At 47.8% G+C, this 72,089-nt stretch overlaps 2 protein-coding genes and 2 non-coding genes across 9 annotated transcripts in view; all 4 read right to left on the reverse strand.

Annotated features, from left to right (window-relative positions):
* Window positions 1–318: 318 nt before the first annotated feature.
* Window positions 319–51,846, reverse strand: atg16l1 (ATG16 autophagy related 16-like 1 (S. cerevisiae)). Of its 3 annotated transcripts, none has more exons than XM_070883325.1 (18): window positions 51,614–51,846; window positions 50,114–50,207; window positions 46,547–46,649; window positions 44,614–44,687; window positions 42,851–43,102; window positions 35,279–35,344; window positions 34,444–34,530; window positions 31,042–31,092; window positions 29,900–30,002; window positions 26,465–26,570; window positions 24,644–24,714; window positions 23,941–24,012; window positions 21,557–21,677; window positions 18,907–19,012; window positions 15,510–15,659; window positions 7,006–7,053; window positions 5,427–5,528; window positions 319–2,615 (listed from the first exon to the last, which is right to left on the reverse strand). In XM_070883325.1, the coding sequence occupies exons 1-18, from the start codon at window positions 51,711–51,713 to the stop codon at window positions 2,522–2,524; spliced, it is 1,800 nt and encodes a 599-aa protein (XP_070739426.1). In that variant the 5' UTR covers window positions 51,714–51,846; the 3' UTR covers window positions 319–2,521. The 3 variants fall into 3 exon arrangements, with proteins under 3 accessions (XP_070739426.1, XP_070739428.1, XP_070739427.1); XM_070883327.1 differs by having other exon boundaries at window positions 51,538–51,616; XM_070883326.1 differs by lacking the exon at window positions 31,042–31,092.
* LOC139266485 (small Cajal body-specific RNA 6) lies at window positions 23,171–23,435 on the reverse strand. The gene has a single exon (XR_011593729.1). It is a non-coding gene; the product is annotated as a small Cajal body-specific RNA 6 (non-coding RNA).
* On the reverse strand, window positions 25,533–25,803 carry LOC139266486 (small Cajal body-specific RNA 6). The gene has a single exon (XR_011593730.1). It is a non-coding gene; the product is annotated as a small Cajal body-specific RNA 6 (non-coding RNA).
* Window positions 51,847–59,397: 7,551 nt separating the features above from the next.
* The window catches only part of LOC139265270 (uncharacterized), a 19,599-nt gene continuing 6,907 nt past the window's right edge, over window positions 59,398–72,089 (reverse strand). For all 4 annotated transcript variants that reach the window (XM_070882222.1, XM_070882220.1, XM_070882221.1 and 1 more), the window contains exons 3-6: window positions 70,900–71,005; window positions 68,843–68,916; window positions 63,017–63,268; window positions 59,398–61,407 (exon numbers count right to left, since the gene is read on the reverse strand). In XM_070882222.1, the coding sequence (XP_070738323.1) occupies window positions 60,411–61,407; window positions 63,017–63,268; window positions 68,843–68,916; window positions 70,900–70,977 (1,401 nt within the window). In that variant the 5' untranslated portion in view covers window positions 70,978–71,005 and the 3' untranslated portion in view covers window positions 59,398–60,410. The remainder of the gene's footprint in view (window positions 61,408–63,016; window positions 63,269–68,842; window positions 68,917–70,899; window positions 71,006–72,089) is intronic.

Raw genomic sequence — 72,089 nt, forward strand, 5'->3', positions numbered from 1 at the left:
GAGATTTACTCTCTATTTAAACTGTGTACCTGACCCAGCTTGGGTTCAGCACGGGATAGACACAAGAGTAAAGCTACACTGTTGCAAAAAGCAATCCCAGGTTAGATACAGAGTTCTGCTCCCTCCACATTGCCCCATCAAGCATTCCAAGATCACATACAACTCCCTGTGCAAGGTCCCAACAAATACTCCCAGGTCAGATACCGATGGGTTGCAGAGTAAAGCTCCCTCTACATTTTTCCACCAAGCACTCCTGGGTCAGGTACAGCACAGGTTAGATGTAAACAAAATGACCGCCCCCCCCCACCCCCCCCACTCCCCCCACTTCACTGCTGAGAACTTTTTCCATGTCCCATATCAGGTATCTCTGAGCCTGACTGTCAATTTAGTGCAAATTATGGGAAATGTTCTCCTGTGGCCCTATACCCAACAGGAACTGGGCTACAAGTGACCTTCTATACAAGACCCGTACGACCAGCTCTCACCCCATTGGTCAGGACCGGATTTAAACACAGATCCCAGAAGCCCACATCACAACTACAATCTAGTCTCCAGAAATTGTGTGTGTGTTGTGACAAATAGTGTATAGTGACCGGTGAGCTCCCGCTGCCTCTCACATACCCAAGGACCTGCTGTGCGCGCACGGTTTTTCTTTTGATCTGTCTACCATTGAGCATCCTTTCCAAAGCACTAAACGTAGTCAGGCTCTTGCTGCTCAATAGTGGAAACACTGCTCGGTAACCGGACATATTGCTGGTTCCTCTTCAGTTTTGCATAGGCTATTGGTAATGAGAGGTGGGACTGGCATGAGTTACATAGTTCAATAGAATCTTAGATCTGAGCATGAGCCACATGAAATTATAAGGAGTGCACATCTTCTGAAGCCTCCTAACAACGACCTTGTTTTGTTCTATGTGGCAGACTATGTAGCTATAACACGTGCTGTTTGAAGTTAGTGTACTTATACTTTAAACACAGCTTTCCCCCCATCTCTTCTGAAGGCACGGACTCCTGCTGGGGTACAGTTCCATGGGCAACTTCTAGTGTCTTGATTAAGTGCTCAGTCTAAATATGTGTGCCTAGACAGCGAGTGCTGACAGACCATGGGGGGCATCACAGCAAAGCTAAACGCTTCCCCCCACCCAATGTATTTTCCAGCAGGAGTCAGTGTGTAATGATCGGGCCCGGGAACCCTGGTGATCTTTCCTCTGCCTAGCCCGGGCCACTGAGGCCAACTTTAACGCTCCAAACCGCTGCCTCAAATACCAGCTCCGAGCACAGGCTGGGAATCCATCCTGGGACCACCTTATCTGTAGAGTTTATATTAGACTGGCAGTGCCCTCAGCACTCAGGCTTCAGAGAAGACAATTGGAGCAGCAGGCTCGCGATCACTCTGACCTGCTCCAGAGATGCACATTCCAAAGTGCAAAGCCTGGAAGCTGGCCTTCTGTCAAAGGGTGCAAATTAAAGAGAGTGAGTGGGGAGATCGACTTACTGAATATAAACAGAGCGAATAAGATTGAGCAATGTGTCACAGAGCGTAAACATTGCCAATTTAGGGCAAATTATGGAACATAGAGCGTGAGATTAAACAGTAAGGAGGGAGACTGATCAGTGTGTTACTGAAGATAAACAGAGGGTGATTGTGTAGCTCTGCTACCAATGTCACTGTGCCCAGATTGTCCAATTGTTGGGAAATACCGATGGGTGGCTCATGCCCCCTACTTACCACCACTGTGGGAATATAATCACCACAAGGATGCCACGATTCAAGGCTAAGGGCAATTGGTGACAGGCAATAAATGTGGCCTTTCCAGTGTCACCCACATCCAAAGAACAAATTAGAAAGGAAATGCCTGTTCTCTCGGTCGTAGCGAGTAAAATTGCTCTCTCAGGGGAACATTCTCACACATGGTTTATAGCTCCCTCACGGAATAGACAAAACCACACAACACCCCTCCTCCAGCACTACAACACAACTATCTATCACTTCAAGCTACTTCACCAACAGAGGAACTTAAACATACACCATCTGTAATCACTCTCGCTATCAGAACATTCTTTTCCCATGTCTTCCAAAGAAATAAAGCTTGACATATTTATCCAGGAAGGAAGGGAGGTAAAGCAGTCACATTATGCCTGTTGCCACGTCAATGGCGGAGGGGGGGGGGGGGAAACAACAAAATGGAAGCAGTGAGCAGAGTAAACAGCTGGGCACCTTGGATGGCTAACCCAGGTCAAGTAGGATGGCTCCACGTTCCGGTCAATCACAGCAGCTGGTGCACGGCACAGACCCTGCGCATAGTTCCTAAAGCGATATACTCCAGCAGCAGGAGAGCGTGCTTCTCGCGAATGATTGTAAATATACAAAAGTTCACCATCGCGTTGTTTGAATGCCCTTCCGGTGGTGCTGATATACAGGAGGGGACTCACTCTGCCACACCGTGCGCCAGGCCTGCGCACGGCTGGAAGGTGCGTTGTGTACAAGGGCAGCGTCCCGCCGTCTTGCGGTCACGTTACATCAAGCCTCTGACCAGAGTACCACGCGGCTTCCTTTGTCCACACTGATCACGTGCTCCCCAGACGGCGACCATGACACGGCATTTACGGAGGAGCTGAACCGGAGAAAGGAGTACGAGAAAGGGTCAGCGATTCAGTTTAGCATTTTTAATCACACCTCGCTCATTGCAACGCACACGCTGTGCTGGCCTGTCTCCCACCTTGCCCCCTCCATAAACCTGAAATCATCCAAAACTCTGTTGCCCATATCCTCACTCGCTCCAAGTGTCAAGTGCATTTACTTGTTAAAATTTCCCCAAATATCTTCAGGAGAGGAAAACTACCACTTAAAAAAAAAGGGGGGTGGGGGGAGAAGAGCAACTGCAATTTTGTAGTGCCTTTCATGTCTTCAGGAAGTCCTGAAAGCGCTTCACAGGCAATTCATTATTTTTTTTAAATAATCAATTTTATGTAGGCAAATGCAACAGCTAATTTGCACAGCAACATTTCACAAACAGCAACAAGAGAAGTGACTAGTTAACCTGCTTTGGTGGAGCTGATCGAGCTGGCCAGGTCGCCAGGAGAACTCCCTGCTCTTCCTTCAATAGTACCACATGATCGTTTGCATCCACCTGAACAGGTAGACAGGGCTTCGGTTTAACAGAGCACGCCCCTCAGCACTGCACTGTGTCAGCCTAGATTCGGAGCACAAGTCTTGAATTGGGGCTTGAACCAGAGGTCAGAGGTCAGTGTGCCACTAACTGAGCCAAGCTAGCACAATTTGGAACCTGAAGAGGGAAAACTGCAGCTCCATCTGCTCTACAGTAAACAGCACAATTAAGCAGAGAGAGACAAAAGGCACAAGGAGAAATCCACTCTCTGCAGTCGTTCTCTGACTGACCAATGATGTCACTGCACAGCGCCTTTAGATAGGTCTTTTTTTGGTGCAGGGCAAATGGAGCAAATAAGCAGATTGATTTGGTCATCTGGATGATACAAAGATAGGTGGAAAAGCAAAGGAATATAGATAGGCTAAATGAGTGGGCAAAAATCTGGCAGATGGAGTATAATGTGGGGTAATGTGAGGTTATCCACTTTGGTAGGAAAAACAAAAAAGCAAATTATTATTTAAATGGGAGAGATTACAAAATGCTGAGGTACAGCAGGATCTGGGGGTCCTTGTGCATGAAACACAAAAAGTTAGTGTGCAGGTACAGCAAGTAATCAGGAAGGCCAATGGACTGTTGGCCTTTATTGCAAGGGGATAGAGTATAAAAGCAGAGAAGTCCTGCTACAACTGTACAGGGTGTTGGTAAGACCACACCTGGAGTATTGCATACAGTTTTGGTCTCCTTATTTAAGGAGGGATATACTTGCATTGGAGGCAGTTCAGAGAAGCCTCACGAGGTTGATTCCTGAGATGAAGGGGTTGTCTTATGAAGAAAGGTTGGGCCTATACTCATTGGAGTTTAGAAGAATGAAGGGATCTTATTGAAACACACAAAATTCTGAAGGGGTTCGACAAGGTAGATGCGGAGAGGATATTTCCCCTCGTGGGGGAATCTAAAATTAGGGGGCATAATTTCAGCCCATTTAAAATGGAAATGAGGAGAAATTTCTTCTCAGAGGGTGGTAAATCTTTGGAATTCTCTTCCCCAGAGAGCTGTGGAGGCTGGGTCATTGAATATATTTAAGGTAGAGATAGACAGATTTTTTTGAATGATAAGGGAGTCAAGGGTTATGGGGAGCTGGCGGGGAAGTGGAATTGAGGCCAAGATCAGAGCCATGATCTTATTGAATGGCGGAGCAGGCTCGAGAGGTCAAATGGCCTACTCCTGCGCCTATTTCTTATGATCTTATTAAACACCGCTCTCCTCGGACCTGGGTTCGTGGCCTGATGACTGAGTGACTACTCTCGTTTGGGGGCGAGGGGAAGGGAGAAGTAAAGGGGGTACCTTTGGGGTTCAGCTAGCTCTAACATAGCACACCTAGTGCTGGAAGATCATGAACCTTGTCAACTCCATGGCAGATTGAGTAACCCTACACCTGAACCAGGCAAGCCGTAGTACTCCGGGGCACAGTTAGCTACCCGAATTCTCTGATGGAACTTGGAAGACTAGTCCTTAAATATCAGCCAGATTCCACCTCTGAATCAATATCCACGGAATTCCGCTGGTGAGTGCCTGTCTGAGCATGTCAGCTGTGGACAGGATTGAGGTTAGCTGTGATGCCCCTCACGGTCTATTAGACATTCGCAGTCTAGGCCTACGCATGAAGAATGGCCACTTGGGCAAGATACTGGGACACTGCCAGCCCTGTGGCATTGCTTCCCAGCAAAAGTCAACACCTTCAGGCGAGGAGAGGATACTGGACCACAAATGAAATAGTGCAGAATGCACACTTTGAACAACTGAGCTTATGGTAGCCTGAAGTGGGTCCTTACACACCGCTCGAGTGGCAGCGAGCGCCTGCAATACACTGCTTGGGGGCAGCGAGTGCCCTTAAACCGCTCGGGGGCAGCGAGTGCCCTTAAACCGCTCGGGGGCAGCGAGTGCCCTTAAACCGCTCGGGGGCAGCGAGTGCCCTTAAACCGCTCGGGGGCAGCGAGTGCCCTTAAACCGCTCGGGGGCAGCGAGTGCCCTTAAACCGCTCGGGGGCAGCGAGTGCCCTTAAACCGCTCGGGGGCAGCGAGTGCCCTTAAACCGCTCGAGGGCAGCGAGTGCCCACAACACACTGCTCGAGGGCAGTGAAATGTCCCTCAACAATCCCCTCGAGGGCAGTGAAAGGTCGCTCAACAATCCCCTCGAGGGCAGTGAAAGGTCCCTCAACAATCGCCTCGAGGGCAGGTGAAAAATTCTTCAATCAGGTCAACACAGCGTCATAAACAACTGTCCCAGCATAACCTCAGCAGCCAGTCTGTGACAAACCTGTGGTGCTTTCCTAGAGTTCTTTCTATCTTCCCAGATTCAACGCTCCACACATAAACTGTCCCATCGGAGGAGCCAGCAGCCACAAACTTCCCATCTGGACTGGAAAGAAAAGAGCAAAGTGGTGACGAGTGATTTCAGAGGGATGGTAATTCTTGAATACAAGTTGCACACAGTATGTTACAGGGTAGTGTCACACTGCAGGGTTAATGATTGAATCCCTCAATTTGAGGAGCAGTGACACGGCTGTTTATTTTGCTAATGGGCTGTCTTATAATGAAAGCCTCTGGAGGATTTAACAGGGCAAGGGGTACGTACGGTAGTGTAGCAGTTATGTTATTGGACTAATAATTCTGAGAATGAGAGTTCAAATCCTACCATGGCAGTTTGAGAATTTGAATTCAGTTCAAAAGAGAATAATCTGGAAAGAAGAAGCCATGTAAAAACACAACTGGTTCACTGATTTCCTTTAGAGAAGGAAACCTTCTGTCCTTACCCAGTCTGGCCAATGTGACTCCAGTCCCATACCAACGTGGTTGACTTTAACTGCCTCTGAAGTGGCCAAGCAACATTTGCCACATCCAAGAATTAAAATAATGAGCTTTTGTTCTCAATGTTCGACTGGTTAATAGATTCATAGGCTGTTTTGTACTCTGCAAAGATCGATCAATCATCAGCCTGACACTCAACAATGGCCTATGAATCTCCAGCTCAGACAAGCATCTGAAAATTCCACGTGTTTGATGTTTCCGTTACATTACTGCAACCAGCTCAACCTACTTCCATTAATTGTACCATCAGTTCCTAAATTACTCATTTAATTTATATTATATTCATTTATAATAGCAACAAGAAAACATAAACTCAATTCTACCTGAGCCAGTGGTCCTGACCACCTTCCCCCAAGTTGCTGGAATGCCTGCACAGGCCATCAGCAGTACAAATATATCCCTGCATGGCCAGGTTGGCTGAGGGCTCAGGTCCCAGAGAGCAGGCCCAATCAGATGCCAGTGGGGCCCATTTAGCTTTGCCACCAGCCGTCAGTTTGGGTTGGAGGCAGGAAGTGAAGCACCATTGGTACTTTCCATGGTCATCTAAACCAAGGGGCTGCCATTCAATGCTCTCATCATCAGGAGCAGAAGATATTTAATGTTATGTGAAGCAGCCTTTCACTTTCAAATGGTGGGGTCCCGAGGTTATAACATGAATCCGGTCAGTGCACCTGATAAACCAACACGGGTACAAATTTGAGAGATGCTCTTTCGTTAATGTTGCTCTGACACAGCCGTAGAGATTCTAGGATAAAGGATTTGTGAGAGGATCAATATTTCAAGGAGTCCCTCATGCTGGAAAGTTAAAAAATGAACCCCTCTCAAATCAAATCCTCCACTGTGTGCCGTCAAACAGTGTGATCGGACGCACCTGAAGCTGCGCAATGTGATCAGACACACGGGAAGTGTGATCCTATCTGACACACCTGGAGTATGTGCAGTGCTTTATCCCCCACCCCTTCTTGCTTTACTAAAACACGATGAATATCTGCTAGTTCACAGATCAATGCCAGTTAGAGCTTAATTACCTGAACGTTACTCTTGTCCAATCTGATCCGCACTTGAATCCTTCCGAACTGCGCAGAAAGAGATTGTACAGGGTCAGAGACAGCAGAGAATGGGACACCAATCAATCACACGGGCCAGAGAGGGGCACCAATCAACCACACGGGCCAGAGAGGGGCACCAATCAACCACACGGGCCAGAGAGAGGCACCAATCAACCACATGGACCAGAGAGGGGCACCAATCAACCACACGGGCCAGAGAGGGGCACCAATCAACCACACGGGCCAGAGAGAGGCACCAATTAACAACATGGACCAGAGAGGGGTACCAATCAACCACACGGGCCAGAGAGGGGTACCAATCAACCACATGGACCAGAGAGGGGCACCAATCAACCACATGGACCAGAGAGGGGTACCAATCAACCACATGGACCAGAGAGGGGTACCAATCAACCACACGGGCCAGAGAGGGGCACCAATCAACCACACGGGACAGAGAGGGGCACTAATCAACAGCATAGGCCAGAGAGGGGCACCAATCAACAGCATAGGCCAGAGAGGGGCACCAATCAACAGCATAGGCCAGAGAGGGGCACCAATCAACAGCATGGGCCAGAGAGGGGCACCAATCAACCGCCCAGGATAGAGAGGGGCACCAATCAACCACACGGGACAGAAAGGGGCACCAATCAACTACATGGGCAAGAGAGGGGCACCAATCAACCACACGGGCCAGAGAGGGGCACCAATCAACCACATGGGCCAGAGAGGGGCACCAATCAACCACATGGGCCAGAGAGGGGCACCAATCAACCACATGGGCCAGAGAGGGGCACCAATCAACCACACGGGACAGAGAGGGGCACCAATCAACCACATGGGCAAGAGAGGGGCACCAATCAACCACATGGGCCAGAGAGGGGCACCAATCAACCACATGGGCCAGAGAGGGGCACCAATCAACTACATGGGACAGAAAGGGGCACCAATCAACTACATGGGACAGAGAGGGGCACCAATCAACCACATGGGACAGAGAGGGGCACCAATCAACCACATGGGCCAGAGAGGGGCACCAATCCACCACATGGGCCAGAGAGGGGCACCAATCAACCACACGGGACAGAGAGGGGCACCAATCAACCACACGGGACAGAAAGGGGCACCAATCAACTACATGGGCAAGAGAGGGGCACCAATCAACCACATGGGCAAGAGAGGGGCACCAATCAACCACATGGGCCAGAGAGGGGCACCAATCAACCACATGGGCCAGAGAGGGGCACCAATCAACCACATGGGCCAGAGAGGGGCACCAATCAACTACATGGGACAGAAAGGGGCACCAATCAACTACATGGGACAGAGAGGGGCACCAATCAACCACATGGGACAGAGAGGGGCACCAATCAACCACATGGGCCAGAGAGGGGCACCAATCAACCACACGGGACAGAGAGGGGCACTAATCAACAGCATAGGCCAGAGAGGGGCACCAATCAACAGCATAGGCCAGAGAGGGGCACCAATCAACAGCATAGGCCAGAGAGGGGCACCAATCAACAGCATTGGCCAGAGAGGGGCACCAATCAACCGCCCAGGATAGAGAGGGGCACCAATCAACCACACGGGACAGAAAGGGGCACCAATCAACTACATGGGCAAGAGAGGGGCACCAATCAACCACACGGGCCAGAGAGGGGCACCAATCAACCACATGGGCCAGAGAGGGGCACCAATCAACCACATGGGCCAGAGAGGGGCACCAATCAACCACATGGGCCAGAGAGGGGCACCAATCAACCACACGGGACAGAGAGGGGCACCAATCAACCACATGGGCAAGAGAGGGGCACCAATCAACCACATGGGCCAGAGAGGGGCACCAATCAACCACATGGGCCAGAGAGGGGCACCAATCAACCACATGGGCCAGAGAGGGGCACCAATCAACTACATGGGACAGAAAGGGGCACCAATCAACAACATGGGACAGAGAGGGGCACCAATCAACCACATGGGACAGAGAGGGGCACCAATCAACCACATGGGCCAGAGAGGGGCACCAATCCACCACATGGGCCAGAGAGGGGCACCAATCAACCACACGGGACAGAGAGGGGCACTAATCAACCACACGGGACAGAAAGGGGCACCAATCAACTACATGGGCAAGAGAGGGGCACCAATCAACCACATGGGCAAGAGAGGGGCACCAATCAACCACATGGGCCAGAGAGGGGCACCAATCAACCACATGGGCCAGAGAGGGGCACCAATCAACCACATGGGCCAGAGAGGGGCACCAATCAACTACATGGGACAGAAAGGGGCACCAATCAACTACATGGGACAGAGAGGGGCACCAATCAACCACATGGGACAGAGAGGGGCACCAATCAACCACATGGGCCAGAGAGGGGCACCAATCAACCACATGATCCAGAGAGGGGCACTAATCAACAGCATAGGCCAGAGAGGGGCACCAATCAACAGCATAGGCCAGAGAGGGGCACCAATCAACAGCATTGGCCAGAGAGGGGCACCAATCAACCGCCCAGGATAGAGAGGGGCACCAATCAACCACACGGGACAGAAAGGGGCACCAATCAACTACATGGGCAAGAGAGGGGCACCAATCAACCACACGGGCCAGAGAGGGGCACCAATCAACCACATGGGCCAGAGAGGGGCACCAATCAACCACATGGGCCAGAGAGGGGCACCAATCAACCACATGGGCCAGAGAGGGGCACCAATCAACCACACGGGACAGAGAGGGGCACCAATCAACCACATGGGCAAGAGAGGGGCACCAATCAACCACATGGGCCAGAGAGGGGCACCAATCAACCACATGGGCCAGAGAGGGGCACCAATCAACCACATGGGCCAGAGAGGGGCACCAATCAACTACATGGGACAGAAAGGGGCACCAATCAACAACATGGGACAGAGAGGGGCACCAATCAACCACATGGGACAGAGAGGGGCACCAATCAACCACATGGGCCAGAGAGGGGCACCAATCCACCACATGGGCCAGAGAGGGGCACCAATCAACCACACGGGACAGAGAGGGGCACCAATCAACCACACGGGACAGAAAGGGGCACCAATCAACTACATGGGCAAGAGAGGGGCACCAATCAACCACATGGGCAAGAGAGGGGCACCAATCAACCACATGGGCCAGAGAGGGGCACCAATCAACCACATGGGCCAGAGAGGGGCACCAATCAACCACATGGGCCAGAGAGGGGCACCAATCAACTACATGGGACAGAAAGGGGCACCAATCAACTACATGGGACAGAGAGGGGCACCAATCAACCACATGGGACAGAGAGGGGCACCAATCAACCACATGGGCCAGAGAGGGGCACCAATCAACCACATGATCCAGAGAGGGGCACTAATCAACAGCATAGGCCAGAGAGGGGCACCAATCAACAGCATAGGCCAGAGAGGGGCACCAATCAACAGCATAGGCCAGAGAGGGGCACCAATCAACAGCATGGGCCAGAGAGGGGCACCAATCAACCGCCCAGGATAGAGAGGGGCACCAATCAACCACACGGGACAGAAAGGGGCACCAATCAACTACATGGGCAAGAGAGGGGCACCAATCAACCACACGGGCCAGAGAGGGGCACCAATCAACCACACGGGCCAGAGAGGGGCACCAATCAACCACATGGGCCAGAGAGGGGCACCAATCAACCACATGGGCCAGAGAGGGGCACCAATCAACCACATGGGCCAGAGAGGGGCACCAATCAACTACATGGGACAGAAAGGGGCACCAATCAACTACATGGGACAGAGAGGGGCACCAATCAACCACATGGGACAGAGAGGGGCACCAATCAACCACATGGGCCAGAGAGGGGCACCAATCCACCACATGGGCCAGAGAGGGGCACCAATCAACCACACGGGACAGAGAGGGGCACCAATCAACCACACGGGACAGAAAGGGGCACCAATCAACTACATGGGCAAGAGAGGGGCACCAATCAACCACATGGGCAAGAGAGGGGCACCAATCAACCACATGGGCCAGAGAGGGGCACCAATCAACCACATGGGCCAGAGAGGGGCACCAATCAACCACATGGGCCAGAGAGGGGCACCAATCAACTACATGGGACAGAAAGGGGCACCAATCAACTACATGGGACAGAGAGGGGCACCAATCAACCACATGGGACAGAGAGGGGCACCAATCAACCACATGGGCCAGAGAGGGGCACCAATCAACCACACGGGACAGAGAGGGGCACTAATCAACAGCATAGGCCAGAGAGGGGCACCAATCAACAGCATAGGCCAGAGAGGGGCACCAATCAACAGCATAGGCCAGAGAAGGGCACCAATCAACAGCATGGGCCAGAGAGGGGCACCAATCAACCGCCCAGGATAGAGAGGGGCACCAATCAACCACACGGGACAGAAAGGGGCACCAATCAACTACATGGGCAAGAGAGGGGCACCAATCAACCACACGGGCCAGAGAGGGGCACCAATCAACCACATGGGCCAGAGAGGGGCACCAATCAACCACATGGGCCAGAGAGGGGCACCAATCAACCACATGGGCCAGAGAGGGGCACCAATCAACCACACGGGACAGAGAGGGGCACCAATCAACCACATGGGCAAGAGAGGGGCACCAATCAACCACATGGGCCAGAGAGGGGCACCAATCAACCACATGGGCCAGAGAGGGGCACCAATCAACCACATGGGCCAGAGAGGGGCACCAATCAACTACATGGGACAGAAAGGGGCACCAATCAACTACATGGGACAGAGAGGGGCACCAATCAACCACATGGGACAGAGAGGGGCACCAATCAACCACATGGGCCAGAGAGGGGCACCAATCCACCACATGGGCCAGAGAGGGGCACCAATCAACCACACGGGACAGAGAGGGGCACCAATCAACCACACGGGACAGAAAGGGGCACCAATCAACTACATGGGCAAGAGAGGGGCACCAATCAACCACATGGGCAAGAGAGGGGCACCAATCAACCACATGGGCCAGAGAGGGGCACCAATCAACCACACGGGACAGAGAGGGGCACTAATCAACAGCATAGGCCAGAGAGGGGCACCAATCAACAGCATAGGCCAGAGAGGGGCACCAATCAACAGCATAGGCCAGAGAGGGGCACCAATCAACAGCATGGGCCAGAGAGGGGCACCAATCAACCGCCCAGGATAGAGAGGGGCACCAATCAACCACACGGGACAGAAAGGGGCACCAATCAACTACATGGGCAAGAGAGGGGCACCAATCAACCACACGGGCCAGAGAGGGGCACCAATCAACCACATGGGCCAGAGAGGGGCACCAATCAACCACACGGGCCAGAGAGGGGCACCAATCAACCACATGGGCCAGAGAGGGGCACCAATCAACCACACGGGACAGAGAGGGGCACCAATCAACCACATGGGCCAGAGAGGGGCACCAATCAACCACATGGGCCAGAGAGGGGCACCAATCAACCACATGGGCCAGAGAGGGGCACCAATCAACTACATGGGACAGAAAGGGGCACCAATCAACTACATGGGACAGAGAGGGGCACCAATCAACCACATGGGACAGAGAGGGGCACCAATCAACCACATGGGCCAGAGAGGGGCACCAATCAACCACACGGGACAGAGAGGGGCACTAATCAACAGCATAGGCCAGAGAGGGGCACCAATCAACAGCATAGGCCAGAGAGGGGCACCAATCAACAGCATGGGCCAGAGAGGGGCACCAATCAACTACATGGGACAGAAAGGGGCACCAATCAACTACATGGGACAGAGAGGGGCACCAATCAACCACATGGGACAGAGAGGGGCACCAATCAACCACATGGGCCAGAGAGGGGCACCAATCAACCACATGGGCCAGAGAGGGGCACTAATCAACAGCATAGGCCAGAGAGGGGCACCAATCAACAGCATAGGCCAGAGAGGGGCACCAATCAACAGCATAGGCCAGAGAGGGGCACCAATCAACAGCATGGGCCAGAGAGGGGCACCAATCAACCGCCCAGGATAGAGAGGGGCACCAATCAACCACACGGGACAGAAAGGGGCACCAATCAACTACATGGGCAAGAGAGGGGCACCAATCAACCACACAGGCCAGAGAGGGGCACCAATCAACCACACGGGCCAGAGAGGGGCACCAATCAACCACATGGGCCAGAGAGGGGCACCAATCAACCACATGGGCCAGAGAGGGGCACCAATCAACCACATGGGCCAGAGAGGGGCACCAATCAACTACATGGGACAGAAAGGGGCACCAATCAACTACATGGGACAGAGAGGGGCACCAATCAACCACATGGGACAGAGAGGGGCACCAATCAACCACATGGGCCAGAGAGGGGCACCAATCCACCACATGGGCCAGAGAGGGGCACCAATCAACCACACGGGACAGAGAGGGGCACCAATCAACCACACGGGACAGAAAGGGGCACCAATCAACTACATGGGCAAGAGAGGGGCACCAATCAACCACATGGGCAAGAGAGGGGCACCAATCAACCACATGGGCCAGAGAGGGGCACCAATCAACCACATGGGCCAGAGAGGGGCACCAATCAACCACATGGGCCAGAGAGGGGCACCAATCAACTACATGGGACAGAAAGGGGCACCAATCAACTACATGGGACAGAGAGGGGCACCAATCAACCACATGGGACAGAGAGGGGCACCAATCAACCACATGGGCCAGAGAGGGGCACCAATCAACCACACGGGACAGAGAGGGGCACTAATCAACAGCATAGGCCAGAGAGGGGCACCAATCAACAGCATAGGCCAGAGAGGGGCACCAATCAACAGCATAGGCCAGAGAGGGGCACCAATCAACAGCATGGGCCAGAGAGGGGCACCAATCAACCGCCCAGGATAGAGAGGGGCACCAATCAACCACACGGGACAGAAAGGGGCACCAATCAACTACATGGGACAGAGAGGGGCACCAATCAACCACACGGGCCAGAGAGGGGCACCAATCAACCACATGGGCCAGAGAGGGGCACCAATCAACCACACGGGACAGAGAGGGGCACCAATCAACCACACGGGACAGAAAGGGGCACCAATCAACTACATGGGCAAGAGAGGGGCACCAATCAACCACATGGGCAAGAGAGGGGCACCAATCAACCACATGGGCCAGAGAGGGGCACCAATCAACCACATGGGCCAGAGAGGGGCACCAATCAACCACATGGGCCAGAGAGGGGCACCAATCAACTACATGGGACAGAAAGGGGCACCAATCAACTACATGGGACAGAAAGGGGCACCAATCAACCACATGGGACAGAGAGGGGCACCAATCAACCACATGGGCCAGAGAGGGGCACCAATCAACCACACGGGCCAGAGAGGGGCACTAATCAACAGCATAGGCCAGAGAGGGGCACCAATCAACAGCATAGGCCAGAGAGGGGCACCAATCAACAGCATAGGCCAGAGAGGGGCACCAATCAACAGCATGGGCCAGAGAGGGGCACCAATCAACCGCCCAGGATAGAGAGGGGCACCAATCAACCACACGGGACTGAAAGGGGCACCAATCAACTACATGGGCAAGAGAGGGGCACCAATCAACCACACGGGCCAGAGAGGGGCACCAATCAACCGCATGGGCCAGAGAGGGGCACCAATCAACCACACGGGCCAGAGAGGGGCACCAATCAACCACATGGGCCAGAGAGGGGCACCAATCAACCACACGGGACAGAGAGGGGCACCAATCAACCACATGGGCAAGAGAGGGGCACCAATCAACCACATGGGCCAGAGAGGGGCACCAATCAACCACATGGGCCAGAGAGGGGCACCAATCAACCACATGGGCCAGAGAGGGGCACCAATCAACTACATGGGACAGAAAGGGGCACCAATCAACTACATGGGACAGAGAGGGGCACCAATCAACCACATGGGACAGAGAGGGGCACCAATCAACCACACGGGACAGAGAGGGGCACTAATCAACAGCATAGGCCAGAGAGGGGCACCAATCAACAGCATAGGCCAGAGAGGGGCACCAATCAACAGCATGGGCCAGAGAGGGGCACCAATCAACAGCATGGGCCAGAGAGGGGCACCAATCAACCACACGGGACAGAGAGGGGCACCAATCAATCACATGGGCCAGAGAGGGGCACCAATCAACCACACAGGCCAGAGAGAGGCACCAATTAACCACACGAGCCAGAGAGAGGCACCAATTCCTGGAGATAAACATAGTAATACAGACACTGATCCCTAGGTATAAACAGATGGAAACAGACAGCAATTCCTAAATGTAAACAGTCTTGAATCATCCTCGGTATAAACAGGACGACAGACACCGAGTGCCAAGTATAGAGCGTTTAAGCCTGGGCAGACATAGATTCCCAGATATAAACTGGACGACAGACACTGAGTGCCAGGTATAAAGAGTTTAAGCCTGGGCCACCCCTTACAATTACCTGAAAGACTGTCTGGTCACATTTGTGCGCAGGTCAATGATCTTTAACAAGTCATCTCTGGAGCAGGTGAGTAGTTCTGTGCGCTCTGGGCTGAGATCGAGTGCTGTGATTCGACCCTGCAGTTCCATCTCACGCACAATACTCTCCGTCCTGGGGCAGAGTAGAGACAAAATAATACAATGCACACAAGTTAACACCCTCTGAGATTGTGGAGATCCAGTAGTAGGTTATTTATGGAGCCCGATGTCTCACTCACTGTCCTGTTCAGTAGTGAAGCTCATTGTTAGAATGTATTCTAAGTTATATGGGAAAGTACAGAACTGGAAAAGACTCTGCAGTCCACCAATCCCAAAACTAATACTTCTCAGTTGTCCATTCCCTTAAATATCTATCTAAATGGCTTTGTATTCTCTGGCGTTTAGAAGAATGAGAAGTGATCTCACTGAAAAGTATAAAATTCTTCGAGGGCTTGACAGGTTAGATGCTGAGAGGTTGTTTCTCTTGGCTAGAGAGTCTAGAACTGGGGGTCATGGTCTCAGGATAAGGGTTGGCCATTTAAGCCTGAGATGAGGAAAAATTTCTTCACAAAGGGTTGTGAATCTTTGGAAGTCTCTACCGCAGAGGGCTGTGGATGTTCAGTTGATGAGTACATTCAAGACAGAGATTGATAGATTTCTGGGCACCAAGGGATATGGGGATAGGGTGGGAAAGTGGAGTTGATGTAGAAGTTCAACCATGATCTTGACGAAAGGCAGAGCAGGCTCAAGGGGCTGTATGGACTGATTCGTTCATGGGATATGGGCTGGTAAGGCCAGCATTTATTGCCCATCCCCAATTGCCCTCGAGAAGATGGTGGTGAGTTGCCTTTTTGAACCGTTGCAGTCCGTGTGGTGAAGGTACTCCCACAGTGCTGTTAGGGAGAGAGTTCCAGGTCAGGATAGTGTGCAACTTGGAGGGGAACTTAGAAGTGTTGGTGTTCCCATGCGCCTGCTGCCCTTGTCCTTCTAGGTGGTAGAGGTTGTGGGTTTGGGAGGTGCTGCCGAAGAAGCCTTGGCGAGTTGCAGTAGTGCATCTTGTAGATGGTACACACTGCAGCCACAGTACGCCGGTGGTGGAGGGAGTGAATGTTTAAGGTGGTGGATGGGGTGCCAATCAAGCGGCTGCTTTGTCCTGGATGGTATCGACCTTCTTAAGCGTTGTTGGAGCTGCACTCATCCAGGCAAGTAGAGAATATCCCATCACACTCCTGACTTGTGCCTTGTAAATGGTAGAAAGATTTTGGGGAGTCAGGTGATGAGACACTTGCTGCAGAATACCCAGACTCTGGCTTGGCTCTTGTTGACACAGTATTTATGTGGCTGGTCCAGTTAAGTTTCTGGTCAATGGTGACCCCCAGGATGCTGATGGTGGGGAATTCGGTGATGGTAATATCGTTGAATGTCAAGGGACGGTGGTTAGGCTCTTGCTTGTTGGAGATAGTCATTGCCTGGAACTTGTGTGGCACGAATGTTACTTACCACTTATCAGCCCAAACTTGAATGTTGTCCAGGTCTTGCTGCATGCGGGCATGGACTGCTTCATTATCTGAATGGCACTGAACACTGTGCAGTCATCAGGGATCATCCTCACTTCTGACCTTATGATGGAAGGAAGGTCATTCATGAAGCAGCTGAAGATGGTTGGGCCGAGGATACTGCCCTGAGGAACTCCTGCAGCGATGTCTTGGGGCTGTGATGATTGACCTCCAACAACTACCTTCCTTCCTTGGTGTTAAGTATGACTCGAGCCAGGAAAGTTTTCCTCCTGATTCCCATTGACTTCAGTTTTACTAGGGCTCCTGAATGCCATATTCAGTCAAATGCTGCCTTGATGTCAAGGTAGTCACTCTCATCTCACCTCTGGAATTCTGCTCTTTTGTCCATGTTTGGACCAAGGCTGAGATGAGGTCTGAAGTCGAGTGGTCCTGGTGGAACCCAAACTGAGCATCGGTGAGGAGGTTATTGGTAAATGCCGCTTGATAGCACTGTCAACGACACCTTCCATCACGTTGCTGATGATTGAGAGTAGACTGATGGGGCGGTAATTGGCTGGATTGGATTTGTCCTGCCTTTTGAGGACAGGACATACCTGGGCAGTTTTCCACATTGTCAGATAGATGCCAGTGTTGTAGCTGTACTGGAACATCTTGGCTTAAGGCACAGCTAGTTCTGGAGCACAAGTCTTCAGCACGGCAGCCGGGATAATGTCAGGGCCCATAACCTTTGCCATATCCAGTGCACTCAACCATTTCTTGATATCACATGGAGTGAATAAAATTGGCTGAAGACCGGCTTCTGTGATGGTGGGGACCTCAGGAGGAGGCTGATATGGATCATCCACTCAGCACTTCTAGCTGAAGATGGTTGCAAACGCTTCAGCCTTGTCTTTTGCACACACGTGCTGGGCTCCGCCATCATTGAAGATGGGGATATTCATGGAGCCTCCCCCTCCCGTTAGTTGTTTAATTGTCCACTACCATTCAAGACTGGATGTGGAAGGACTGCAGAGCTTTGATCTGATCTACTGATTGTGGGATAGCTTAGCTCTGTCCATAGCATGCTGCTTACGCTGTTCAACATGCATGTAGTCTGGTGTTGCAGCTTCCCCAGGTTGGCACCTCATTTTTTTGAAGGTACGCCTGGTGCTGCTCCTGGCATGCTCTTCTGCACTCCTTATTGAACCAGGGTTGGTCCCCTGGCTTAATGGTAATGGTAGAGTGAGGGATATGCCAGGCCAGGAGGTTACAGATTGTGGTAGAATACAATTCTGCTGCTGCTAATGGCCCACAGCGCCTCATAGATGCCCAGTTAGGAGCTGCTATATCTGTTCCGAATCCACCCATTTAGCACGGTGGTAGTGCCACATAACACGATGGGAGGGTGTCCTCAGTGTGAAGACAGGACTTTGTCTCCACAGTGACTGTGTGCTGGTCACTGCTGCTAATCCTGTTCCTATTTCTTATGTTTTTGTGTAACTCTCCATTAAAATTAACCAAATTATCTGCATCCACTAACCCCTACCTCACCCCCCACCCCCCACACACACACACCACGGGCAGTTTTCTCAAACATGTTCACCAATTTTGCACAACTTTCTGTGCTCTTTCCTTATTCTAAGCTTGAGTCTGTAGCCCTGCTTCTAGTTTGTGGTAAACTCAATTACATTCTAAGGTTCAATCTGTCTATTCCTTTAAGGATCTTGAATAATATCTCGCGAGACTTTTCTACCTCAGAATAATCAGTCATTTAAACTGTCCAGTCTACAATACTTTGCCTTGTGGCATTTAAGTTCATAACATGGTAAATTTTCAAGAAGCCGCTAAGTGGTTCTGGAGGTAGACCAATCACCATCATCTCACCTGATGTCCCAGAAACGAATCTTCTTGTCAAAGTGGCCGCTCATAACACACTGTTCAGTGCAAACTATATCATTGCAGCTGGAGCCAGCAAACACAGTTTTTATACCTGGAAGAAAAAGGATCAACACTGAATAAAGAGATGGAAATAGATGGACCAATATTCCTGAAGAGCCTTACTCTGTTTCCGCCACCCCCCACCGCCCCAAATGACTTGTGTGTTATATTTGTACATCTCAAGGTATTGGGGAACAGAACACTTTGCCATGTCAGGATCAAGCTCCCTCAGATTAGGTACAGTAAGGGTCAGATGTAGACTACGGCTCTTTCTACACTACCATATCAAGCACTCCCAGTATAGGCACAGAATGGGTTAGAGTAAAGCTTGCTCTATACTGGCCCAAACACTCCTAGGTCAGACACAGCACAAGTCAGATACAGAAGAAAGCTCCTAGTACACTGCAAGAACACTGTGCCTGAGCACAACCCTTGGAGGAGCATCACTCATGTACCAGCTGTCCTGTGGATTCAGCGAGGATATCAACTAGGGTCAAATTAGGACCATTTTTGAACTATAGATCGATACTGGTGGAGACTGCCGCCACTCATTTCACATGGGATGCTTCAAGCCAGCAAACATGAAAAACCTGTGTCAATCAAGGCTGGATCCAAACGCAGGACTTCAATTAGGTCACCCCTCAGCCTTCTCTTTTCAAGAGAAAAAAAGAGACCCAGCCTGCTCGTCCTTTCCGGATAGGTATACCCTTGCATTTCTGGTATCATCCTTGTAAATCTTTTTTGCACCCTCTCTAGTACCTCTATATCCTTTTTATAAAATGGCGACCATAATTGTACGCAATACTCCAAATGTGGTCTAACCTAGGTTCAATACAAGCTTAGCATAACCTCTCTACTTTTCAATTCTATCCCTCTAGAAATAAACCAGAGTGCTTGGTTTGATTTTTTTATGGCCTTGTTAACCTGTATTGCTACTTTGTGATTTGTGTATTTGTACCCCACTTTGCTCTTCTACCCCAGTTAGATTCTTATTTTCCAAGGAATATGTAACCTCCCTATTTTTCTTACCAAAATGTAAGACCTCACATTTATCAGTGTTGAAATTCATTGCCAGTTCTCCAAATTTATTAATGTCTTCTTGTAATTTATTGCAGTCCACCTCAGTATTGACAATCATCCCCCTTAATTTGGTATCATCCGCAAATTTAGAAATTGTGTTTTTTATTCTAAAGTCTAAATTGTTAATACAGGTACAACATCCTAAATCCTCTGGATCGAGTCCGTTCCGGTTTTTCTGGATTTCAGACAAGAAAATCAAGTCTGAAATCCGGAATTTCAACCGAATCTGTGCCGGGCTTTGAGCAGCGTAGTCCGAAATCCGGCAAAACCCTAAATCCGGCACAGATTCTGGATTTCAGACTTGATTTTCTTGTCTGAAATCTGGAATCCTCGACGGATTTTGGGTTTTGCCTCAAAAATGTCCAGTTTTCGGACAATAATTCCTGATTCCAGGCGATTCCCATCAGCTATGCGCAAAATATCCGGTTTTCGGAGTTCCGGATTTGGGACATTGCATCGGTATAAATTGTGAACAAAATTGGTCCCAGCGCTGATCCTTGTGTGACCCCACTTTCCATCTTCCATCACTCTGAATAGCTACCCTTTACCCCTACTCTCTCCTGTGTCTTGAAGCCAACTATCTATCCATTCTGATACTTGTCTCCTGACTCCGCATTTTCTGACCCTATTCATTATTCTATTATGTGGTACCTTATCGAAGGTCTTTCAGAAATCTAGATAAATTAAATCTACTGCATTACCATGTTTACTCTTTCTTCAAAGAATTCAATGAGATTGGTCAAGCAAGACTCGCCCTTTGGGAATCCATGCTGATTATTCATTATTATATTTTTGGTGTCTCACTCTGCTGTCGTGACAGAAGGGAATTGGAGTGGGGTGGGTTTGGTGAAGAGGAAGGTACATCGTTTCCAATCAGCTCTTCACTCCAACTTACATCAGGAAACTTTGTGAAAAAGAGGGGTACAAATGCCAGAAATCTGAACAGAAATTGCTGGAAATGCAACACAGGTCCATCAGAAGACACGGGTTAATGCTTCAGGCATAACCCTATGAGTTCTGCTGAAGGCTTTTCTCTTGGAATGTTTTCTTTCTTCAGGCAATGGTGGGCTGCTCTGAATTTCATTCCTCCTCCCCTCCCCCCCCTCTCTAATTTGCCCTTCTCCTCTGCTGAAGGTGTTGCCTCTTGCTGGGGTAATATTTCACTGGCACCAATGGCCTTCCCATATCTTACTTGCTGACAGCAAGTGAAAGTGGGCTATTGAATAATGGAAAGCATCACAGCCAAGCCCAATCCCGCCCTTCAACGCTGGAGTTCCTGAACGGCCAGGAATGGCCCTAATTGGTGAAATTAGCTAGTGAGCGGGAATGAAATCTGTGACTTTCTGGTGCTTATGGCTCAGCGCTACAGTGGTTGGTAGGTCACTTGGCCGGTGATTGAACTAGTTTAAGCTGTTTCAAACCAGAACATAGCTTGGCCTGTGGTTGTTCTGGATAGGAAAGGGAATGCATTGCATATTGTTTCTTGCCGCTTATCCTTCATATCACTCCTACTTACAGATCTTACGGCTCAAGTCCCACAGTTTAAGTGTCCGGTCATGGCTGCCCGATACTATCCGGGCATTGTCCAGAAGGAACTTCGCAGATAGAACCTTCCCACTGTGTCCCGTCAATGTGTGCTGTTAGGGAAAGAGAAATCACAAGGAGCAAGAAGTCAATGTTAATCTATAACGTACAGGGAGGGCAATCAGCTTCCTGCACTGCTCTACTCTTCTCTAAAGCAATGTAAAAGCTTTTCTTGAAGACCACAATCCAGACCAATGTCTTGCTCAAAGGCCACTCTCAGAAGTAATGGGACACAGGACTGATTGAGTAAGTGATTCCCACGCTTAGCCAGATTTCAGTCATATAGCCATAGGTGTTTGTTGCGTGGAAGTCAGGCACTTCTCCATAGGGAGGAAAAGAAAAACAAATATGGAACCTCCAGTGCTATTTTAGCGGGACTTTTTGACTTGGGAGCTGGAATAATCCGAAATCCCCAACAGCACTCCTTTCCTGGCTAGAAGAGAAAAAGAGACTGAATAGCACCAAATCCCAGTTCAGTCAGCATCCCACTGGCCATGAAAAGAAGCCTGGAGACACATGGAGCAGTAATTCTACTGGAGGTCACAGGTGAAGGGCAGGTGAGCTGCAAATGGTTCCCAGACCAAATCAGGTGCAAAACTGACTTAGGTATTCTCCTACAGCATCAGCTAAAAACACTAAAGACACATTGTGTTTTTAATGGTATAAAACAGGATATCACCTGATTTACCACAAGTACCATGCGAGATTCACTGAAACATATGCATAAAGTCTTATGCAAACCAACCACTTCCTGTAACACTTTCCCACCAAGATCTGCGACAAGCCTAAACTAGCTATTTCTAAACCTTTTACATTTTCCAATTCTGGCGAAGGGTCACAGACCAGAAACATTAACTCCATTTCTCTCTTCACAGATACTGAGTATTTCCAGCATTTACTGTTTATATTTCAGATTTTCAGCATCCAGAGTGTTCTGCCTTTTTTATTTTTAAGCCTATTTGATATATTTCTGATCATTTTTCGCACTTGACTGACTGGCTCCCTCTAAGCTACCTGACTTAGGTCTCCAAGCTGGGTAGCACTGTTCTCCATTGTGTCACCTCCTAAACACAGTGAAAATGTGGCTTCTTGCCAGGTGTAAACTCCAGGCAACCCTCCCTGCACAAGTCCAAATAGCAATTAGAATATCGACACTTTAAATAGTTCCTAGGTTAGATTCAAACTTCCAGGAAGGGATCTGACAAAGGCTTACAGCCATCATTCTTCATTATCCCTCCTCCCTAACCAGGATACTATCAGACTCCAAACTCCACCTGCATCCAACTCCCCTGAATGTTTCTAGACTTCACAAGCCCTCTCCACAATCCTCCCACACCGCTGTACCCCCCAAGTACACTCACATCTTGCCAACACCCCATTGTTTCCAGACATCCTCCCCCACCACCAACATCTCTCTCCCCCCCCCCCTCCCCCACTCCTCCTCCCCCCCACCCCCTCCTCCTCCACCACCCCCCCCCCTCTCCCCTCCTATAGTCACACACCAAACGTCAGCTTGTTACAGGTGCAAGACTCCCCTCCGATGCGAGGTCTCAGTTTACAGTTTGCAGTCAGGCAACAGAGACAAACCCCACATCACCAAACACTCCTGAGTAATGAATTGTGTCAGATGCTCACTGCAGACATGCTCCTAATCTCGCCAACAGACTAAAGCAGCAGCATCAGTTACTATCAGGAACTCCTGTACCATCGCAGCACGCCTACAGCAGGATGGGAATTGCAGGGTTTCCTGGGAGCGAGGATGTGGGGATGATGCCCTGTGCAGTCAGACCTTTTACCTATCATCATCGACCTCGGTATGGCAGCTTTTATGTGGTTCTGTTTGCCAATTAAGCAGAACCGTCACAAAAACCTACACAAATCATTGTCCAGGCCGTGGTTGGACTAAATGACTCAGTTTTGGACTTTACTTTAGAAAGGATGCCAAGGCCATGGAGAGAGTGCAGAGGGATTCCCCAAGATGATAACAAGGATGAGAGGTTTCAGTTATGGGAGAGTTAGAGACTCTGGGGCCTTTTCAACAGAAGGTGGTTAAGAGGTGAACCAATTGAGGTGTCAAAAGTAGTCAATTTATGATCACGTGCTGGTGGAACCATCTAGGGAAAGTGACCGCTAAACATTTCGCTCCTTCAGAAGCCAGGTTTATGTTTTATCACTTTCAAACATACCTTCAGTTCTCATCAAGAACCAAAGCATCACAAGATCCTAAATACAGGGAGCGTTCAGAGGAAGCTCCAAGCTTCGAGGTCAGAAGAACAAGGGCAGGTTTGAGAGCAGGATCAAGCACCTTCTACTTACCCGTAGCCGGGAATCATCCACTGTCCAGATTCTGCTGGCAAAGTCATTGGAGGCTGCTAGCAAATACGCACCCTGAAAACAAACACCATTATCTTCAGTATTGTACAAACAAACTGAGCTACATCACTAAACCATGGCTAATACTGAATGGCGTGAACTGTACAGGTTTGACTTGAGTCTATACTGTTAATTCAACTAGGATAGCAGTTGAGACTGAAATTCTTAATGCCCCTGGATAAAGTGTGTGTGTGTGTGTGTGTAGGGGAGGGAGGAAACATCGGTATTAAGTATTCCTAGGACAACTGCAACATGGGTAAGATGCAGAGTAAAGCTCTACAATGAACCATCAACCACTCCCAGACCACGTGCCATGGGTTAGATACACATTAGATCTCCCTCTACACTGCCCCATTAAGCACTCTCCGATCCCTGCTCCTGATAACTATCCTGGTGAGTACTAACGCAGACAATGGCCAAGGAGAGAGAGGATCAGGCTCAGTCGTTATGCCCACCATGGTAAATTGGCCTGTGGACACACACTTTCTTGACTCACACACAGAGAACGACCACTTAGTTGAGGTACTGGAGGGTTGCCGACACCCTTGGAAAATCCACTTCAGGAAAGGAGGGACATTATTGGGTAAAAAGTAAAAAGCTTGCAGCTCTGGCAAAAAGTCATAAAAATAGATGAACTCCCACATACCGTGCTGTCAAATTCAAGGCTGGTAATTCCAGCATTACTGCCAGTCAGAGAGCCCTTCAGTTCACACCTTCCTGTACAAAACAAACAGCAGCATATCAGTACTCAGTGTCACAGCTCGCCCATGTCCTGCCATGAAACTCTCTCTTATTATTTGATGTAATATTTTTGGATGAATTTGTATTCATGGCAAGGGATATTAGTGCTGCGATTGGAATCTTTCCATTTCAGGCACCCAGTCTCAGCAGCAAGCACTCCCAGGCTAGGCACAGAGTGGGTTCGATAGAGTTAAACTCCCTGTATAACGTCTCAGAAAGCAAGACGGGGCGCTGTGATTGGCCTCAGTGCCCCGGGTTAGGGAGCCGAAAGTCAGCCAGGCGATTCGGCCGCCCCTGCTGTTTGTGGCCATTGAGCAAGGGCAGGCTTGGGTTGAGACGCGTCCCACTCACTCACTGGTCTCCCACATGAAGAACGATCAACTTGAGCAAGACTATCAAGAGTGGAGGGCTCTGTACCAGAGTACGAGACAGAATTTTTAGGAAAGGGATGGAGGAAAGTAAAGGAAGAAACATAAAAAAATTGTAACCCATCTCCGCGGACACGAGCAGGTCACGTGTGTGCTCTACCTGATGTTCCAAAGTACTGAGGTGACTACGTGGGAAACCCTACGCAGCAATCTTCCAAACCACTAACATTGCTGCCAGCAGTGATCGAGAGCAAAACTCTTTAAAAAAAAAAACAGCTGGAGCCAAGCATCGCTTAGTGGCTGATCAAGAGTGTTCGTTTGCAGGTCCCGGGCAGTGTAATATTGGTTACCAAACAGCAATTGGACCGGATTAACATTGCCTGCATTTTCTGTTAGGAGCTAGATCAACTTCACATTCTGAATAGAGGTCTCAGCTTGAAAACTTGCGGTCATGCACCATAGATAAAGCCCACATCACCCGAAGCTCCTGGGATAGCAGTTCTGTGAGATGCCCGCTGTAACGACGTTCCAAATCTCTCTGCGAGAACGCTGACTGAAACAGCGGCATCGGTTACTGTAGGAACTCCCCTACCATCTCAGCACACTACAGCAGGATGGGAAGTGCAGGAGCTCCTGGGAGCGGGCATGTGGGCATTTAATAAAGTGCCATCAGACCTTTTACAAATCATCACTGACCTCGGTACGTTATACAGTTACAAAGACACCCACTAGCATATGAAAGAACGTCGGTATTACAGTCCACACCACATACCAAGGCAATGAAGGACACATCGAGAGGGAGCCAGGTTCTATCCCCAGTTATCGCTGTTAGTCAGGCATCATTGGGGACGGAGGGGGGATACAAAGTATCACAGTGCCCCTGGGACGATGGGCGCAGGAAGGCATAGTGTAAAACTCAGCTACGGTTCCTGATCACTGCCTGGAAAATGTTCTTGTATAATGTTGAATGAGGACAGCATCAGCCCCCCAGACACACACACACACACAAGATGGAAAAGCCTACCTATACTCACTGTCTAGACTCTCAACTGGGCGAAGTACTGGGAGAGTGCTTGGCATCTATGGCAACGTACCCCATTTGGTTTTACACCACAGAGGCTCCCCTCCCCACTGAAGAACTACAAAAGCTGCTGGGATTACCCATACTGTATAGAACAATAATGTGGCCACAGGCACCAAAGTCAGGTTCAGCTCTAATCCTGTTAGCTCCACAGCTCGTACTCAGTATTAGAATGAACTTAAGTGTGCAAAAAGGACTCAGAAATTCCTGATGAACAAACCTCTCAACCGGTTCACCGGCTATACTGTAGAATTAATGGTAGATTTTCCTCACTTACCTGATGAGACCTCCCACAGCTTAACCTTCCGGTCTGTCCCACCAGTCACCACCACTCGGGATCCTGGACTGAACTGGACTGCGTTCACCTCTCCGTCATGGGCATCCTGAAAAATAAAATCCAGGGCTAAGGTCAGAGACAACCATGGATTATTGTGGAATCATCTCGGTCAGGACACCTCTATCAGAGAGTTTGGAGTAACGGAAGTTCACTGTGAAGCAGGTGACAAAGTGAAGAGGAAGCATCATGTACTCGATGAATACTCGAGTGAGGTTAAGGAGGTGGCATGAGTCAGTGACTTCGGGAGGAAAGCTAAATGCAAACCTACTGCATACCAATGTCAATACTGACTGAGCTCCAAGAGGCAGGCAGGAGCAACCCGGAGTCATGTGCTCCCTGATTCCCCCCTTCATGCGAGCATGTCCATGCTGTCCCTCGACAGCGCAGTAAATCCAAGTCAACCACCATCTCAACATATCCCTGCTTATGATGCAGCTTTGGAAAAACTGGTAGACAGGGACAAGTTACAATAGGTGGCAGATGAGGTTCAGTTGGTAGCACGCTCGCCTGTCAGAAGGTTCAACCCCATTCCAGAGACTTGAGCATATAATCCAGACTGACACAAGTGCAGTAATGTGGGAGCACTGCACTGTCTGAGGTGCCTTCTTTCAGATGGGACATTAAGAACATCAGAAATAGGAGCAGGAGTAGGCCATACGGCCCCTTGAGCCGGGGCTCCGCCATTCAGTATCATGGCTGATCTTCGACCTCAACTCCACGCTCCCACCCTATTGCCATATTCCTTGATTCCCTTAGTGTCCAAAAATCTATCGATCTCGGCCTCGAATATATTCAAATAATGAGCACCACAGACCTCTGGGGTAGAGAATTTCAAAGATTCACAATCCTGAGCGAAGAAATATCTCCTCAGCTCAGTCCTGAATGGCCTACCTCTTAGGACTTGAACCAACAACCTTCTGACTCAGAGGCGAGAATGCTACCCACTAAGCCATGATTGAGCGGGAGGGGAGATAGAGAGGAGGGGAGAGAGAGGCCCATTCTCACCTCAAAAGGACAACCTTCTCATCCCAGGAATCAATCTAGTGACCTTTGTTACACCCCTTCTAAGGCAAGTATATCCTTCCTTAGGTAAGGAGACCAAAAATGTACACAATACTCTAGGTGTGGTCTCACCAAAGCCCTGTATAATTGCAGCAAGACTTTGTTACTCATTTACTCCAACCCCCTTGCAATAAAGGCCAACATACCATTTGCTTTCCTAATTGCTTGCTGTACTTGCATGTTAACTTTGAGATTTGTGTACAAGGACCCCTAAATCCCTCTGAATACCATATTTATTAGTCTCTCACCTTTTAAAAAATATTCTGCTTTTCTATTCTTCCTGCCAAAATGGATAACTTCACATTTCCCCACATTATATTCCATCTGCCACCTTGTTGCCCACTCGCTTAACCCTTTTCCACCTCTCCGCGCCCTCCTCAGTTTACTTTCCCACCTAGCTTTATATTGCCAGCAAACCTGGGTACATTACACTCGACCCTGTCATCCAAATCATTGATATAGATTATAAATAGCTGAGGCCCAAGTACTTATCCTTGTGGCAGCCCACTAATTACTATCTGCCAGCCCGAAAATATTTTCTGTCCGTTTACCAATCCTCAATCCAAAATGAGGCCCCATCTGATCTCAGGTGCACGTAACAAATCCTATGGCACTATTTGAAGTGGTGTAGAGGAGTTGTCTCTGGTGATTTGTCCCATATTTATTCCCTCAACCAACACCACTAAAAACAAATCACCTGGTCATTTATCCCACTGCTGTTTATGGAACCTTGCTGTGCTGCCGCATTTTCTGCATTACAACAGTGACTACACTTCAAAAGTAATTCACTGGCTAAAACAAGTACTGCTAGTGACACTTTGCTGAATTGTAGTTGCTTTGCGTTTATAACCACGTATTCTAGACTCACTCTCCAACATTGTGAACAGAGGTCTCAGCTTCCAGCTTAAAGTCATGCAGCACAGACAGCTCCACATCCTCAAACCTTTCTGGGTGACTAGTCCTGTCAGACATCGCTTGTGGACATGTTTCAAATCTCTCTGTGAAACACAGGACTGAAGTAGCTATGTCGGTTACTGTCAGGAACCCCTCTACCATCACTGCCCACCTAAAGCAGGATGGGAAAAGCAGGTGCTTCTAGGAAGGAAGATGTGGGGATGACGCCCTGTGCAATCACACCGCCGGTCTATCATCATTGACCTCAACGTTAATTTACATTCCAACAAGACACTCAGGAATTATACCAGAATTGCAATCAAGACATAATGAACACATGCAAGCCCTGGTGATGGTACAAAGAGCCACAAGACTGATCCTTTGTGTTTAGTTGAGCTCCCGGGACAGACTGGAGAAACTTGAGCTCTTCGACATCAAAAGGTTACCTTCTAGAGGTTTCATAACATCACAAAGTGTATGGAAAAGGTAAATCTGAAACTCTACATCAAACTAAACCATGACAGTAGGGCAAGGGCCACATAATGAAAGCAGTAAAAGGCATATTTAGAACTATCAGGAAGTTCTCCTTCATAGGGTGATCAATATAGGGAAAGGATTCATTTGTTTAACAGCAGTGGAATCATTTACAGCTGGATGCCATGATAGATGGGATTGTAAAGTCTTTTTGAATGGATAAGATGGGCCAAAAGCACACCCATATCTATATCTTTCTTGTGAACTTTAGTCACAATCAACACAATGTAAACCAGATCAGCATTTCCACGTGTTTACTCTTTAAATATGTTCGTCTATCAAAAAATCATAAAGCAAGTTAAGAACTAAAGTGTTGAATGACAAAAGGTCACCGAGCTTGTGATGCCTGCTCTTTATCTCGAGTGTCATTTACTCAGCACTTGCAGAACCTGTAAAGATCAGGTACCAACACACACTTAGAGCCAAGTGTGTATTTATACAGGGGCTCTGGGATATCAGAATTCAAAAATCACTCGGTCTCCTTCTGGACGTGAAAAAGAAACATGCCTTTTCTTCTGACTCTTAAACATTAAATGGTATCCAATAGTGTACATTATGCAACCCTGTTCTAGTCTATATTACAGTCACTGCACTTCAGAAGTTACTGAAGCACTTTGCGATGTTTTTGAGAGGTGTGATAAGGTGCTGTTTAGGCAGAAGTCATTCGTTCGTCACATTTCAAAGCAACTTTTCTGCCAATTCAGGATTTTATCTTTGCTTTCTAACAATCTTTTTCACAGAAACAGGCCATTTGGCCCAATCTATGCCAGTGTATATGCTCCATATAAGCCTCGCCTACCTTACTTCATCTAACCCTATCAGCATATCCTCGATTGCTTTCGCCATCACGTCTTTATTTAGCCATCCCTTTGTTTGAATACTCACAAACACGTGGAGTGCTGTGGTGGGCAGTCGCATCTCATTACACGATCCCGTACGGACATCAGGGGCATCGGTCACAATCCCGTGCAACGTGGGCGAACGTTTTCTAATGGCGGTAAACATAAAGAATATCTCATTTATTCAGCACCTGCAGAATCTGTAAAATAATCAGGTACCAACACAAACTTAGAGCAAAGTGTGTATTTATACAGGGGTCTGGCATGGGATGGGAAGTGGGGGTGGGGGGGAAAGAGAAGCAAGGTGCATTAACTCATCTAGATGAGACACAAATGCCATCGATGGCTCAATGGACAAATGCGGTTCTCTACGAAACTGAGTTCGGACCAGAAGGCCCAGTTCCACGGCCGGTCCATGTGGTGTTAGCTTCACCCGGGACAACAACTGGTCTCAAAGTCTTGGGCGGGGAGGGGACGGGACGAGACGAAAGTCAGCCAGAGGTTCCTCAGCTGATCACTATACAATGATCCGGCAGGAGACTGAGCTTGTGCAGGTGAGGAGTAGGTCCCTCCCCTACACTGAAGTAATCTGTTGTCATACACAATGATTGGCCACTTGAGTCGAGTTGTTGGAGAGCAAATGGTGCCCAAAGTACTGCAACCAGCACAAAAGGAGAGAGAAAAATGACAGAGACAGAGTGAACAAGGCCAGTTTGGGGCAGGCTGTTAGTGCTCATGTTTGGGATGTGGCCTGTGGTAGATTCACAGGAATCTGATTTGAAAAAATACACGGGAGAGTCTGAGGAAAGAGGAGCCATTTTACAGAAAGTACTACTGAATATGTATTGGCTGCAGAATGTATATTCACAAACTTAGTTTCTTTAAAGCCTCTCCAACTCTCAGTGTTGTGTTTGAGGTATGTGTGGCTTAACCTTGGGTTCACTACTGTAGACTGGTAACTAGCAGAAGCATAGTCCCATGGGCAAAGTGCTCACTGCTCAGCATCATCAGTAGGAACAGTTTCATGAAAAAGAATGGTAGGCATAGAATAGGACAGACAGAAATGTATAATCATGAGTGAGAATGAAAGGTAAGATACTGTCCAATTAACCAGTTATTGTGTCAAGTCAGATCTTAAAATACACTAAACATTCAATAAGAAATGTGGGGAGGAAGTTCCTAACCTACCCAAAGATATTACCGATAGAATCCAAGAGACCAGACGTCTGCGAAGTCTTTCTACACAGAACAGAGAAGAAATGACCGTCAGTGTGAGACAGTGCAGTTCAATCAATGTCCACTTGCCTTCAGTCCATAAACTGAGAACCAGTATCGAGGTCACAAACCTCTTCATGCACCCCATCCCCAAACAGACAGACAGACATAAGATAAATACTCGCTGAATACATAGACATGGACCCCTCTCCTACATCCACACACAACTCCCGCACTTTCTTGCCTCCTCTCCTCTCACACCCTCCCAGCTCATTGTCTTCCCCGAAGGTATTGACTCTTGCTGAGGTAAGTTTCCAACAGATCCCGAGAACCTCAGCCAAGTGGCGGGACTGACCTCGAGCGTCTGCATTCTATTTCCAATGGGGCAGCAGCACAGCCAAGCCTGACCCTATCCTAACTCAATATCCACGCCAGGAGCCATGGATAGTAATAAGGAGCAGGAACTAAGGGTGATTTTTACCCTGAGTGGAACAGTGGGTCAGACACTGTCCTTTCACACTCTGGGACTGGGTGGTACAGTGGGTCACACACTGTCCTTTCACACTCTGGGACTGGGTGGCACACAGTGGGTCACACACTGTCCTTTCACACTCTGGGACTGGGTGGTACAGTGGGTCACACACTGTCCTTTCACACTCTGGGACTGGGTGGTACAGTGGGTCACACACTGTCCTTTCACACTCTGGGACTGGGTGGTACAGTGGGTCACACACTGTCCTTTCACACTCTGGGACTGGGTGGTACAGTGGGTCACACACTGTCCTTTCACACTCTGGGACTGGGTGGTAGTGGGTCAGACACTGTCCTTTCACACTCTGGGACTGGGTGGTACAGTGGGACTGGAATTAGGTGATGGCGGTGGTGAGCATGGATGGTGTGCTGTCAAGGGGGAGGTATGGACGGCAGCTGGACATCTTTTCACTGGAAGTGAAGCGGTATTAAGCAGGTAAATCTACCTGTGGTTGATGAGGGATGTTGGTGGACCACCAGCCTCCACTCTCAGTGGTTTTTGTAATGGAGAACCAGGAATCAGGAAGTGACGGTTACTTACAATAAAATGCAGTGCATAATTAACACCTTAAATTCCTTCAGCTCTTCATGTGTTTTTACAACTGTGGTACGCGCTGCAAGACCACGGGCGCTCTGCAGCAACATATACCTTCACTGTTTCCTCTGCAATCTATCACAATGCAAACAAAGCAATACTGCCCTCTAAATATGCATCAGTATCTGTTACCCTGTACCTGCAATGGCCTGATGACGTGACTGGGGCAAATTTGTTGCAGAGCCCAAACATAAACCACCTTCCATCATCTTACATCTGTAACTGCGCCACATACGCAAGGGACCACTTTACGAGTCCATGGTGCTGGTGGGAGCCTCACCCGCCAACAGCGCTTTATCGAAAATTCACTGCCCACCACTTTTTGACCCGAGTGAACCACCTTCATAAGCAAGGTGAGATTAAGAGTGCTAGCGTGCTATTCAACTGCAGGGGGCATTACAGTGGATCCTTATCCTATCCTCAGCCGATAAACAGGAACATATTTCCAGCGGGAGCCCGGAGATAGTGATATGGATACTGTCAGGGGTAGCGATATCGGGACTGGTTGTTTCCCCTCCCTCCCTAATCCAGAGGAGTGAGGACAATCACAGCATCCCAAATGCCACTGCAATTAAGAGCAGCTACCCCAGCACAGACTAGGACTTGAACCAGACGCCTTCCTGATCTGAGTGAATCAGTCCATTTACCCACTGAGACATTGCGGCAGCTCATGAAACTGTACAAACGTTATCCCACCCTGCAAAGTGGACCCACACAGCTCGTGATACCTGCAGGCTAATTTGCTCCCCTCGCGATACATATTGTGCGTCAAGTAAAACCATGGCTACTGCCAAACAATTTCACTGCACAATTTCAGCCTGAATTCCAAGTACCCGGAACTTCGGTTTTGAGTAGCGGTCAAGAAAGTCTGGTTAGTTGGAGTTTTGTTTTAGAAAAGAGGAAACTCCGATTGTAATTCTCAAGATTATGAAGGAAATTAACAAAACTGATTGAGGTAAATGATTCCCCATGATGAAAGGCTCGAATCCCAGGGGACACAGGGTAAAACGACAAAGAAAGGAGCAAGGAGAGCAGTCAGGAGGAGTTTCTGCTCCCAGAAGGGAAGTTACCACAGAAGGAGGTTAAAACAAACACGTTACGTGGGACAAATAAATGCGTTTGTGGGGAGAGAATGGATTGAAGGATATGGTGAGATGATGATTAGACAGGGTTGATCTATGGAAATGGATGGAGTTTGTTGGCCTTTTTCCAATCCTAAAAATTCTGCTTTTCCCACATAATCACAGGGGCACAGCTCGGAAGTACCCTGATGTCTTCAAAAACATTTTAGCAAATTTTCAAAGAACTACATTGAAATTAGGTTTTCACTGGTGTAATGTTAGGGATATAAATGTTTGCACTCTGCCCTCCCTTGAATCATGATAAATAGCCAACAGCATAACTGTAGATTCAGTCTTCCCAAACTGTTTGGAGAGCTGTTTCTGCTGTACAACAGTGAAGTACTGCTGGCTACAGGTCTGTCACTGATGGAAGAAAGTGGTCATGTGTTGTCATACCATACAAGAAACGCATCATGTAACAAAGGCAAAGTGATTTAAGTGTATGATGTTTCAGTCAATTTTCTCTCCTGACGGTATCCTTCTTGGCCTTACTCAAGTAGCCAATCCACATGCGCAAGTCTAAACCATCAGTGGAGCATCGGCACCAACACTATCGCACCCTCATCAGAGTCCTCACACAAATACACTTTGTGGCAGGGCTCACTGGATAGTCAACAGGAGCAGGATCCCGGACTAATATTTCCTGTCCCAAACTCTAGAGTGTAGAATGCCAGCCATGGTCCGGTCTGAAATCAGCTGACTCAACAAAGAGTTTGAAGCTGGGACCCTTCCCATCTGTGTTTCGGTCAGTGCGACACTGGTCAGCACGACACTGGTCAGCACAATCAACCACGGAGCAATCAGTAGAGCTAATAAATAATCAAAATGTAACTGCAAAACACATTGAACTCAATTATCTGCTACAAAGCACTGCATAGCTGTTGCTTACCCAATGTCTCAAACACACCTCAACAACGCTCCGTATAAGCTGCGCGGCCATGCAGCTCTCTGCCAGTCCCATGCAACCCGGATCTGGCTTTTGCAATGTCAAAAGTTCACGCACGTACAAAACTTTGAATTTGCCATGCACCCGAAAGAAAATTACAGGGAACATTGCACCCGACCATCCTCACTTCCTTTATAAGCCCTTGCACTGCACCCCACAACTCTCCGAGACCAGGTTCTCACCTCGGGGTCCTGTGCGTTGCTCGCACCGGTGATGTTTCTCCGGCTGTGTCGGGCCCTTCTTCACCCAGCACCTCTATATCATCATCACTGTGAATCAGAGAAGAGGGGGGGGAAAAGCAAATGTCAGTCATCCACTCCACCCCACCCCACTACAGGTAAGTACAGCCGGCCCCTCAAGGAGCGACGGCACTCACTCCACGCCCCGCTGCAATAAACACCTGATGGGGGAAATATTCTGGTGAAAGTACCTTGCATCTACCCTCAGCGATTCTGTTAATGACTTTGGCTCTGCATCCAGAAGTAAGAGGAAGATGTCAATCCCCAACAAAGGTGCTTGCCCAGTCTGTGATGGGCACCAGCGGAGATCTCGTCAGGGACTCTGTAACTCAAGCGTCGCATCTCCTCAGCATTACCACGGATGATGAATTCTAATAAAGTGGAGACAGGACTTGGGCTAGGCTGCTTTGCACCGAGAACCCTTCCGACAGTTTATTCTCAAAAGATGGGAGGTTTGAAATGTACACATACACTGCCGAGACAAAGAATCCCGCTCCAAGGGACATCTTCCCCGGGGGACAGGGGGACGGGGGACATACCTCAGCTACAATAAAAAGAAATGTCCTTAATTTTTCATACAAATTAGTTAAGTGGTTTTGAAAATAACAAAAGGCGGTCTAAAAATAACAGCTACAATCTCTCAAGTCACTTGCCTCAACGTTTCTGTGCCTCTAAGAGACTCTGGTTACACCTGGAAACCAATAGTCTGAGCTAGAATCGAGACAGGAGACCAAGTGCTCGTGCTCTAACGGAACTTACTGCAACAAAAGCAACTCACGGATCAATATTCAACGGTTCTTTAGCAGCGTCAGCAAGATCCTTTTTCAGCTTTGCCTGCCGTCTCCTGAGGAGGGGGGAAAGGCCCGAGTTAAACAAAACAGTGAAGAAAACAGGTGACAAACTTTACGTGAGTCATGCATACAGTGGTCACCTTCAATGTACAAGTCTGATCGAACAAAATTATGTGTGAGAAGAGTTCAGTCGCCAGATGCAGCTTAAATAAAGGAGACTACAAAGGTATGAGGGCAGAGTTGGCTAAAGTGGACTGGGAAAATAGACTAAAGTGTGGGATGGCTGATGAACAGTGGCAGACATTTAAGGAGATATTTCATAACTCTCAACAAAAATATATCCCAATGAGAAGGAAAGACCGTAAGAGAAGGGATAACCATCCGTGGCTAACTAAGGAAATAAGGGATGGTATCAAATTGAAAACAAGGGCATACAATGTGGCTGAGACTAGTGGGAGGCCAGAGGATTGGGAAATTTTAAAAAGCCAGCAAAGAACGACAAAAAAAATGATAGAGAGGGGGAAGATAAATTATGAAAGTAAACTAGCACAAAATATAAAAACAGATAGTAAGAGTTTCTACAGGTACATGAAAAGGAAAAGAATGGCTAAAGTAAATGTTGATCCCCTAGAGGATGAGACTGGGGAATTAATAATGGGGAAGGAGGAACTGAAAGACATCCTTATAAAGCGGGAAATTGTGTTAGGAAAATTGATGGGATTGAAGGCCAATAAATCCCCGGGGCCTGATAGTCTGCATCCCAGAGTACTTAAAGGAAGTGGCCATAGAAATAGTGGATTCATTGGTGATCATTTTCCAACAGTTTATCGACTCTGGATCAATTCCTACGGACTGGAGGGTCGCTAATGTAACACCACTGTTTAAAAAAGGAGGGAGAGAGAAAACGGGTAATTATAGACCGGTTAGTCTGACATCAGTAGTGGGGAAAATGTTGGAATCAATGATTAAAGATGAAATAACAGCGCATTTGGAAAGCAGTGACAGGATCGGTCCAAGTTAGCATGGATTTATGAAAGGGAAATCATGCTTGACAAATCTTCTGGAATTTTTTGAGGATATAACTAGTAGAGTGAACAAGGGAGAACCAGTGGATGTGGTGTATTTGGACTTTCAAAAGGCTTTTGACAATGTCCCACACAAGAGATTGGTGTCCAAAATCAAAGCACATGGTATTGGGGGTAATGTACTGACTTGGATAGAGAACTGGTTGGCAGACAGGAAGCAGAAAGTCAAGATAAACGGGTCCTTTTCAGAATGGCAGGCAGTGACTAGAGGGCTCAGTGCTGGGACCCCAGCTCTTTACAATATACATTAATGATTTAGATGAAGGAATTGAGTGCAATATCTCCAAGTTTGCAGATGACACTAAATTGGGTGGCGGTGTGAGCTGTGAGGAGGGCGCTAAGAGGCTGCAGGGTGACTTGGATCGGTTAGGTGAGTGGGCAAATGCATGGCAGATGCAGTATAATGTGGATAAATGTGAGGTTATCCACTTTGGGGGCAAAAACACGAAGGCAGAATATTATCTGAATGGTGGCAGATTAGGAAAGGGGAGGTGCAACGAGACCTGGGGATCATGATTCATCAGTCATTGAAATGCAGGTCATTGGCATGCAGGTACAGCAGGTGGTGAAGAAGGCAAATGGTATGTTGGCCTTCATAGCTAGGGGATTTGAGTATAGGAGCAGGGAGGTCTTACTGCAGTTGTACAGGGCCTTGGTGAGGCCTCACCTGGAATATTGTGTTCAGTTTTGGTCTCCTAATCTGAGGAAGGACGTTCTTGCTATTGAGGGAGTGCAGCGAAGGTTCACCATACTGATTCCCGGGATGGCGGGACTAACATAGGAGGAGAGACTGGATCAACTGGGCCTTTATACACTGGAGTTTAGAAGGATGAGAGGGGATCTCATAGAAACTTACAAGATTCTGACGGGACTGGACAGGTTAGATGCGGGAAGAATGTTTCCGATGATGGAGAAGTCCAGAACCAGGGGACACAATCTTGGGATAAGGGGTAGGCCATTTAGGACTGAGATGAGGAGAAACTTCTTCAGTCAGAGAGTTGTTAACCTGTGGAATTCCCTACCGCAGAGAGTTGTTGATGCCAGTTCATTGGATATATTCAAGAGGGAGTTAGATATGGCCCTTACGGCTAAATGGATCAAGGGGTATGGAGAGAAAGCAGGAAAGGGGTACTGAGGGAATGATCAGCCATGATCTTATTGAATGGTGGTGCAGGCTTGAAGGGCCGACTGGCCTACTCCTGCATCTATTTTCTATGTTTCTATATTTCTAGAACAGGGAAATGGCAGAGACATTGAACAAATATTATGTATCGGTTTTCACGGTAGAAGACACTGAAAACATACCAGTAGTGGATAATCAAGGGGCTATAGGGAGGGAGGAACTTAATACAATCATTATCGCTAATGAAGTAGTACTTGGTAAAATAATGGGACTAAAGGCAGACAAGTCCCCTGGACTTGATGGCTTACATTCTAAGGTCTTAAAAGTGGCTACAGAGATAGTGGATGCATTGGTTGTAATCTACCAAAATTCCCTGGATTCTGATCCCAGCGGATTGGAAAAACGCAAATGTAACGCCACTATTTAAAAAAGGAGGCAGACAAATAGCAGGAAACTATAGACCAGTTAGACTAACATCTGTCGTTGGGAAAATGCTGGAGTCCACTATTAAGGAAGCAGAAGCGGGACATTTAGAAAAGCATAATTCAATCAAGCAGAGTCAGCATGGTTTTATGAAAGGGAAATCATGTTTGTCAAATTTGCTGGAGTTCTTTGAGGATGTAACGAGCAGGGTGGATAAAGCGGAACCAGTGGGTGTGGTGTATTTGGATTTCCAGAGGCATTCAATGAGGTGCCACATAAAAGGTTACTGCACAAGATAAAAGTTCACGGGGTTGGGGGTAATATATTAGCATGGATGGAGGATTGGCTAACTAACAGAAAACAGAGAGTCGGGATAAATGGGTCATTTTCCGGTTGGCAAACAGTGACGAATGGGACGCCGCAGGGATCGGTGCTGGGTCCGCAACTATTTATAATCTATATTAATGACTTGCATGAAGGAACCGAGTGTAATGTAGCCAAGTTTGCTGATGATACAAAGATGGGTGGGAAAGTAAATGGTGAGGAGGACACAATCTGCAAAGGGATATAGACAGACTAAGTGAGTGGGCAAAAATTTGGCAGATGGAGTATATTGAGAGAAAATGTGAGGTTATCCACTTCGGCAGAAATAATAGAAAAGTAAATTATAATTTAAATGGAGAAAAATTGCAAAGTGCTGCAATACAGAGGGACCTGGGGATCCTTGTGCATGAAACACAAAAGGTTAGTATGCAGGTACAGCAAGTAATCAGGAAGGCAAATGGAATATTGGCCTTTATTGCAAGGGCAATAGAGTATAAAAGCAGAGAAGTCCTGCTATAACTGTACAGAGTATTGGTGAGGCCACACCTGGAGTACTGCGTACAGTTTTGATCTCTGTATTTAAGGAAGGATATACTTGCATTGGAGGCTGTTCAGAGAAGGTTCACTAGGTTGATTTCAGAGATGAGGGGGTTGACTTATGAAGATAGGTTGAGTAGGTTGAGTAGGTTGAGCCTATACACATTGGAGTTCAGAAGAATGAGAGGTGATCTTATTGAAACAGGTAAGATAATGAGGGGGCTCGACAAGGTGGATGCATAGAGGATATTGCCACTCATAGGGGAAATTAAAACTAGGGACTTAGGGCCCAAGTTTCCACATGATTTGCGCCTGATTTTTAGGAGCAACTGGTGGAGAAAGGACTATCTTAGAAATCGCAATTCTCCACATTTTTTTTCCTGCAGTTCGAGTCAGGTAGAACAGTTCTACTTTGGAACAGAATTTTTTCTTCAAAAGGGGGCGTGTCCGGCCACTGACGCCTGATTTCAAAGTTTCCACAGTGAAAACGTACTCCAAACTAAAGTAGAATGGAGCAAGTGAAGATTTTTGTAGAACTGAAAAAACCTGTTCTACACATTAAAAAATCAGGCGCAGGTTACAAATTAGGCGTCCAGAACGAGGTGGGGGGGGGGGAAAAGGGAACTCATTAAATTCTACAATCAATCCTTATTTATACTTCTACAAATATTATACAAATAAATCCAACCTGAATAAACATTTATAAGCAAAGAAAAGATTAAATAAACCATCTTCCTACCTGTGTGAAAGTGCTTCAGGCACGGAGAATTCTGCAATCAGCCTGAGGCGTCCGTTCTTCCCACGGGGGGTGGGGGGAGGGAGGAGGCACCCGTTCTTCCCGCGGGGGGGGGGGGGGGGGGGGAGGAGGCGCCCGTTCTTCCCGCCGGGGGGGGGGAGGAGACAGTGAGAAGGCTGCAAGTGCTAATGTGCTTTTATTAAAAAAATGTTCAAAAATTAAACAGCTACAAAGAACTACAAAAATGGCCGAGTGCCAATGTTTTTTTCACACTGAGCATGCGCGAACGCTCCAACGCGCACGCACAGCGTTGCCGGCAGGAAAAAAACTAATTTAAATAGTACCCGCCCCCTCCCACTTACAAAATCGGCGCGAGTGTAGGCTCCGCCCCCCTGGGCACCACGCCAGGCAGACACGGAGCTGCAGAACGCTCCAGAATCGCGATTTATTTTTTAGGCGCAGTTTTAGGCGCGAAAAAGGGGCGCCCAGCTCGGAGGGGCGCCCGTTTTTTATCGTGTGGAAACTTGGGCCCATAGTCTCAGAATAAGGGGGGGCCCATTTAAAACTGACATGAGGAGAAATTTCTTCTCTCAGAGGGTTGTAAATCTATGGAATTCTCTGCCTCAGAGAGTTGTGGAGGCTGAGACATTGAATATATTGAAGGCGGAGATAAGACAGATTTTTGAGCGACAAGGGAGTAAAGGGTTATGGGGAGCGGGCAGGGAAATGGAGCTGAGTCCATGATCAGATCAGCCATGATCTTATTGAATGGTGGAGCAGGCTCAAGGGGCCAAATGGCCTACTCCTGCTCCTATTTCTTATGTTCTTATGCAGCGGGGCAAATCCAACGTCGAGCCGCAGTTTGAAGCAGTTAAATAGAAAAGATTCATCCACCAATTTGATCTGGTTGCTCCCATAAAACGGTCAAACTAAGTTCTTAGTCAGAACTAAAGGGAAGCAAGGGATGGCCTCACCTGGCCAGCGCAAACTGCAGGATCTTCCTGCGCCGATGGTAATCTTTACATTACAGTTCCAATCCACACCATCTGACCCTTTATTTATCGAAGGTTTTTAAAAATAAAATTACAAGTATTCACCTTAATTTGGGACGAGTATGAAATGAAACGCACAACTGGGTTCCTCCATAACTAAACCAGTTGAAGTATTCCCTCATGGAGCCAGGTACAGCAAACGTTCAAGTGAATGCCCCCCTTCCAATACTGCCCAGATACGGTACAGAACCAATTCAAGCGATTGCCGGCAGAGCTCTGCACAGCATCATAGAAATTTACAGCACAGGAGGAGGCCATTCAGCCCATCGTGTCCGTGCCGGCCGACAAACAGCTATCTCTAGCCTAATCCCACTTTCCAGCTCTTGGTCCACAGCCTTGTAGGTTACAGCACTTCAAGTGCACATCCAAGTACTTTTTAAAAGGCTATGAGGGTTTATGGCCTCTACCACCCTTTCAGGCAGTGAGTTCTAGTACCCCACCACATCTGGGTGAAAAAAGTTCCCCTCAAATCCCCTCTAAACCTCCTACCAATTACTTTAAATCTATGCCTCTGGTTGTTGACCCCTCTGCTAAGGGAAATAGGTCCTTTTTATCCACTCTATCTAGGCCCCATATAATTTTATACACCTCAATAAAGGTCTCCCCTCAGCCTCCTCTGTTCCAAAAAAAGAACCCCAGTCTATTCAATCTTTCCTCATAGCTAAAATTCTCCAGTCCAGGCAACACCCTCGTAAATCTCATCTGTACCATCTCTAGTGAAATCACATCGTTCCTGTAATGCGGTGACCAGAACTGCATGCAGTACTCTAAGCTGTGGCCTAACTAGTGCTTTGTACAGTTCAAGCATAACTTCTCTATTCTTGTATTCTATGCCTCAGCTAATAAAGGAAAGTATTCCGTATGCCTTCTGAAACGCCTTATCAACCTGGCCTGCTACCTTCAAGGATCTGTGGACATGCACTCCAAGGTCCCTTTGTTCCTCTACACTTCTCAGTGTCCTACCATTCAATGTGTATTCCGTCGCCTTGTTAGCCCTCCCCAAATGCATTACCTCACTTCTCTGGATTAAATTCCATTTGCCACTGTTCTGCCCACTTGATCAGTTCAAGCGATCGCCCAGAGCCAGCACAGAACTATTTCAAGCGATCCCCCGCAGAGCCCAGCACAGAACCAGTTTAAGCTATCGCCTAGAGCCCAGCACAGAACCAGTTCTTAGTATCAATAGCAGGGATGCCAACTTTCCTTCTACATTGCAAACTGGTGTCTTCAGAATTGATTAATTCATTAGAACCTCATCATTTACATTCCTGAAACCCAGAATGCAGCTTTCTTTGATTCCTGTACTGTACTTTCCATTTATGATCAGTTTTCATTCCCAACACACACACTGGCCCCTCTTGTGTTGAACGCAGAACAATTATGAAAATAATGAAGGACACTACTGCGGTGCCTTGGTGTCCCCTGGGTGCACAGAACTCGACAGCCAACATCTGGTTAGTTTTGCTGCGGTATATTAGTGCTTTACTGTACCACGTTAATCTGAGTTCTCGCTGGTGAAGCTTCAGACAGTGAATGCCTGCACAGTTTGCACGTGGAGAGTCACTGCCATGGAGATGTGGCAGTGCCCAAAGCTGCACAGAGTAGCCGTTTCTATGCATATCATTCAGTTCCAAACAGCACGGAGGCCAGATGCAGACTAATGTCAGCAAAGGCCCCAGTTAGCCTTATGTCAGTAAAGGCCCCAAGTAGCTAATGTTACACCATTACAAATTATTATAATCAAAAGACAAACAAACATGCATATGGAGCCAGCAGGCACGCCCGTTCGGCCATGGAAGATCTTGGAGTGGCTCCTAGACTTCGCCCACAGTAACACTAAAAGAGGACACAGCACGTACCATAATACGGTAGTGCAGTGGCTTCGGGTACAACTAGGTCATGTAGTAAAAGTGAATTCAATAAATCTGGTAATTTGTGGGCTGGCACCAGAAAAACCCCATGAAAGCTGCTGGAACTGATTCAGTAAAGTCCTTCAGGAAAGGGAACCTGTCACCCGACCGAATCTAGCCTACAGGTGACTAGTCCACACTATGCAGTTGTGCTCCGAATTGGCCTTTATAAGTAGTCATTCAGCCCATCAGGGGAATTAAGGATGAGCAATAAATAGAATCTTGCCAGTATTGCCCATAATCGGAGAACAAATCTACTAAACAGAACGGCCAGCCTGTGCCACACACCTCCCTCGGTGCCGGCTGCTCGCAGTGGGATGACATTTAACCTGTACAAAGGGCCATAAACTTTAACAGAGTAAAACATACCAGGTATCTTTCTCATTTTCTGCATTCAACCGGTTAGCCTCCTGTGCTTTCTCGGCCATCCATCGCGAGATTAGCTCCCGGTTTTCATCTGAGGTTTTCCGCAGTTTCTCCTCGAGAGCAGTGAAGGTGATCTGGAGGGCGTCGTATTCGTCCTTCAGCGTCTGGTTGGCTTGCTCCAGTTCCTGGAGCTTGTTCCGCAGCTCCTGGCACTCGCTACTCAGCTGCTGGATCTGCTTCTCATATTCCGTCATCCTTAAATGAAAGCACACATAGACTGGGCAGAATTACAGCTTACATCACGACGGTGCAACTAGCTTTAATGGAGAAGGCCAAGTAGGGAGGGAAGCAAGCTTCCGATCCCAAGAGCCACCACCCCATCTTCTTTACATCATTAGTCCATACAGTCATTGCACCCCCCCCCACCACCCCTCCCGGCAACATCAAAGGCTCAGACTGATCAGCATTTTGCTCTCCTCTGAATGGCGGTGGCGATGTTTCGGAGGTGAGGTCCCAGGACTGGCTGGTCTTTCACATCTCCTCCAATGCTTCAACTGATTAATTCAGCAAGCAGCTAAATCACAAAGAGCAGGAGGTCCTCTGATCAATTCCCCGTCACTGCCGAGTCTTTTTTTAATTTATTCATGCACGTGGGCGTCACTGGCAAGGTCAATATTTATTGCCTATCCCTAATTGCCCTTGAGAAGGCGGCGGTGAGCAGGCTTATACAACTGAGTGGCTTACTAGGCCGTCTCAGAGGGTAGTTAAGAGTCAACCACATTGCTGTGGGTCTGGAATCACATATAGGCCAGACCGTGTAAGGACGACAGATTTCCTTCCCTAAAGGGCATTAAAGATGTGTTTTTATGACAATCGGCAGTTTCATGGTACTAGCTTTTTTTTTAAATTCCAGATTTATTTAATTAATTGAATTTAAATTCCCCAGCTGCCGTGGTGGAACCTGAACTCATCTCTCCGAATCATTAGTCCAGGCCTCTGGATTACTGGGCCAGCAACATAACCCTCCGCTACCGTACCCGAGTTAGCTGATCTCAGGAGTGACAGCAACTGCAGTGCTAATGACTGGAGCTAACGGCCAAGACTGGGGAGGGCAATCATATCGAGCAGTCTTCCTGCTCCTGATCACTACTCAGCAAGCCCTGCTGTAAAGTAAATGCATGGATGCCGCAACATGACAAGACAGCCAAGCCTAATCCTGCTTGCGATGCTCAAATGGCATGCTGGCACTTACAATCCAATACAGGATAGACAAATATGAGAATCCAATAAAGGGGAAGGAAAAGTCTTGGAGTCCTTGCTGATTAGACTAGGCCTATATTCTCTAGAGTTTAGAAGAATGAGAGGTGATCTCATTGAAACATACATAATTCTTATGGGGCTTGACAGGGTAGATGCAGGGAAGACGTTTCCTCTGGCTGAGGAGTCGAGAACCAGGGGTCAGAGTCTTCGAATAAGGGGTCGGCCATTTATGATTGGGATGAGGAGAAACCTCTTCACTCAGAGGATAGTGAATCTCTGAAATTCTCTACATCAGAGAGCTGTGGAGGCTCAGTCGTTGAGCATATTCAAGATAGAGATCGATAGATTTTTGGATATTAAGGGAATCAAGGGATATAGGGATAGTGCAGGAAAGTGGAGTTGAGGTAGAAGATCAGTCATGATCTCATTGAATGGTGGAGTAGGCTCGAGGGGCCGAATGGCCTACTCCTGCTTCTAATTCTTATGTCCATATGATTGCCACTTACTTTACTTCATTTGCATGGATTTCTTTGTCCTTTTGCTGCAGTTGGCTATTGAGTTCAATCACATTCTGGGCAAGCTGAGGGAGGAACAAAAACATGGTGAAAAATCTCAGCACAGCTCAGAGTACAGTACAAGCCTCCCATACACCGAGGAGTTTAACCAACGCCCGTTCTAACCGGGGAAAGAGTCCCAGCGACAGCTACTTGGAACTTTTACAAGTGTCTTTAAAACGCCCTTATATGCATCATCTTCCTCTGTTTTGGATCAATCGGCTGACTATTTCCAATGTTGAATATTTTGGATTACAGCATGCAGACTTGGATAAAGAGAAATTCCATGGGAAGTGAGTACCAGAGAGAGCAAAACGATTCCAGATAGTCAGACGCTGAATGATTTACTTGCAGACCTGCTGTAAGGCTGCAAGGTTACTGTCGTATGTAATGTGTTTTTAGTTTCTCTTATTGAGTTTAGAATGCTCTTTGTTACATCCGTTCCAATATACAGGGGGCACCAAATATGTCAGCAGTCGTTGTTGGTGTGGCCAGAAAGGGGCCCCGAGCACAAGCAGACAATTAGAAGACGAAGCAATTTAAATAACAGGTAGCAGGCTCACTTTTAAATTGTTTGCACACAGAACAGAATTCAATGTTTTCTTTCACATACCCAATACTTAACAGATAAAACAGGCCACAGAGTGAGACACCCAGCACTCGTGACCAGAAAGGTCAGGCTTGATCCCTGGCTGGTGCTAAACAGCAGGTTTTCTAGAACTGGCCCAGAGTGCCCCTAGGTTTGGAGGGGGAGGGAGGGAGGAAACAACGCAGCTTCCCGCTCCTGCGACTCCCATTGGCAAGGTTGCGTCTGTTGGTTCTGAGCAAAGACAGGATGTGAGCTCCACTGTAATGCACCTCCCCTACACCCTATGGTTGAATGGCCCCTGGTATCGCTCAATATCTCAGCTCACACGGTTGAAATGCTGAAAGGACTCTTGGCACCTGCGGAAACGTAACCCCATCGGGGGTCAACACTGAAGAAGAAAGGCAACAGGGAATAGGAAACAAAAATAAAAGAGCCACGATCACAAGACCTGTATCATGTACACAAATTATGCAAATACGCCATGAGGCTTCCCCGCCAGAGAGTGGAGTGAGAGTTAGCTTGAATCTTGATACCACCAGGGCGAGGTACTAAAGGGTGACTGTTGGTGGAACTGTACCACAGCAAGGATCAGCCCCTTCAGGAGAGGAAGATAAACAAGGATAGTAATTTTCTCCCCAATTTGGAACCCTCCCATCTGAAATCTCGAGGAGCAATGATGGAGTTAAGTTCCACTGAATGAGGGTGTTCTGCACGGGGACAAGAGCAGGGAGCAACCATTCTACTTTTACCATGCTTTCCCCCATTGCTCAAATGGTCACAATACAGTAATACCATTTCACCACAAGAGAAACTCCAAGGGAGCTCTGCCCATCAGACAGCAATGAACCCTGTCATTTTCTGTTTTGACAATTATTCATTTCTCAAGAATTGTATACATTCTCTAAACTCTGGCATAAAATATCCTTTAAATCTGGAATAATCACAGACCAATGCAAATTTACAGCGAAGGGACTGTTTCCGCAGATCTTTCTGGGAGGTGCAAACAGGATGGAAGGACAATCAATGGCCCCCAGGCAGGAGCTAACAGCAGCGTAGGACTTGCGAGCAGGGTAACCCACGACAGGAGCCAACAGTGGGGGTAGGACAGGCGAACAGGGTAACCCCCAGCATAGGACAGGCGAACAGGGTAATCCATGAGAGGAGCCAACAGTAGAGTCGGACATGCGAACAGAGTAATCCATGACAGGAGCCAACAGTAGAGTAGGACATGCCAGCAAGGTAAGCCCCTAGGGTAGGAAAGGCGAGCCGCTTTTTGTTCCACACATACACACGCACCTCACCACGCTTCTTGTGGAGTTCGGTGAGCTCTTCCTGGTGACGGATCCGCATCTGGGCAACTTCATGCATTGTCGCGTTCCTCGCCCCATCGGAGGCTGGGCTGGAGTATCGGGGAAACCAATGAGAGAACGCAAACTTCAATTTGGGACAAAAAAAATTAAATGGAAGCACGATTCTAGCCATAGTAAGCTTTTCTCCCCTACCCTTGGAACACCCCGGTTTCCTGTTGGGGCACAGGTTCCAATGGGTGCTACATGCAGTTTCCCTATGGTACTTCGCCCAAGTGTTTTTTATTCACATATGAGCCAAGACAGTTAGTGCCAACAGTCTTTGACCAGGGGCAGTATCTCAACTTAACCCGATCCGTCCCCACCCTACATCCACAGAGATTCATTTCCCAGCAAGGGTCACCGAATAGCGGTAAGGAGCAGTAAACCTCTCCATTGTCTCCCAGTCAACCCAGGTGCATGTTGGGCAAGTGCAGGGCCCCACTATTGGCAGAGATCATCCAACTCGGCACCAGGGGTCAAATCAAACATCCTTCTATTCTCTCTGCTCAGCCACTCACCGGATAATTCTTGCCTGGCCAACAGGAGAGGTAGGTCATTTTAAAAATTCATCAGAATTACACTTAAGGTGATTTACTGCATTGGTTGATTTCTAGCAGGCCTAATCTGGAAGTGAAGAGTAACTGCAGGAGTCACCCAATGTTAGTTGGCCATTCTTGGTCAGAGGTCAGAGTGCTTTGACCCTCCTTAGACTGATTTATCCCCATTTAGAAACCAAGGTGAAGAGTGAGGTCCATGGTGCAGAACTATTCAGAACAGAAAGAGGAGCATGGTAGGCTAAAGATAAGAGCAACAGATAAGTTACACAACTGTTAAACACAATTCCTGTTTAGTCTCAACAACTTCCATTTATATAGCGCTTTTAACATAGGCAAACATCCCAAAGCACTTCACAGAAGCATAATCAGGCATAAAGTGACACCCAGCCAAAAAACGAGATAATGGACAGATGACCAAAAAGCTTCGTCAAAAAGGTAAGTTTTAAGGCGAGTTTTAAAGAAGTGGAAAAACGGAGAGGTTTCGGGAGGGAATGCCAGACCTTAGGGCCTAGAAGGCTGAAGCACAGCCACCAATGGCAGAGTGAAGGAATTGGGGGGATGCACAAGATGCCAAAAGTGGAGGAACACAGAGTTCTTGCAGTGCTGTTGGGCTGGAGAAGGTTACCGAGATAAGAAAGGACGAGGTCATGGAGGGATTTGAACACGAGAATGAGAATTTTTAAATCAAGGTGTTGGTGGATCGAGAACCAATGTAGGTCAGCAAGCACAGGGATGATGAGTGAGCGAGACTTGGTGCGGGTTAGGATATGGGCAGCAAAGTTTTGGATGAGCTCGAATTTATGGAAAATGGAAGATGGGAGGCTGGCAAGGAGAGCATTGGAATTGTCAAGTCTGGAGGTAATAAAAACATGGAGGAGCGTTACAGCAGCAGATATGCTGATGCAGGGGTGGAGATGGGCGATGTTGCAGAGGTGGGAGTAGTCGGTCTGGCGATGGAGTTACCTCAACAGGAACGGGAAGCAAACAGCAGCATCCAGAGTTGAGAACACAGTGCCTTAATCACAATCAGCAGCAGTTGAAAAACCATCTACAGTATTTCAATAGCACAGGGGAAGGCTATTTGGCCCATTGTGACTAGGTCAGTGCCAACTCTTTAACTGGAGTTATCTACTCTTTAACTGCTGGGGTTCGCCACGCCTTCTGCAGCAGCTTGTTGCTGGAACTTGTTCCTTCCCTGCAGCAGTTTCCCCTCTGAGGTCTGCACCCCTTCTGCAGCAGCTGCTCTCTCATCAGTTGGGCTTGGCTTCTCACCAGGTGACCATCCTCAACACTTTCCAACAAAGTAACTGCCACTGCAGAAAACCCAATCAACTCAGCCAATCACTATCCTTCTCTTCTTCGGCAGACTCCCAGATTCAAGGATGACTTGTTTTCACACTAAAATGAGTTCCAAGGTGACCGATGAGACCGATGCGGGATCTACAGTCTCTGTCACAGGTGGGGCAAATGGTGGTTGGAGGGACGGGTGGGTGGGTGGGGGGCTTGATTTGTTGTACGCTCCTTCCACTGTTTGTACTTGGCTTCCGCATGCTCCCGACGATGAGACTCGAAGTGTTCGGCGCCTTCCCAGATGCTTCTCCTCTTGGGCCAGGATTCCCAAGAGTCGGTGGGGACGTTACATTTTTTCAAGGAGGCTTTGAGGGTGTCCTTGAAGCGCTTTCTCTGCCCTCCTGGGACTCGCTTGCCGTGACATAGCTCGGAGTAGACTGCTTGTTTCGGGAGTCTAGTATCGGGCATGCGGACAATGTGGCCTGTCCATCGGAGCTGATTGAGCGTGGTCAATGCCTCGATGCTGGCCTGAGAGAGAATGCTGACGTTGGTGCGGCTATCCTGCCAATGAATTTGCAGAGGCAGCGTTGGTGGTACTTCTCCAGTGCTTTGAGGTGCCTACTGTACATAGTCCATACCTCTGAAGGATATAGGAGGGCGGGTATCACTACTGCTCTATAGACCATGAACTTGGTGTCAGGTTTGAGATCCTGGTCTTCGAACACTATTTTCCTCAGGCAACCAAAGACTGCACTGGCACACTGAAGGTGGTGTTGGACTTAGTCATCGACACAACGCTCAACACGCACCAGAAACTGAATTCCAACTCACTATGGTACGAACTAAACTAAACATGGAACAATGAGGAGCATTGCTGTACATCGGTACTTTTATGACATCCATGGGTTTTTGCTTGGGAAGTGGAGGACAAGAATGGCACCGACAAGGGAGAATTTCCATGACATTTAATCAGCAGCCTGCCTGCGTCACTTCTAATCACGATCTGGAGACCGCTGTCAGCGTGACATTGGCAACAACCTGGGAAAATGTCACCACTCTATAGGAAGGATGTCAAGGCCTTAGAGAGGGTGCAGAGGGGATTTACCAGAATGATACCATGGATGAAGGACTTCAGTTATGTGGAGAGTCTAGAGAAGCTAGGACTGTTTTCCTTAGAGCAGAGAAGGTTAAGAGGAGATTTAATAGATATGTTCAAAATGATGAAGGACTTTGATAATGTGATAGAGGACACATAATTGGCAAAAGAACCAGAGAGATGAGAATTCTTTTTTATGTAGTGGGTTGTTGTGATCTAGGATGCACTGCCTGAAAGGGCGATGGAAGCAGATTCAATAGTAACTTTCAAAAGGAAATTGGATTATATACATGAAAAGGAAAAATATGCAGGGCTATGGGGAAAGAGCAGGGGAGTGGGACCAATTGGATAGCTCTTTCAAAGAGCCGGCACAGGCACGATGGGCCAAATGATCTCTTCTGTGCTGAATGCATGATTCTCTCAGGGAGGGATGGTGCATGTCAAAGGGCGGCAAGGGAGGTGGAGGAGGAGGATGACGAACGTTATTTACTGACGCAAGCTGTCAGGGATTCTAAGCAGTCAGTCAGAGAGACAGTAAACAGGAAAGTAAGCACTCACACATGCTACGTACCTAATGTCGTGTCTGTTGTGAAGCTCATACTTCTCCCCCTGAAACCTCTCGGCTAGGACAGTTTGTAGGTCCGACTTCTCCAGAAGCTTATTGTCTGCAAAGACAAAATATTAAATGGTGAACACAAACAAAAAAAAACGCAAAATACTGCGGATGCCGTAAATCTAAAATAAAAACAGAAAGTGCTGGATACACTCCTACACCTCCCCTCCACAAGGCTCATCATCAGATAGGCAATCCTTCTAGGCTAAAACACTTCCTCTGTCACATTTCTCATCATCTCTCCATTCCCCTACTTTTCTCCTATTACATAGAAACTAGTCCATATTGGTGTTTATCCCCCACACGAGCAGTAAATCTAACAGCATATCCCTATCCTGTTCCCAAATCCTAAGCTGCAAATACTACATACTCTCCCTCGTGACCATGTTTGCACTGTATTGAATTAGATTCACCAGACTGTTTCCTACTCTTAACTTTTTCCCTGGATCTCAAAACAACAGAACTCACTTCAGGCATACGTCTTCCTACAGTCCACTGGCATTTAAAACAAGAGTTTCATCTCACCTAACCATAACTTCCTAATTTACCTGATCACTCTCTCCTCTCAACTTTACTAGTTCTGCACTGTAGGCTCGCCTCTCCACTGGTAACCTGGTGCCTTACACTGTGGACCATTGCCCCTCACCTGGTATCTTGTACTGTAGACCATTGCCCCTCACCTGGTGCCCTGTGGATCACTGCCCCTCAACAGGTGCCTTGTGGACCATTGCCCTTCACCAGGTGCCCTGTGGACCACTGCCCCTCACCTGGTGCCCTGTCCTGTGGACCACTGCCCCTCACCTGGTGCCCTGTCCTGTGGACCACTGCCCCTCACCTGGTGCCCTGTCCTGTGGACCATTGCCCCTCACCTGGTGTCCTGTCCTGTGGACCATTGCCCCTCACCTGGTGTCCTGTCCTGTGGACCACTGCCCCTCACCTGGTGCCCTGTCCTGTGGACCAATGCCCCTCACCTGGTGCCCTGTCCTGTGGACCATTGCCCCTCACCTGGTGTCCTGTCCTGTGGACCATTGCCCCTCACCTGGTGTCCTGTCCTGTGGACCACTGCCCCTCACCTGGTGTCCTGTCCTGTGGACCACTGCCCCTCACCTGGTGTCCTGTCCTGTGGACCACTGCCCCTCACCTGGTGTCCTGTCCTGTGGACCACTGCCCCTCACCTGGTGCTGTCCTGTGGACCACTGCCCCTCACCAGGTGCCCTGTGGACCATTGCCCCCCCACCTGGTGTCCAGAGCAGAAGCCCGGGGGTAAGGTCGGCTGTGGCTCCAGACTCGGGTGCATTAAAGTCGGCACAGAGCCGGACAGCCGCCGCCCCCCTCCCGGCCACAGAGAGGAGGCCCCCGCGGCGCCAGCTAGTCGCTCTAACCTGCCGGACTCAGCTGGGTTACTGTGGGCCCAGCACCCCGCGCTCCGCTCCAGTGCCGTGCCCGCCTCAAACTCACACGCCTGGATCAGCTCCTCGAAGGCCTGGCGCTGCAGGCGGTCGCGGAGCTGCAGCTGCTCGCTGATGTGCCGCCTCCAGCCCGCCCCTGCCGCCGCCATTTTCCCGCCGGTGCTCAGGGCGGCCCCGCGCCCTCTCTCTCTCACACACACGGGTCAGGGTCAGCCCGGTGCTGGTGCTGGTGCCGCTGACTCACACACTCCGCCGAGCAGCGGGATTTTGGTTTGCAGCCACTGATTCGCTGGGCACGAAAGCGGCACATGCGCAGAATGAAGCAACGGCCAGTGTCACGTTCCTGGCGCCGCCATGTTTGATAAAGGCATCAGTGCCCAGGCTGAGTCCAGTGCTCTTCCCCTTTCCTCACAGAATTACAGACCCTACAGCACAGAAGCAAGCCTAACTGCTCCATACCACTGTTTATACTCCACTCCAGCCTCCTCCCACTTTATTTGCCTCTTCCTCAGTTCACATTCCTCTCTGACCTTGTACCCCATGTCTGCATCAAGCAAGCCTCCCCTTAATTACATCAATGCGACCTCTTGAATAACTCCATGGGGCCACACTTCTCACCACTCTGCAAAGAATGGTCGTAAAGTCTCCATTTGGCTCTCTTATCTATGCCCCCTCATTCTGGAACTCCGCCCCAGTGTTGGTTGAGGGATAAATGTTGGCTTGGACATAGGGAGAACTCACCTATTCGTCTTCAAATAGTGTCATGGGATCATTTACGTCTACTTGAGAGTGCAGGAAGGGCCTCGCTTGAACGCCTCATCCAAAAGACAGCACTGCGGACAGTGCAACAACCCCTTAGTACTGCACTGAAGCTGAGATAATGTTCCAAGTGTCTGGCGTGGGGCTTGAACCCACAACTTCTGACTCAGAAGTGAGAATGCTACCACAGAGTCAAGGCTAAACAACATGGCACAACAATGCTTCATTTTGTTGTTAAAATGCATCGGGTGACTTGGCTCCACACCACAGTGGGGATGTATCAGGTTACTGCATTTTGGTAACCAGGAAAGCTCGAACAATAAATAAATACCTATTACCTACAAATAAAAGCTAGCAGAATATATGTTCAGTATAGTGTTCTCCCTCCCCATCATCTACAATTTCATGAAGAAAAATTCACTATCATCATATCTGGTTTGTTATTAAAAGTCAACCGACATCTCCCCAGTCCATGACACTCTACCCACTCATACAATCTGCTGAAGGAAACTTCTGTATACTTCGCCATTCAAAAGGCCAATCAGTAACTCTTAATGTAACTAGTCCCTGTCCCGTTTCCGTCCTTGGCCTGACACTGCCATTGGCTCAGCTGCTTGTGTTCCATACATTGGATTATATCTATCCATACTTAGCACTCTAACCCCTAATCCTGCTCAGACATTTATCCAGCTTTTCAAAATCTGTGAATTATGATCCTGAGAGGAAACCTTTCCTTGTACAGCATGAAGTTTGTTAAATGTTACCTTCAAGCCCTGCAGTTCTGAGCTCTTGTTCTCAGTTTTAAATACCCTGCATCCATCTACACTATCCATTTGTAGATTTACATAAAATGTACAGTACAGAATCAGGCCATTTGGTCGAACTGGTGCTGATGCTCCACACAAGCCTCCTTCCAGCCCATTTCATCTAACCCTATCGCCATAACCTAATATTCCTTTCTTCCCCTTAAAGGCATCTATGCTGTTCGCTTCACCCACTCCTTGTGGTAGCAAGGTCCACATTCTAACCACTCTCTGGGTAAAGAAGTTTCTCCTGAATTTCTTATCAGATTTATTAGTGATTATCTTATATTTGTGACTAATGTTTCATTCAATTTCTTTTGGATATGCGGAACATTCAAATTTCCGCGCATGCACGGTTTTCCTTTTGTAAAGCTGGCAAAAGGCCTGTGAGGGAGCTCCAGACAGGAACATTGTTTATGACTCCGAGTTTTGGACTCCCCAACAAGTGGAAACATCTTTTCTACATCTACCCTATTAAACCCCTTCATAATTTTAGAGACCTCTATTAGGGCACCCCTCAGTCTTCTCTTTTCCAGAGAAAAGAGCACGAGCCTGTTCAGTTTTTCCCAATAGTTACATCCACTCAGCATTTCTAAACCTGGATCACTCCAGGGGTCCCACGTAGCTGGTGAGCTGGCTTTTAAATTGAAAAAACTGCACATGCGCAGACTTTTGACTGGGCCGCATGGCCCCCCCCCCAAAAATAATGGGGAACACTGATCATGCCCCCTCTCATTATGCCAGAACAATGCAAAAGGTGAGTAGATCTGAAAAGAAGTTTTGTTTGGAGACAACCAGCATCGATAATATGATACATACACTCATACCCACCGCAAAACCCCTTCTAACCCAATTTGGTGATCGCGGCAGCAATTATTGAGTTATTGCTATTACTGGGACATATATTGGTTGGTCCCGTGTCCTCTCTAGGTCCTCAATCATCAGCTGAGTCAGGAGCAGCAGTATTTTGTTTTACATTCATTCACCCAGCAGTAGCTAGACTTTCGGCATATAACCGCCCATTTAACGCCCAGATAAGCGCCGAGATTCTCTTTACCGCCCATAATTGATTATAAGTGGAAAGTACCGCCCAATTATCACCAGCGGAACATTTGGCATACAATTACCGCCGGGAATGAGCTAAACCGCCCGCTTTTCCCCCTAAAAATCTGACGTCACTCGTATACCACCCAGAAGACTGTTTATAATGGAAAGTACCGCCCAGATTATCGCCGAGCGATACTTTCAGCATTTCGCCCAAATGATTGCCCGCCCAAAGTCACAAAAAAAAGCTGCACTCACCTGACCGTAACCCGGCGGCATGGACACCATTTTGTAAATCGGAGGAAGTTTAATAAAAGGCTGCTTCAAGTTGATGGGAGTATTGAAGTAATTCGTGAGTGATTTTAAAGGATGTTTTAAAATCTTATCATCTAATCACATTGTGGTCAATTTTGAGTTTATATTGTGTTTGTTGACGACAATTCAAGAGTTTTAAAGACAGATTAGGCCATTTATAGTGATGGGGCCTGTAATTTCTCAGCCAGTATTGCTGACTACTCACATGCTGCAGAATAGAGATGGGAGAAGGTTCATTGAAGAACATTGTGCCCAAAGAGGTGGCAGACTGCTGAGGAGGAGGAGACCTTACACCGAACGCATTTACAGGGATAAGCGGTCATACCTGAACCTGTCCGATTGGACGTGCGTTAGAAGGCTACGCTTCCGAAAAGCGATCAGTGAGATATGCCCGCTCATTAAGGCAGACCTGCAGCCTACCAGCACCATCAGGACCACACTGCCCGTTGAGGTTAGGGTGACTGCGGCACTTTCCTTCTATGCATCGGGCTCCTTTCAGGCCTCAGCTGGCGACAATTGTGTATCTCTCAGCACGCCGCACATCACTGCATTCGACAGGTAAGTGAAGCCCTTTACACACGTAGGATGGACTTTATAAACCTTCCTATGACCAGGGAGGCACAAAATGAAGGGGCTTTGGGGTTCGAGAATAGCAAACTTCCCCAAGGTGCAGGGTGCAATAGACAGTACGCACATCGTCCTACGAGCACCTTTAGAGGATGTAGATGTTTACTGTAACCAAAAGGGATTCCACTCACTGAATGTGCACCTCGTTGTCGACCACAAGCAAATAATCATGGCAGTAAATGCAAATTTTCCAGGTAGCATTCATGATGCGCACATTTTGCGTGAGAGCACTGTCTTTGACTTGAATAAGAGTCAGACACAAGGTCACTGCCAGCTGGCTCATGACCCTCCTGCGAAAGACTCAGACAGAAGCCGAGAAGCGCTACAACGAAAGCCATATAGCCACACGCAATATCATCGAAAAGACAATTGGAGTGCTGAAGCAGCACTTCAGATGCCTGGACCATTCAGGAGGCACCTGAGCAGGTCGCTGTTCATTGTGGTGTGCTGCATGTTGCATAACTTAGCTATCAGGAGAGGACAAGAATTGCCAGATGGGACTGCCGGTCCACCTCAGGAGAGAGGGGAGGGGGACGAGGAGGAGTGGAGGACGACGACCTCGGGGAGGTCAATCAGCCTGGCGATGAATCCATGCCCCCACACGACAGGAAAAGCCCTGTGGTAGTTACGCACCTGCAAGACTCATAAATGAACGCTTTGCTTGAAGTTATGTTGGTGACAGTTACAGTTGTATTACATTATTTTTCATCCTTTTCTGGCCTGGACATTGTTTGCAACCCTTGTATTGATGTTTAACTTTCTGTTATTAGAAGACACTACACAAAGATTGTAAAGTTAAATAAAAACCTTTAATGATTAAAAACGAAGTAATATTTTTTGAACTATGAAGAAACAAACATATATTAAATAAATAATTGAATAGGAACACCCATCTCTTTCTCCCCCCCCCCACACCCCAAGTCATCAAATTTTTAATAACTAACTCCCACAACAATAAATTTTCAATGATTAAAATATAACAGGACACAAACACCCACCCACACACCAAACCAACAGTCAACAAATTTTTAACCACCCCCAACAGTCAACAATTTTAATAATAAAAATAAGAATAAGGACCCCCTCCCCCCAACCATGCGAATATCCCCCTACCTGCGGGCACGCTTCCCTCGTCTTGACGCACCCCCCCCCCCACTGTTTCCAGTCAATTCTTGGGACCCTGGAAAGACGTTACTGGGTTCAGAGTCAGAAGCAACTGCTTCCTCCCAACTCGCATCTGTCGCTGTGGGTGGTACGGCACCTTGGGGTGCAGTGCCGTATCCCAAAACCATCGCCTGCTGCATGGCATCGACGAGTCAGCCGTTCGCCGCATTGCTGCAACCATCTGCGCCATGTCCTCCGAGATACGCGCAGAGAGTGCAGCAATGTTGCCGGTCAACCCACCAATTGCCTGGAGGAGTTCTCGACCAATGTCGACGCTCGCCCTCAACCATGTCCAGGTTTACATCCGCCTGTCGTTGCGCATGCCTACCTCGCCGAACCAACCTCCGCGGGGTCGAGGTAGGCACTGGACTACTCGGAGTGCCCCGCTGCAAGACGCTTGGCCCCGCTAACTCATCCGTTGATGAGGACGTGGCGCAGGTACAGTGGACCCTTGAGTTGCCGCCTCAACCTGCGCTGAGCAGCATGGTTGAGGCCCATCATCCTCCGCCGTGGTCTCTTCACCTGTGGTTAGGACAACCTGCAGTAGAAGAGGTGATGCTCCGGGGCCTCCATGTTCCTGCGATGTGCCTGGGAAGCTAGAAAATATAACTGAGGTTAGAAGAAGAGAAGGAGAGGCCAGGGTGACATGAGAATGCTTACGCTGCGCAGGCATATGTACGAGGAGCAACACTACTGCAATAATATCATTGACAGACATTACATATAATTAAAATGAGAGTACAGTAGCTGCATTACTATAAGATTTCATGATCCCGGCATTAATTACATAACATTACATCATTCATATATTATACACAAATGGCATTAAATTTCTTTAAATTACCACTGGTTTGTACATTACGCACATGGTGCAACAACGAGATCTGCACCACTACGGGTGGCCGAACGATTACTCGCCTCGACAAGGGCTGAGGCCCGCCCCTCCAGGTCGGAGAGTACATATAAATCAGTAGGCCCTTGTCCTCTCCGCCTGTGCTCGGCCTGATTCGCAGATATCTTCTTCTGCAAAGGTGACAAGAGCATGGCATAAGCTAATTGCCTCTGTACTATTACGGAAACACAGAGATATTATAATCCACAATTAGTCATCGCCTATGCTATTCATTATTAATGTTATATGCTAATACGGTTTGTATGCACTTGTGCAATTGAAGCACGGTTATAACATCTACGTTCAGAGAAGAAATTTAATAAGATCGTGGTTAGGAACTAATGTGTAACACCAAGATTAGCCAGCTTAATTACAATCCAGTAGATTTATATTTTAATTAATGAGTCAATGCATCATTACAATTATAAATTGAATAATTTAATACTTACTCTTGCAGACCCAACCAGGTCGTTCCAGCGCTTGCGGCACTGGCTTAGCTATCATTGAGCCACCGAGGAAACAACTTCGGCGATCTCCGCCCACATTCTCTAGTACACGCCGGGGGGGGGGGGGGGTGCAGGCGGGGAGGAATGGTCACGCCTACCCTGGGTTATCACTCACTCCAGATTCTTCGTAATCCATCTCCATTTTTTTGAAATAAGTATGTGATTTATTTGCCTCGAGTGACAACCTTCCAGCTCAGGCTCCAAAGGCAAAATGCACTCTCTCTGTGTCTTCTGAGCATGTGCAGATGACTCCTGACCTCCCGAATCACGGGAAAAGTTAATTGCCTGTAAAAAATGTGCATGCGCAGAACGGCCATTGCTATGGATGCCGGCCTTGCGCGACTGAATACATTGCCATCGCCCATTTCACATCGCTACCGCTATCGCCCAAATTAAAAAGGCAAAATTAGCGGTTTTTAAAATGGGCAATATTTTGGTGGTTCTGAAAAGTGAGATAACCACTAACGCCGGAAATATCGCCTATACCAATGGAAAGTCTAGCCCAACGTCTTTGGTCAGCCGTGAGGGTTTAATCGAGAGAAAACACTGCAGAGTTTCCACCCTGCACACATGTTGCCGTGAGTCTCTCATGCACAGGCACAGTGGCAACAAATTATTAACAGTCAATGGAGCTTCGCAGGGTCAAGCTGCACAAATAAGATTTTAACATTTCAATCAGAACACTTAAAGACAGTGTTTGTAACCAGTATTTTCTAGCATGTGTTAATATGTACTTCAATTAATGTTAAGTGTGCCTTTTTTTTAATAAAATAGTCTCAATTTCTTGCCTTGAAGGCAGAGACTCATATTGGGGCAGTTATCTGTATAACCTGCTTTTGCCTCACCCAAGTGGCCATTCTTAATGCAAGTCCAGACAGTGACCTGACTGGCTGTTTCAATACAATCAATAAAAGGAGGGTCAAGCCAGACACATATTCCAATGTTATAGGTCTAAACCGTTTTCCAGTTGTGAAAGGTTTACCGTTAAACCAAGCTGCCAGGACAAAGTAGACCTGCGACAGCCTTGCGCCATATCTGGAGTACTCTCGCCATTTTTCATGTTATTGATAAAGCAGAACTCCTTGTAGCTGTGGCACCCATGTTATATTTATCCAGGTTTCAGCTGAGGGTTCAATCAATGCTATTTTGATTTCCCAAATATAAATTAAGTATTGGTGGAAGGTTAACATGATGCTGCTGTTAATCTGCTGACTTAAACTTGTGCCTATATGAATTAGCCTCTTGTAATAAACCCGATTTATAGTTTAGCCTGAACTACATGGTCATTTTCTGCCTATACATCCTACTAACTTGCTGAAACAGCTGTTAATCATGCTGCATACGAATCCATTCACTCCATACAAACGGTTCGTTAGGAGTGTGGCCCTGACTATGGAAACTTCTTGTTGTTGTTGAGTGAGAGTAAAAATGTTGTGAGGAAGCCTGTATTGCAATACTGTCTGGAGACAACCTGCACATGTCATTCATTAAACCCACACCAAAAGAACCCTGCCTGATGTCAATCATTCGGAGTGACAAGTGAGTCAACCATGTCCCCAATGTATCCTCACTTGTCACATTAAAAAGTCCCATTTGTTTAAATGGGTTTGGAATTAGTGTGAAACCTTTCCCCATTCTAAATCTCAATCGTACTTCCTCGGTATCAACGGCTCTGCACCAACACCTATACAGAGATCGGAAATAATGTGCGATTTACTCCAGGTTTAAGACACTGGACAATTTTATTGTATGAAGCGGAAACAGCACCAAACATTCAGTTGCACCACGGCACAGTGTGCCTCACACCAGCCGAGACTATTCCATGCACGCCCTGTGGTGTAATACTGCCAATGTTTCCATTCTTGTAAGGGCGGCCTGTTCCATTTAATCTGTAGTTATAGTACTTCTCAGTCCGGCATACAGTCTTGACAGTTAACACACCCAATGCAGTCTTCGGTACTGAACTGATCATTTGTTTGACACCCATATGAACATTAAACCCAGTCAATGTAATGACTCAATTTTACTAAATGCTAAAGTGCAGCCAGTGTACAGAACCTGCACTGGACTGAGCTATTTCATTATTATTGTAAATATAAAAAAGGCTTCTCTAAATAAATTAGTGGGGTTTTTCTATATACTCCAACATACTTGTCCTGCTCTTCAGTATACAATATACCCCAGATAAGTGTATAAAAACTATTGGGAAATCACTTCCAATCAAATCAAAACAGAAAGCACCAGTCGCACAGCAGATCCGTCAAGTCTCTTCCAGATGTTGCTGCTTCAGGTGGAACCCATCAACAACAACTTGCATCTATATAGCGCCTTTTAACGTAGTAAAATGTCTCAAGGCGCTTCATAGGGGTGTTATCAGATAAAAATTGACACCGAGCCACATAGAGATATTAAGACAGGTGACCAAAAGCTTGGTCAAAGAGGTAGGTCTGAAGAAACATCTTAATGGAGGAGTGAGAGGTGGAGCGGTTTAGGGAGAGTTCCAGAGCTTAGGGCCGAGGTAGCTGAAGGCACGGCCAGGCATCAGAACTGTTTTCGTCAGAACTGAAAATGTAAAGACCTTTTGTAAGACCCTGCTGTCCCGACTTCCCTTTTTCCAGCTCCGACAAAGGGTCCCAATGAAATATTAATCTTTACAGATGTGTTGCCAGCAGTTTCCATTTTCATTTGCGACGATCCAGCTTTTTGTAGATTCCTTTTTATCTCCAGCTACACCATCTACCTCAGGGAAGTGGCCACTGCAGCCTGCACGTCCCGTAGCATGCACAGCATTGGCTCGCAGCTGCCCAACGGTGCTCGGAGCTGAAGCCAGTTTCCCAGCTTGCTGACGGACTCCAGTGCCTCGTCGCCGGTGACGGGAGCTGCCGCCGCACGTGGTGACCCTCGGCCGACTTCACGCTGCTGCGGCACGGTCTCCAGCCGGGGCCTCTTGGCCAGGGTCCAATCGTCCTCGGACTTGAGTTGCAGGCCGGGCGGCTCCTCCTGTTTTGTCGCGAGCAAGGGGGCACAGACGTGGGCCGGGGTCGGCTCGCCCCCAGGGAGCCCGGGACCCAGGCACGGAGTGTCCCTCTTCGAGCCAGCCCCACAAGGAGGGCCGGCACAGGCCGTCTGCTCCATGTTCCCGTAGGCCCGGTACAGCATTTGGATCGCGTCGATCAAGGTTATGCCACGGCCAATATCGGCCAGTTGGACTCTGGCCCCAGCTTTGGCCCTCTCGGGATTCCGGCCAACAGCAGTTGAGCCGTCGTAATCGTGCCGCTCGCCCGAGTCTTTCTTGAAAACAATGTTGTTCCGGGCCTTCCACCGTGACAGCCACCCGTCGGTCGGCTCAAAGTCATCGTGGCCTAGGTCCTCCGCGAACTCCTTGGCTTTCATCTTGAGCATGGGCCCCGAGACGCGGAGTCCCTCGGCCACAGCCTGCTGGAACCACAGCAGGAGAGTGTCCTCCACCTCGATGTCCTTCCCCTTCCGCTTCCTCTTGCGGTTGGGGTTGGCATTCTGCCGCCATTCCTCCAGAATTCTCTCCCTGTTTTGGCTGATGCGCCCCACCTGGCTCTTCGAGATGCTGAACATCTTGGCCACCGAGGCGTAGGAGGCCTTCGGTCCTTGCAAGGCAGCCACGACTTTCACCTTCTCACCGAGAGGCAGGTCTGTGCGTTTATGATTCGTGGGCATGACAGGCAACTTTCCGATTCCTCCTAGGAGAATAAATGGTCTGACACAAAAAGAAGCAACAGTGAGATTTTACAGTGAATGGATACCTGGGGTAATTTACAAAAATGAGTGAATAAATTACAGACAAGTATGGATACCTGGATACATTGCAGAATACAATGGATATGAGGTAACCCATCCAATCAGTACACCAGGAGATTGCTTATCCCACCAGCCACTTACTGAGCCAGGTTCTAGTGCACTCAGCTGCCTATCCAACCAATCACTGACAGAGCCAGACTTCAATGGACCAGGAGGCTTCCTATCCCACCAGTCAATCTGCTTAATGCCTCAGAAGCCAAGTTGATATGTGAACACTCACAAGGCAGGTAACAATAAACATTAAAAATAGAGAAGACAAGGTAAAACAGGGAGTCTCGATTAGTTGGCACAAAAGTGTTTTAAAGATTGAGCGAGGTTAAGGAGTTCAATACTTTGAGATCCTGGGGGGAAACATCGACAGACTTGCATTTCTAAAGCACCTTTCACGGCCACCAGATGACCCAAAGCGCTTTTCAGTAAATGAAGTACTTTTTGAAGTATAATCACTGATGTAATGTAGAAAACGTGGCAGCCAATTTGCACACAGTAAGCTCCCACAAACAACAGATAATGTTTTTTTTTTTAAAAAGTGATGCTGATTGAGGGATAGATATTGTTCAAGACATCGGGATAACTCCCCTGTTCTTCTTTGAAATAGCGCCATGGGATCTTTTACATCCACCCGAGAGAGCAGACGGGACCTCAACTTAACGTCTCATCAGTATTGCACTGGAGTGTCAGCCTAGATTTTTGTGCTCAAGTCTCGGAGTGGGACTTAAACCCACAACCTTCTGACTCAGGTGAGTGCTACCAACAGAGCCACAGCGGACAAGAAAGAATGAGTTAGAATAGGAGTCAGAATGAAGATTCAGACAGGAGAAAGAACACATGAAGCAGCTAATTAGAGTCAAATATGAACCAAGTTCAGAGGAGATCTCACCATCGGAGCCTAATTAGAGAAAAGAGGTTGGAAGTCACAGTGGAGAGAGGGGTCACCTTTGAGATTACATAGAATTTACGGCACAGAAATGGGCCATTCAACATGTCAGGTCTATGCTGGTGCTTACACTCCACACGAGCCTCTCCTCCCATCTTACTTCATCTCACTCTACGATGACTAGGTTTTTTTCCTTGTATTCCATTCAGAAGTATGAGAGAAGCATTAGAAGAGCTGAGTGTAGAATTCAAGCTTTGAACAGACTTGGGCTTTATAGAAAGTGAAAAGTTGTTGAGTGGAAAAGATGCATTTTATTTTACAACAGAAGCAGCATCATACAGGCAGCTTTAGCAACGGATGGGATGGCAAGGGCAAGAGTGAAGACACATTGAGAATTAAGGGTGGGGCATCAAGATAAGTGGGGGTGCTGTTGAGCTTGAGACACACAAAAAGACTGATTCTTTGAAGAATGAAAAGAAACAATATTTTGAAGGGATGGGCTCATCAAGATGCAGTGATCCAGTCACTGGACTGAAGGGTACAGAAGCTCAGCAATTGTTTCCACCCCCAGTTACCCTCTCTTTTTACAGGACAGTAGCAAACCAAATACAATTGCATGTGTAGAGTTTACCTGCCGTCCTTCTCATTCTCTGTATTCAGCCTGCTTGTGTCCTGTGTTTTCTCGCCCATCCACCGAGAGATCAGTTCGCGGTTCTCGTCGGCCATTTTCTGCAGCCGCTCCTCGAGAGTGCTGAAGGTGATATGGAGTGTGTTGTATTCATTCTTCAGCGTGTGATTGGCTCGCTCCAAGTCCTGCAGGTTAGTCCGCAGCTCCCGACATTCGATCTCCAACTTCTTAATTCGCTTGTGGTACTCCACCATTCTGAAATACAGCAGGATACAAGGTGTAGGTTTACTTGGATAGTTTACAGCATTCACACACATGCAATAGCAGGATTAGATTTTCTATGCTATTTAGTGGACCTGCCAGATCAGCCACAACTGAGAATGTATGCTGGTTTTATTTTGTCAGATATTACATCAGAGACACAGTCAATACAAATGGTGGACATCTTGGAGAGTTACTTGTTGGACATCTTTTGGAGTTAAGGGTTAATAATAAAACTTATTTGTATCTTAGAGCAACAGGCTTTCCAAGATAAACTGGATGACTTTGAGAGAGGGGAATGAATAGCTTGTTTTCTGATACGAAAAGTGTGTGTGTGTGTGTAAGGAAATGAGTGACAGTAATGACGTCAGCCATGAGTGATTAAACTGTAATGTTAGGGACTAGGGTAATAAACATATTTAGAGGGAACCATTAGCTATAGCATAGAAATGTAACTGTTAATAAAGCCTGTTTTTCAACAAGGTTAAGAAAAGTTACGTCAGGAAATCTTGTTTGAGGGAAGTAGCTCTGAAGTAAACCACGACGACTCTTTATATGAATAGGCTGTCTTCAAAAGGATCTGGGAATAGATACGTCATGAGATCTTATCTGTGACATGTACCGATGGTGTAGGCAAAATATGGTGTATAAAGAAGCACAGTTTTCAGTAGTTCTTCAGAGAGCTCGAAAGATACAGAAACTGAAAAGCTGCTCTCTCTGTACACAGTTAGGCCGATCATTGTGCTGTAGATCAATAAAGTCTGTTCCGTGTACTACACTACAGTGTTTTGTGATTACTCAAAAGGTGTTGTTGTACTATAGAAGGATGTTGACTGCTAACAAGTAGCAGCAACAACTCTTACTCCCTATTCACTGGACAAAATGGAGTGAAAGATGCAATCTAAGGAGCCAGTGCAGTAGCTACACTATAAAAATGGTACACTTTATGACTGTTACACTTCCAAGTGCCACACTTAATTATCTGTGCCATGCTCCAAAGTATAAAAGGAACAAAGGAACTCTCCAGGAACTTAAATATTGGAGCCAGAATATCCATAGTTTCTTGTGTGGCACCTGTATAAACTCGCCCAGTGTTTACTTAATAGCAGCAGCCTCAAAATTGACCTCTATGACTCGTGTTTAATTAACAGCCATTTGACTGTAGCCTTATAGGTCATAGACCTACACTTTCATGGTATAAAGTTCCTGTCCTTAAAAAGTACATGATATGGCTTACTGTGAGCAGCCCTATGGGAGATTTGCTAGTTGATATTTTGCTTTGCTAAACTTAGTCTATCACACTTAATCTCAAATTTATTCCACTATTTATTGGGTCATTCGGCCTATGTGATTGTCTCCGAGCCCAAGAGAACTGCTGCGGACCATAGACAAGCAAATCAAAACAAACGTATAAACAATAAAACAGCGTCAAGCAAGATGTAAACGTAGCAAAGTTTTAGCTATTTAAAATAATGATTGTTGCAGTTTGGATAACTTATACTTTTCAACCGCCTGTATTTTCTGACTGATGTGTGACAACCTTAAAATGCTGTGTGTTTCAGCTGCCTCTCTCCCAACAACATACTGGTTCCACAATGGCTCCATCTTGTTAACTGACCTGTCAATCAGTCAAGCCTAGAGTTCTTTTCTGCACCTTGTCCTGTATCTCACTTTATTGCAAAAATGCAGAACAATTACACCCTCTTGCTGAAAAGACAAGGACAGCCATCTCTCCAAAGGTGGACTCAATTACCATTTGTTTAGGCGAGACTTAATATGAATCATTAAGGTGCTTTATTTCAGAGTTACTTGAACATACAAACATATGATCGGATTCACCCATTTCCATCAATACCGTGGGCCCGAAATTAATCATCCCCAAAGTACGGCTACTGCAGTGTTTGGGCAGTCGATCGAAAAAAAAAAATCGATCGGCTACCGCAGTTGGGTATTTTTCCCTCCTCGAGCCACATTCAGCTCGGGGAGGATTTGAGCGGTATTCACTTCCGCCGGAAATGGCGCGGTGCAGCCACTGTAAAGGTGAGTTTCCAGCGGAGAGGGGAGCAGCGTGCAGGCCACTGAAAAGCCACCAGAGCAACGAAATTCACCGAGGAAAAGGTAGGACTTTTCCCGGCAGTGCCCCTGCGAGATTTTCGATGCGGTGCTCCAACGCAACACCGCTGGGGCCCTTTGGTAGGTAAATAGTTTTATTACTTTAGTGTTTTTATTTCATTTTCCAGCATCCACAGTATTTAGCTTTTCATATAGTTTTAATTGTTTTGGCTCCATTAAACCTGCTGAGTGCTGCTCAGAGGTTTGCCCATACCCCTGTACTTTTGTACAACTTTCAGGTCTGACTTTTTAGTGGAGTCCTGTGGGCTGCAGAGACCTGGAGTGTTGGGAGAGCGACACCTGGTACATCTGCTCAGAAGCAGGGTGGCACGCAGGATAAGGTGTCGCCGTCATCACCGTGCAGACAGGCAGCGGGCAAGAGGCGCAGCAGCCATGGTTCATTCATTCTGCACCAGACCCGTGTGCCCGCCATCTTCACCGGCCCGAATCAGAATTTCAGTTGGCTGCTTGGGGACAAGGGATATCCCCTGTCCACTTGGCTGCTCACTCCTCTGCAGAACCCCAGGACAGCACCAGAGCATGCATACAATGACACTCATTGTGCCACCAGATGCATCATCGAGCAGCGTATAGGCATCCTTAAACAGAAATGCTGGTACCTGGCCCGTTCTGGTGGCACCTTGCAGTACTCTCCATAATCGTTGTAGTCTGCTGCATGCTGCACAACCTGGCCATCATGAGGGGACAGCCGCTGGAGGTCGAGCCAGCAGTACCACCTGAGGAGGAGGCGCAGGGTGATCCCCGTCGCCCCAGAGATAGGAAGCGTCGACCCAGCGCCACTCTGGAAGGGCCAGGTGCAGGCTGGCCAGCACCCTCCTGGGAGGGTGCGTCCTCACATATATGGAGGTGCTCGACACCTCCCCTGCAATCTCCCTCCATGCATTATGTACTGGCAGTCTGCCAGGTCTCCCCACGTCAGGAAACAATATTCTTCTTCTGTCCTCCACACTGTCCATCAGTGTCTCCAGCTCCAAATCAGTGAACCAGTTGGCTCTCCTTGCACCTCTTACACCAGCCATCCTTCCAACCAACAACACCCCACCCCCCCCCTCCCTCCCTCCCTCCCAGTGGTAATAACGCTCAAATTAAGACAGCCACACCGCTGAAAAATCCACTTTGGAAGAGTTTATTAGCACTGGAACCCATTTGTTCACTTTTGGAGCTGAATATGGGGTGGCCCAGCCACTTAAAAATTTCAGCGCTAATGGCCACAAAAAGATGGGGGGAGCACCAGTTTTCCAGCGGTACTGAATTTCGGACCCCACTTGTCTTAACGTAATAATATGGTAATGACGCCATCTTACTTGACTTAAAGCTAATTTTTTAGCCCATCCCCTGTATTCCATCCTTCCCGCAGCCCTTTAATGTCCGATTGCCCCAGCTTCTGCACCTCTTTATTTCCATAATCCAGACTGCCTATGTCGGTGTGAGTGATTCAAAAACTTTCCAATGGATGTGAGGCATTCATCAAATACTGAGATATACTAATAAAGTGCTTAACATTTGCAATCTGTGAGGAAACCACATCAAAGATAGCTCATGGGTATCGTAACAGCCTACTGTCTCAGACCCTCTTTTACTTGCCAACTTTCCAACACAACATTTTGAGGGGAAAGAGATTGTACAGCGGATTCACTAGAATGCTGCTTTATTTGAGGAAATACAAATACGAAGACAGACTTAAACGATTAGGGCTGTATTTGGTAGAACGAGAGAGATTAAAGAGTAATTTGATGGATTTTTAAAGCAATGACAGTGCAGATAGAAACAGCATGTTTCAGTGATTGAAGGGTTTAGAATGAGGCAACGTAGATATGAGATTAACTGCAAGAAGTTTAGGGAAGAGTAAGGAGACACACTTTTTAAAAACAGAGGGTGGCAAAACTGGGAAATGCACTATCGGAGTTAGTGATTTTCCTTTTTCAATTTGTCTTCAGCTTTATAAAAGGTGAATGACACCATCGGACAAGTTCAAACCTCAAAAAGACAACCAGTCAATCAGCTGCCCGACATGGAGCAGCATTGATGAGCAGCCCAAAGTTCTCAGATCTTTCTCTTTAATTATTTGAACAAAACAATGGGAAACTCTGAACTAAATTATATTATTATTCTTGGTGTCCACAAAACACTCCAGTCCCTGCAGTGCCCACCAGTCACGAAAGGCTTCAAAGATGGACACCGGATGCTCCTTCTGCAGTACCACCCGGGCACGAAAAAGACCAAAGAGGGGCAGACAACCAGAGCCACTAGGCTGTGCCCGTCCTGGACCTACGGATGGCCACCTTGGGCAGGCCCAGGAGCAGAGCCACAAGAAGGTCCTCCGACTTAACCACCACCCCCCCTCTGCACCGGGAGACCAAAAACCAGGAACATTGCACTGAAGTTGGAGCCAAGAGTTGAGGAGCAGCCCTCTTAAATAAATCAAACAGGTGCTACAACTTCTCGCACTCAACATTATATGAGAAACACAGACTCATCCAGGCCTCAAAAGTTACAAGCGGCCTGGGAGTCCGTGAAATAACCTAAACTTGTTTGACGGAACTGCTCCGTGCAACACTCTGCACCTCAGATCACCAATGGTGCAGGGGAGGACTCCCTTGTAGAGCGTCCGCTACTGGGGACCCACCGCCTCTGCCGGACGGCAAGATAGCACACCCAGACGGGAGACAAGGAAGCGATTGGGGTGCAGGAGCAGCCCGTGCAGGAAATCCCTCCATGACACGTGAAATGGCTCGGAGGGAATTTCCAAGAGGCAGCTCAAGTTAAAGTGGAAATTCCCGAGGGAGGAATTGGGGCCTCGTTGGAGCTGATGAGAATTTCCTTCTGATCTGGGGTAAGATCTGGGGCAAGATTGGACAGGATCACTCCACAAGCACGAGGCTCCTCGACACACCTAGTGGAGTAATGGCCGAGTCCCTGGATGGCTTTGGCCGTAGGTTGGACGTAGCTTGCAGGACATCCGGGCTGCCAGTGCCTTTGCTGGCATCCAGCACATCCCCGACTCTGTAGCCAGGGCTCTCTTCTCCGCCAGCTATCTGTCGCTGGAGCCAAGCACACGGAGGCGCTGGTTCTGAAGCAGTGGCTCCATTAGGGGTACAGTACCCCAGAGTTATAGAGTGACAGACCTGAACCCTGGTCAGAGTTAGTGATTAAAGCAGAGACCATGTCACTATTTAAGGATAAGTTACATTGGTGGTTGAACAGGAAAATAAAAGCATCTGGTAATAAAAGGACATTGGAACAGGACAGGCACATGGGATTAGGGTTTCTGTTTATGTGGAGGATAATCACCAATAAGGACTTGTTGGGCTGAGTGGCCTATTCCAGCCTTGTAATGCAATGCAAAAATGGGCCCAAATCCAGACAGATGGACATGTTAACCACCCTCTCTTCAACCTGAAAAGGAACCCGAGTCTGAATTCCCCGCTAACTTACTTTGCCTCGTTGGTCAGGATCTCTCGGTCCTTTTGCTGGAGTCGGCTATTGAGTTCGATCATGCTTTGTGCAAGCTGGGCAAGGGAGAAAGGAGGAAAAATATCGTCACAGCACTGCACAAAGTACAAAAACCAAGGCTTCTATCGCATGCACATTTTAAACCATTTAAATAAATCCAACCATTTATACTTAACTCTCTCATAAACACTATGTCTTACTGATGTAAATTAAAGCAACAAAACAAGGAGGGTCGCCACTTAAATAGCGAACGTTTGGGTCTATCATCATCAAGACTGCGAAAGGGTACAAGGTAAAAAGGGACTGACTTTCCAAGACAAGAGGATACAAAATTAAGCTCATCATAAAAATCATTATGGTTATGACCTGGTTAGAATGCAAAATCTTGGGCCACGAACTGTTGTTGAATCAGAGTCCACTCTTTTAAAGTGGAATTAGATAGTTGCTTGAAAAAGAGGAATGTTAAAGGATACAGGCAGCAGCCCAGGGAGTGGGATCAGAATAGGTGTCTCAAGTGGTAAAAAACACCAGCACAGACGTAATGGGCTAAATGAGCCATTTCTGTGTCTTAACATTCTGATTCTACGATGGCCTGTTTCTGTGCCCTAACTTTGTGGCAAAGAAATAGAAGTCTACAGCACAGGCCTCGCACCATCACTCTTCACTTAATGGCACACTTGCGTTGATGGCCCAAGGCAGATACCCACCATCAACAAATGCCACCATCACCATTCTGCCTTTTGCACTGTACGCGGGGTCCCTACTTGGCCCATTGCCGAATCAATAAAGGAAAGAGATCCGCACTAACCATGCTCGGCACCAGCTCGAGACCCCCGTAAAGTCTCATCCTTTATATTGATGATGTACCTTCAATATTGTGGGCCGCGACCTATTGCATTTTATTAGCATGCCATCATCAGCCTCCAGGCCACTGATGGAATCACATGGTGACTGTTTGGGTTCCAGGTAAAGACTCCACATTCCTATAGGCTAATTTCTCACACATTACTCCCAGATTTATTTTAGTGCTGGCATGGAATTCCTCAGCAGAAACTAAGAATTACTGAGCTGGAACACAATGTGACAGTAAATGCTCTGCTACACCTTGAATCATCGAATCTTACAGCACAGGAGACCATTCGGCCCATCTTTGAAAGAGTTATCCAATTAGTCCCACTCTCCCGCTCTCTCCCCATACCACTGCAAGTTTTTCATTTGAAATATATATTCAATTCCCGTTTGAAAGTTACTATTGAATTTGCTTCCATCACCTTTTTAGGCAGTGAATTCCAGATCATAACTCGCTGCGTAAAAAAAATTCTCCTCATTTGACTTCTGGTTCTTGCGCCAATTAATTAAATATGTTCCCTCTGGTTACCAACCCTCCTACCAGTGGAAACAGGTTCTCTTTATTTACTCTATCAAAATCCTTTATAATTTTTAACATCTCTATTAAATTAGTGCCAATTTAGGAGGCATAGGCACTGTGAGCTAGACAGATGGAGAAGAATCACAACCAGAGATCAGGAGGGGCATTACAACTTAGTGCCCCTGGATAAGGAAAGGACTGGGAGGGGATGGTGAAATCAATCAGGGTTCCTGCGCCTGATCACTATCCAGTGAGATGTTGCTGGAATGCTCGTGTGCAAGTGCTGGCATCGGCTGAGGGTAGGACTGGCTTCTAATACCCAGCCTAGGTTCACACATGAAGAATGGCCAATTGCGAATTGAGGTGGGGGGGGGGTGGCAACAAAGGGCGGCTCGCGGCCATGGAACTGTACCCTAGCAGCAGTCCGAAGAGGAGGGGAAAGAACTTCCCACCGGCAAGCGACTGCCAAGTTACACAATATACCAGGAGGGTTTCAAGGGAGGTGGAGAGCAACAATAAAACCCAGGGTTCGGAACAGCTCGGGTTACCGACACAGTCCCATCAATCCCCTGAAGGAAAGAATCAGCCATTCAATCTCTGGTCAAGCAGCAAAGGAGCACAGCTGGGAGCCTCTGGCAGGGGAGCCTCTCCATTTTGCGTGGATACCTACATCGCCATGATTTTTGTGGAGCTCTGTCAACTCATCCTGTGGGCGGATCCACATCTGGGTGCTTTGCTGCAGCAGCATCTCATTCTGTGTCCCATCCAAGGCTGGGCTAATGTTTACAGGGGAAAACAATACAAGCATCAGCAGTAGAACCGACGGCTTTTGTAGCCCAAGAACAGATTTCAGATACACCCTGCTTACAAACTAGGTAAATGAAGACTGAATACAACGCTGCTGCAATGAAACCCATTTAAAGGAATCACTAGTTAAGTGAATGAATCAACACCTGCTATTTATTGTTTTCTATAAGGGAATCAGTGAAACTCTGACATTATTACATGACAACAACTTGCATTTACATAGCACCTTTAACATAGTAAAATGTCCCAAGGCACTTCACAGGAGCACAAGCAGACAAAATTTGACATCGAGCCACATCAGGAGGTATTAGGACAGTTAGGTTTTCAGGAACGTTTAGGGAGGGAATTGCAGAGCTTAGAGCCCAAACGGTGAAAAGCACAGACACCAATGACAGCACCCATGTTATTTAAATAGTACCTGCCATATGAGAGGAGAATGATTGCGAGAGGTGTGCGAGACTGATGGAGCATACACACACATCAGAGAACACACGCACAAAAGAGTGCACGAGAGAGAGATGTACACAGAGTAAGCACTTGAAACAGATAGAACAGGAGTACCAGAGGAAAAGCTTGAGAAAGAGAACACACACATGAAAAGTGAGAGTATGTCAAAGACAGAGAGAACAGCAGAAGGAAAGAGTTTGTGTAGAGGAAGTAGGAGGGAGGGTGCCAGAGACATTTCTTTTTTGCAGTAATACAAAAGCAAAGTACTGCAGATGCCGGAAATCTGTAAAAGCAACAGAGAATGTCAGACACTGTCTAATGAGAGAGAAACAGAGTTAATGTTTCAGGTTGGTGACCGTTTGCCTGACCTGCTGTGTATTCCCAGCAGTTTCTGGTTTTATTTCTTTTTTTGCCAGTATTTACTCTGACTGCTCCCTCCTGTTTCTATCTCAGACCACGTAAATCTGCTGGTGGTCATCAATGTCCCCAGTAAGCTGCACTGTCCCCTGCGCGGCCTCCCTCCCCCATTGGTGATCATTTTCCAACAGTCTATCGACTCTGGATCAGTTCCCATGGACTGGAGGGTAGCTAATGTAACACCACTTT

Source organism: Pristiophorus japonicus, chromosome 6 (assembly GCF_044704955.1).
Source record: "Pristiophorus japonicus isolate sPriJap1 chromosome 6, sPriJap1.hap1, whole genome shotgun sequence".
NCBI lineage: Eukaryota > Metazoa > Chordata > Chondrichthyes > Pristiophoridae > Pristiophorus > Pristiophorus japonicus.

Coding starts and splice junctions, on each gene's coding strand:
- atg16l1 (XM_070883325.1), bottom strand. CDS start 51,713: ATGGCGGCGGCAGGGGCGGGCTGGAGGCGGCACATCAGCGAGCAGCTG. Junction 31,093..34,443: donor GCAACGCACAGGACCCCGAG/GTGAGAACCTGG, acceptor TGTTCTGTGTAG/AAAGACTTCGCAGACGTCTG. Junction 15,660..18,906: donor ATTCGTTTCTGGGACATCAG/GTGAGATGATGG, acceptor ACTCTGCCCCAG/GACGGAGAGTATTGTGCGTG.